Source organism: Triticum urartu, chromosome 2A, assembly GCF_056163025.1.
Source record: "Triticum urartu cultivar PI428250 chromosome 2A, HENAU_Tu73, whole genome shotgun sequence".
NCBI lineage: Eukaryota > Viridiplantae > Streptophyta > Magnoliopsida > Poales > Poaceae > Triticum > Triticum urartu.
Window position 1 is genome coordinate 408,824,604 of NC_141874.1, and position 72,089 is coordinate 408,896,692.

Genomic DNA, 72,089 nt, shown 5'->3' on the forward strand with positions numbered 1-72,089 from the left:
GATCTTGTTGGTAACCTTGGAAACAAAGATCCTGCTAGTAACCTTGGCGATGATCCTGCTGTTAACTCTAGCCCTTTCTGAGTAAGATTGATTGGTGGTCTACCATATTGTTGGATCCTTTTGGTTGCAAAACACTAGTTTCTAAGTAGTCAATGACTAGCTTTTGGCTATGCACAACTGATGTCTAAGTAATGGCTAATGGTGGTATTATTTTGCTACAGCCTTCTGCTTAGTTTCCAAGTAGTATCAGCATGCATGATATAATTATTAGATGCTAATGTGAAAGCTGTGTTGCTTTCTGACTTGGATAAGTTTCTAGGTAGTATTAGGATGAATACATAATTAGACTTCTGGTTATGTTAATCCCACAAGGATAATTTGTGTATCTCTTGCATTCCAGATGTGCTGGACAATGAGTATTAATCAAATGTAATGCACTGTGGTTATTCAACAGCAATGTTGTTGTGTATCGTCAGAGTTATAAAATCATTTGCCTTCAGTGTTATGCTTATGAAACTTCAGATTATTATTACTTTTTTGCTTATCAAATTATTTGGCTTTGTTATGCTTTTGAAAAGTCAGACCATATTTATTTATATTTATATTTAGCATATGCATATCGGTGATCTCCAATCCCAGGCAATATAGCAACCAAACACTGCCTGGGCCATTTATCCACACAGGCACGTTCCCAGGTCAGCAACCAAACGTAGCCTAGAAACATGGTCGTGCCTGGCCAGGCATTTTTTGCTGAGATGTCCAGGCAACTCCCAGGCAGCTATTTTGCCCAGGCAAACCAGTGAGGACACGATCCAAACACACCCTTAATTCAGGTGGGGGTGAGTGCGGGTGGAATCAGGCAAACGGCAGTGGGTTTTGTGCAAAACTGTGCGCGCTGACCGGCCCAGCCAATTGACGAGTTCTTATTGGCCTGTGACTAAAACATCACATTGGATGCAAGTTGAGGTATGGCTTGGTCTAGTTTTGCAAGTTTGGGACTAAATCATCACATTGAATGCAAGTTAGGATACCTGGGGTGCTATTACCTCCAACCGAAAACCGTCCACCCCACCCATCGACGTGTGGGGACAAACCAAGAGCAGGGCCAGCTGCAGTGTAAGAGACAGCGTGCAACGTTTGCCTGGGTGAATCATCCTTTTATCCAACGAATAAAGCGAGGAAACGTCCACACCCAGACCTAAACAAGCACCCAAGAAACTGTCAGATGGGACCAGGTGTAGGTAGGGCCCAGCCGCAGTAGCCAAACACATGCATGTAAGATCAAGGCGAGTACACAAACAAGGGAGGTAAAAGCACCCCAGGTACCTTAACTTGCATGGAACGTGATGATTTAGTCCCAAACTTGCAAAATGCAACTCCATCATACCCCAACTTGCATTGGATGTGACGATTTGGTCCCGGATCCATCACAGCGCGACAATTGGCAGCCACGTGGCCGGCCCGATCATGGCATGCACTTTTGCAAAAACACCCTGCCATCTTTTCTAATTAATCCGCAATACAAATCTGTCTGAAGTTTCACACTGGATCTGAAACGGAGGAAGTGGTTGGTAAATATTGACTCCTCTTGATCTAAAGTAAACGGTGGTAACATCACTTTTTCTTTGTAGAAGGAAAATGTTCAGAGTTACAGTAAGCTTTTTTTTATTTCACTTCACTTTTTTGTGGGAAGAATTTTATTTCACTTCTCAGGGCAGGGGGTAGTCAGAGCTGGGCAGGGGGTAGTCAGAGTTGAGTTGAGACGTGCTTGGAAGCCCATGTGACATAAAATAATTCTATTATAACAGGAGACTTGCCTTCTGCTTTTTGACTCTCTCACACACCTATGAACCCCCAGTCGATGGCATGGCCATGTGCAGTTTGGTGTTTGTGTCATGATTCTAACTACTCCCTCCGTCTCCAAATGTAAGACTTTTTTGACACTATAATAGTGGCAAAAAAACGTTTTACATTTTGAGACAGAGAGAGTAGTTGTTTAGTTGATTTCCACTGAACCAGATCTTAACTTCCAGTTTGGCGTGTGTGTCATTATTTCCAGCTTGGTTAGCTCCACCATCATCCTTATGTTTGGTTTGTTGTTTCCTGTTCTCCCAGTTTCGTACCTTCTCCAGCCAGTTGATCTTGCTTCTTTCTTTATCGCAGAGATGAGACCTTGTTATGCCATCCCTATCGTTTGGCAGGGCCGTCTCCAAGAATTTGGGGGCCCGGGATGAAATGCAAATATGACCTTCTTTTTAAAAAGTTTCATGGTCAAGTAACTCTCCCTTGATTGTAGAATTTGAGATGTGTCCACATTTAGAAATACACCTAATATCAATGCCAAAAAGTGAACGTACCAAACTGATCTCATGTTGATCTTATACCTATATATATAATAAAAGCATCATCCGGCTAGTATCAATTCTGCTACAGTTTGCGCATTGTAGACAACTAGTACTACTAGAAAATCTACCGTGGTAATTAGGAATAGGAGCGCTGGCTACAACTAACGGGAAAAAAAATCTAGTAGCGCATGATGAAAAAATCTTGTCACATGATTGATCCGTTCATAGGCTTACCAAATCTAACAGAACGGCAAAACTGACAAACGGAGCAGGCGGTAGCCGGTGGATGAACAAGTAATTGGCTTGTGTACTGTGTTTGTACTCAGATCGGTGCACCGGCCGGTGAGATCGTCCGTACCCTCGTATAGGAAGCGAGCCGAACATGTACTGCGGGCAGACATAGCGATTGGTGTCGGCGGTAGGCAGGCGATCAAAGCCGCAAATAAAACCTACTGGAGAAATAGCGATTGGACGTCTGGCAAGCAATCAATCGTAGGCCTGCTTGAACTCCGTATGATGATAATGGGCTGGATTATTGGCCGCTTTTTCCAAATTAAACTTTACCTAATGTTGTTACCACATGAATGGAAGGCGTTTCATGGAGGGAAAGAAAAGCTGCAGAAGCCGGAGATCAAGGAAAGATGGGTGCCACCGGAGGAGGGTTGGGTTAAGGCAAATTTTGATGGAGCTGTTTACAAACAAGGAGCAATGTGTGATGTAGGTGCTGTCCTACGGGATCATTCAGGAGCTTTTAGATCTGTTACTTGTCATCTCTTTGATGGAATCGCCGATCCGGAGGTTGCTGAAATTTATGCTTGCAAACGAGCTCCACAGGTGGCGGCCGAACTCAACACATCCAAGCTGCTGTTGGAGACGGACTGTGCTAATCTAGCATAAGGTGTTGTGTGCGCAAGAGGAAACTCTCTCTACAGTTGGACCCCTGGTGGAGGAGATCAAGGAGAGGATGAAAATGTTCCAAGAAGTGAAAAGTGTCTTGGGTTAGGCGTAGTGTTAATGCTGCCGCGGATAAGTTAGCTAAAGTAGGGTTAAGCGATAGACTGTGTAAGGTTTGGTTTGTTGTTCCCCCAGATTGTATTCTGGGCATTGTGTCGGACGAGATTCCTAATCTCCTTTAATTAGTCAATAAAGTGGCAGTAGTTGATCCTAAAAAAAGATGATATATTGTCTCACTTGAGCGAAATGTACGAATGGTCACGGTTTGTCTCTGGCCACGGCCAAAGAGGAACTACAGAGTAAAAGAGAAAATCCTAACACTAGAGACCGGTACGCTGGAGATTTGAGATGCAAGTTGATCAGACAATCCGCACCGGCCCTTGATGTGCACAATGGGAATGATTCAGTTGATGTTAAGAACTGTGATTTTGCAGCCAACACAGTACAATTAATCTATCAGCGCAGAAAAGTCAGACCCTAAATAGACTCGAAGCTACACATAAGTCATAGTCGGTCATGCTTCCTGTTGGCATAGTTACAGTGGGGAATTTTATGAATACAGAGTTTCAGATCCGCAAGTTAATTAGACAAGACGGCAGGGTGTTTTTTGTAAAAGTCCAGGCGAGGACCGGTCTGGCCACATGTCTGCCAATTGTCGCGTTGTGATAGGTCCGGGACCGAATCGTCACATCCAGTGCAAGTTAGGGTATGGTGGAGTTGTATTTTGCAAGTTTAGGACTAAATCATCACATTCCATACAAATTAAGGTACCTGGGATGCTTTTACCTCCAAACAAGAATACACCCCTCACCTCGGACTCTCGCCTGATATGACAGTACCCACCCACGTCGCCCTGCCCGGTCAGCCAATCGCATCGCATGCAACGCTCAACCACTCAGGAACTGAGGTAGCGCACGCCAACGAGCGACCCAACACGAGATGGACCTGAGCACAAGGGTGGCCCAGTCGTTATCTACTCTAATCCAAACACACAATGTACAGAAAAATGAACGTCCAGATGTTTACCAGGGAGACAAAAAAGTACAGGTAAGTGGACAGCAGTGCAAATTATGCCGGCCGGATGAATTGGAAAACGCAGATGCCCCAGTTAGGCGGGTTGCATAGCGGGATTTATATATTTAATAGATGGCTTAGATTATAATTTAGACTCGGGGTTTCTTGTATTGTGTAGCCATCGCTACAATTCGCATCTACGAGACATGTAGGACTACCTCCTTGTCAGATCCACAGTGGAACCCCAACTTTTCATCTAGTTCATGTGCTCAATTTATTATCCGCAATTTCGGATTGCACTTCACCTTTGTTTTTGTCGGTTCTTCGGTTGCTTGCAGGAACTCGAGCCTCGTTGTTCAGGTTGATCGTGCCTACGGTAAGGTCAATAACCATCGGAGATTGGTTTAGTGATTGTCGAGGCGTACCGTCGGGTATGGTATAGCCAGATCGTCAAGGTCAAAATCCACCAAATCGATAATTATCCCCACTTTCGTCAAAAGATCGGGCCGCTGTCACATCAGTTTATATTCTATACTATAACTGCTATGATCCTGGAATATGCAATTCGGTGGAAAATTCATATGCACGTGTGGAATGGTAAACAGTTAAGTAAAAAGTTCATAGTCTTTGCCTATAGGACTAGCTCAAGTGTTTTTGGTGATCATGTTTTCCAGATCTTAGGATATCATTAAGTGTAATGATAGTCCTAAAACAACATTGAGATTGTGACATTGGAAGACCAATCATATTGAATCGACCCAGACTTGTTTGTTGTGACTTGGATTAATATTGTCTTTATTCAATTGCAATAACACGGAGTGTTAACATGTGATCTTGTTCCTCAGACCATGAGAGTATCATGGTCATTTCTCAACATACGACGGGCTTTGGGGTTGCTCAAACGTCACCTGAAACACGGTGATCATAACGACAACTTACAGGTTCATCGGAAAGTTTGACAAGTGGCCAGATAGCTCAAGAGTGGGATTTGCTCCTCCGATGATGGAGAGATATTCTTAGGTCCCTCTCGGTGTGACGGCGTCAATCATCGTATGGCCAGACACAAGTGACTTCGTCACAGGGATGCCGGAACATAATAACGAGAAAGAAGAACAAAAGTTCGGTAACGAGAATTCAGTATAGTGAGCATAGTAATGACTCGGAGGATACCGATGCATCCCAGGTTTTGTGAAGTATCTTGAAGCAAAGGGAACATCACATAATAATCAAAGGCTCACTCGAATATCATTCGTGTACTCACAGGGACCGATATGGACATCCGCGGTCCCGCTGTTAGTCATTGAACGAACGGTTTCGTTCATGTCTGCGTGTTCCCAAACCTATGGGGTCACAAACTTAAGGCAATCACAATCTACTGAGTGTTAGTAGGATGGGAGTCGTGAGAATATATTTGTGAAATTATTTCATGAATATTTGGAATAGTTCCGAGAGAATCCGGAAGCATTTCGGGGTCATCGGAAGGGTTTTAGTGAGTATCAGGTAATAACAGGTATTACCGATAAATTATATATATATATATGTGGAAAAAGTTTCCGGAGATGTTAAATAAATATATATATATAGTGGTCTAGAAGTATTTAGAGCATTTTATATTTAATTTAAATATCAACGGGCCTAAAAACACCAAAGATGTCGAAGGCAACTTGGGCCATAAAGGCCCAAGTGGGGGAAAGGAGGCCGAACTAGAAGAGGAGGAGGACTCATACTCGTCCTCCCTGGCTAGCGCACCAAGGGGGAAACTTTCCCCCTTTGGTGGGAGCCCTCCGTCTCCCCTCTATCCTATATAAACATGAGGATTTGTGCTCTTTTGGATCTACAATTTTTGGAGCCTCCTTTGGTTCTTCTAGTTCTAGTCCTAGTTGGTCCTAGTTGACTAATTGAAGCTAGAGTAATCCTCTTGTACTCATAATTATAAGCCCTGTGTGGTTCTAATCTCCTCCTTCTAATTCTTCGGTGATGATTAGCTCTGGATGGCGAAATGCTGCTGGATCTTGAAGGTTGCATGCTTGCGGGACTGTTTGTGGGCGGTTCGTGGGATCGTTCATCGACGCAATAAGCTTGAGGGACACGTCTTTGTATTGTTGCCACTAAGGATAAACAATGGGGTTTAATCTTATTGCTATATTTCTTTCTGTCTACATTATGTCATCTTGCTTATTGCGTTCATTTGTTTCTTGCAAACTTAATACTTTGAGATGCATGATGGATAGCGGTCTCCGGGTGGAGTAATAGTAGTATATGCAACTGAATCAACGGTCTACTTATCATAGACGTAATGCCTACGTGAGATAATGCCATGAACTATCATAGTTATAAATTGCCCTATTATGTCAATTACCCAACAGTAATTTGTCTACCATGCCACTACCTATTTTTGAGATGCCACTAGTGAACTTATGGCCCCATGTGTTGGGGAACGTTGCAGAAAACAAAAAAAAATTCCTACGGTTTCACCAAGATCCATCTAGAAGTTCATCTAGCAATGAGTGATTAGATGCATCTACGTACCTTGTAGATCGCGAGCGGAAGCGTTCAAAGAACGGGGATGATGTAGTCGAACACGACGTGATTCAAATCACCGATGATCTTAGCACCGAACGGACGGTGCCTCCGCGTTCAACACACGTACAGAACGGATGACGTCTCCTCCTTTCTTGATCCAGCAAGGGGGGAAGAGAGGTTGATGAAGATCCAGCAACACGACGGCGTGGTGGTGGATGCAGGGCGTCACAGTAGCAGGGCTTCGCCTATACTGCGAGAGAGAGACGTAACGGGGAGAGAGGAAGCACCAAAGGCTGAGGTATGAAATCCCTCCTCTCCCCCACTATATATAGGAGGGCCAAGGGGGGGTGCGCAGCCTAGGAGATCCAATCTCCTAGGTGCGGCGGCCAGGGGAGGGTTTCCCTCCCCCCCAAGGCACCTCGGGGTGCCTTCCACCACTTGGACTCCTCCGTGGTGGAAACCCTAGGCGCATGGGCCTAGTAGGGCTGGTTCCCTTGGCCCATATAGGCCAAGGCGCACCCCCTACAGCCCATGTGCCCCCCCGGGACAGGTGGCCCCACCCGGTGGGCCCCCGGGACCCCTCCGGTGGTCCCGGTACAATACCGATAACCCCGAAACTTGTCCCGATGGCCGAAACAGCACTTCCTATATATAATTCTTTACCTCCGGACCATTCCGGAACTCCTCGTGACGTCCGGGATCTCATCCGGGACTCCGAACAACATTCGGATTACTGCATATACATATCTTCATAACCCTAGCGTCACCGAACCTTAAGTGTGTAGACCCTACGGGTTCGGGAGACAAGCAGACATGACCGAGACGACTCTCCGGTCAATAACCAACAGCGGGATCTGGATACCCATGATGGCTCCCACATGCTCCATGATGATCTCATCGGATGAACCACGATGTCGAGGATTAATCAACCCCGTATACAATTCCCTTTGTCAATCGGTATGTTACTTGCCCGAGACTCGATCGTCGGTATCCCAATACCTTGTTCAATCTCGTTACCGGCAAGTCACTTTACTCGTACCATAAAATCTAACAGAACGGCAAAACTGACAAATGGAGCAGGCGGTAGCCGGTGGATGAACAAGTAATTGGCTTGTGTACTGTGTTTGTACTCAGATCGGTGCACCGGCCGGTGAGATCGTCCGTACCCTCGTATAGGAAGCGAGCCGAACATGTACTGCGGGCAGACATAGCGATTGGTGTCGGCGGTAGGCAGGCGATCAAAGCCGCAAATAAAACCTACTGGAGAAATAGCGATTGGACGTCTGGCAAGCAATCAATCGTAGGCCTGCTTGAACTCCGTATGATGATAATGGGCTGGATTATTGGCCGCTTTTTCCAAATTAAACTTTACCTAATGTTGTTACCACATGAATGGAAGGCGTTTCATGGAGGGAAAGAAAAGCTGCAGAAGCCGGAGATCAAGGAAAGATGGGTGCCACCGGAGGAGGGTTGGGTTAAGGCAAATTTTGATGGAGCTGTTTACAAACAAGGAGCAATGCGTGATGTAGGTGCTGTCCTACGGGATCATTCAGGAGCTTTTAGATCTGTTACTTGTCATCTCTTTGATGGAATCGCCGATCCGGAGGTTGCTGAAATTTATGCTTGCAAACGAGCTCCACAGGTGGCGGCCGAACTCAACACATCCAAGCTGCTGTTGGAGACGGACTGTGCTAATCTAGCATAAGGTGTTGTGTGCGCAAGAGGAAACTCTCTCTACAGTTGGACCCCTGGTGGAGGAGATCAAGGAGAGGATGAAAATGTTCCAAGAAGTGAAAAGTGTCTTGGGTTAGGCGTAGTGTTAATGCTACCGCGGATAAGTTAGCTAAAGTAGGGTTAAGCGATAGACTGTGTAAGGTTTGGTTTGTTGTTCCCCCAGATTGTATTCTGGGCATTGTGTCGGACGAGATTCCTAATCTCCTTTAATTAGTCAATAAAGTGGCAGTAGTTGATCCTAAAAAAAGATGATATATTGTCTCACTTGAGCGAAATGTACGAATGGTCACGGTTTGTCTCTGGCCACGGCCAAAGAGGAACTACAGAGTAAAAGAGAAAATCCTAACACTAGAGACCGGTACGCTGGAGATTTGAGATGCAAGTTGATTAGACAATCCGCACCGGCCCTTGATGTGCACAATGGGAATGATTCAGTTGATGTTAAGAACTGTGATTTTGCAGCCAACACAGTACAATTAATCTATCAGCGCAGAAAAGTCAGACCCTAAATAGACTCGAAGCTACACATAAGTCATAGTCGGTCATGCTTCCTGTTGGCATAGTTACAGTGGGGAATTTTATGAATACAGAGTTTCAGATCCGCAAGTTAATTAGACAAGACGGCAGGGTGTTTTTTGTAAAAGTCCAGGCGAGGACCGGTCTGGCCACATGTCTGCCAATTGTCGCGTTGTGATAGGTCCGGGACCGAATCGTCACATCCAGTGCAAGTTAGGGTATGGTGGAGTTGTATTTTGCAAGTTTAGGACTAAATCATCACATTCCATACAAATTAAGGTACCTGGGATGCTTTTACCTCCAAACAAGAATACACCCCTCACCTCGGACTCTCGCCTGATATGACAGTACCCACCCACGTCGCCCTGCCCGGTCAGCCAATCGCATCGCATGCAACGCTCAACCACTCAGGAACTGAGGTAGCGCACGCCAACGAGCGACCCAACACGAGATGGACCTGAGCACAAGGGTGGCCCAGTCGTCATCTACTCTAATCCAAACACACAATGTACAGAAAAATGAACGTCCAGATGTTTACCAGGGAGACAAAAAAGTACAGGTAAGTGGACAGCAGTGCAAATTATGCCGGCCGGATGAATTGGAAAACGCAGATGCCCCAGTTAGGCGGGTTGCATAGCGGGATTTATATATTCAATAGATGGCTTAGATTATAATTTAGACTCGGGGTTTCTTGTATTGTGTAGCCATCGCTAAAATTCGCATCTACGAGACATGTAGGACTACCTCCTTGTCAGATCCACAGTGGAACCCCAACTTTTCATCTAGTTCATGTGCTCAATTTATTATCCGCAATTTCGGATTGCACTTCACCTTTGTTTTTGTCGGTTCTTCGGTTGTTTGCAGGAACTCGAGCCTCGTTGTTCAGGTTGATCGTGCCTACGGTAAGGTCAATAACCATCGGAGATTGGTTTAGTGATTGTCGAGGCGTACCGTCGGGTATGGTATAGCCAGATCGTCAAGGTCAAAATCCACCAAATCGATAATTATCCCCACTTTCGTCAAAAGATCGGGCCGCTGTCACATCAGTTTATATTCTATACTATAACTGCTATGATCCTGGAATATGCAATTCGGTGGAAAATTCATATGCACGTGTGGAATGGTAAACAGTTAAGTAAAAAGTTCATAGTCTTTGCCTATAGGACTAGCTCAAGTGTTTTTGGTGATCATGTTTTCCAGATCTTAGGATATCATTAAGTGTAATGATAGTCCTAAAACAACATTGAGATTGTGACATTGGAAGACCAATCATATTGAATCGACCCAGACTTGTTTGTTGTGACTTGGATTAATATTGTCTTTATTCAATTGCAATAACACGGAGTGTTAACATGTGATCTTGTTCCTCAGACCATGAGAGTATCATGGTCATTTCTCAACATACGACGGGCTTTGGGGTTGCTCAAACGTCACCTGAAACACGGTGATCATAACGACAACTTACAGGTTCATCGGAAAGTTTGACAAGTGGCCAGATAGCTCAAGAGTGGGATTTGCTCCTCCGATGATGGAGAGATATTCTTAGGTCCCTCTCGGTGTGACGGCGTCAATCATCGTATGGCCAGACACAAGTGACTTCGTCACAGGGATGCCGGAACATAATAACGAGAAAGAAGAACAAAAGTTCGGTAACGAGAATTCAGTATAGTGAGCATAGTAATGACTCGGAGGATACCGATGCATCCCAGGTTTTGTGAAGTATCTTGAAGCAAAGGGAACATCACATAATAATCAAAGGCTCACTCGAATATCATTCGTGTACTCACAGGGACCGATATGGACATCCGCGGTCCCGCTGTTAGTCATTGAACGAACGGTTTCGTTCATGTCTGCGTGTTCCCAAACCTATGGGGTCACAAACTTAAGGCAATCACAATCTACTGAGTGTTAGTAGGATGGGAGTCGTGAGAATATATTTGTGAAATTATTTCATGAATATTTGGAATAGTTCCGAGAGAATCCGGAAGCATTTCGGGGTCATCGGAAGGGTTTTAGTGAGTATCAGGTAATAACAGGTATTACCGATAAATTATATATATATATATGTGGAAAAAGTTTCCGGAGATGTTAAATAAATATATATATATAGTGGTCTAGAAGTATTTAGAGCATTTTATATTTAATTTAAATATCAACGGGCCTAAAAACACCAAAGATGTCGAAGGCAACTTGGGCCATAAAGGCCCAAGTGGGGGAAAGGAGGCCGAACTAGAAGAGGAGGAGGACTCATACTCGTCCTCCCTGGCTAGCGCACCAAGGGGGAAACTTTCCCCCTTTGGTGGGAGCCCTCCGTCTCCCCTCTATCCTATATAAACATGAGGATTTGTGCTCTTTTGGATCTACAATTTTTGGAGCCTCCTTTGGTTCTTCTAGTTCTAGTCCTAGTTGGTCCTAGTTGACTAATTGAAGCTAGAGTAATCCTCTTGTACTCATAATTATAAGCCCTGTGTGGTTCTAATCTACTCCTTCTAATTCTTCGGTGATGATTAGCTCTGGATGGCGAAATGCTGCTGGATCTTGAAGGTTGCATGCTTGCGGGACTGTTTGTGGGCGGTTCGTGGGATCGTTCATCGACGCAATAAGCTTGAGGGACACGTCTTTGTATTGTTGCCACTAAGGATAAACAATGGGGTTTAATCTTATTGCTATATTTCTTTCTGTCTACATTATGTCATCTTGCTTATTGCGTTCATTTGTTTCTTGCAAACTTAATACTTTGAGATGCATGATGGATAGCGGTCTCCGGGTGGAGTAATAGTAGTATATGCAACTGAATCAACGGTCTACTTATCATAGACGTAATGCCTACGTGAGATAATGCCATGAACTATCATAGTTATAAATTGCCCTATTATGTCAATTACCCAACAGTAATTTGTCTACCATGCCACTACCTATTTTTGAGATGCCACTAGTGAACTTATGGCCCCATGTGTTGGGGAACGTTGCAGAAAACAAAAAAAAATTCCTACGGTTTCACCAAGATCCATCTAGAAGTTCATCTAGCAATGAGTGATTAGATGCATCTACGTACCTTGTAGATCGCGAGCGGAAGCGTTCAAAGAACGGGGATGATGTAGTCGAACACGACGTGATTCAAATCACCGATGATCTTAGCACCGAACGGACGGTGCCTCCGCGTTCAACACACGTACAGAACAGATGACGTCTCCTCCTTTCTTGATCCAGCAAGGGGGGAAGAGAGGTTGATGAAGATCCAGCAACACGACGGCGTGGTGGTGGATGCAGGGCGTCACAGTAGCAGGGCTTCGCCTATACTGCGAGAGAGAGACGTAACGGGGAGAGAGGAAGCACCAAAGGCTGAGGTATGAAATCCCTCCTCTCCCCCACTATATATAGGAGGGCCAAGGGGGGGTGCGCAGCCTAGGAGATCCAATCTCCTAGGTGCGGCGGCCAGGGGAGGGTTTCCCTCCCCCCCAAGGCACCTCGGGGTGCCTTCCACCACTTGGACTCCTCCGTGGTGGAAACCCTAGGCGCATGGGCCTAGTAGGGCTGGTTCCCTTGGCCCATATAGGCCAAGGCGCACCCCCTACAGCCCATGTGGCCCCCCCGGGACAGGTGGCCCCACCCGGTGGGCCCCCGGGACCCCTCCGGTGGTCCCGGTACAATACCGATAACCCCAAAACTTGTCCCGATGGCCGAAACAGCACTTCCTATATATAATTCTTTACCTCCGGACCATTCCGGAACTCCTCGTGACGTCCGGGATCTCATCCGGGACTCCGAACAACATTCGGATTACTGCATATACATATCTTCATAACCCTAGCGTCACCGAACCTTAAGTGTGTAGACCCTACGGGTTCGGGAGACAAGCAGACATGACCGAGACGACTCTCCGGTCAATAACCAACAGCGGGATCTGGATACCCATGATGGCTCCCACATGCTCCATGATGATCTCATCGGATGAACCACGATGTCGAGGATTAATCAACCCCGTATACAATTCCCTTTGTCAATCGGTATGTTACTTGCCCGAGACTCGATCGTCGGTATCCCAATACCTTGTTCAATCTCGTTACCGGCAAGTCACTTTACTCGTACCGTAACGCATGATCCCGTGACCAACCACTTGGTCACCTTGAGCTCATAATGATGATGCATTACCGAGTGGGCCCAGTGATACCTCTCCGTTACATGGAGTGACAAATCCCAGTCTCGATCCGTGTCAACCCAACAGACACTTTCGGAGATACCTGTAATGCACCTTTATAGTCACCCAGTTACGTTGTGACGTTTGATACACCCAAAGCACTCCTACGGTATCCGGGAGTTACACGATCTCATGGTCAAAGGAAAAGATACTTGACATTGGAAAAGCTCTAGCAAACGAACTACATGATCTTTGTGACATGCTTAGGATTGGGTCTTGTCCATCACATCATTCTCCTAATGATGTGATCCCGTTATCAATGACATCCAATGTCCATAGCCAGGAAACCATGACTATCTGTTGATCAACGAGCTAGTCAACTAGAGGCTTACTAGGGACATATTATGGTCTATGTATTCACACGTGTATTACGATTTCCGGATAATACAGTTATAGCATGAATAAAGACAATTATCATGAACAAAGAAATATAATAATAATGCTTTTATTATTGCCTCTAGGGCATATTTCCAACAGTCTCCCACTTGCACTAGAGTCAATAATCTAGTTACATTGTGATGAATCGAACACCCATGGAATTCTGGTGTTGATCATGTTTTGCCCTAGGGAGAGGTTTAGTCAACGGATCTGCTATATTCAGGTCCGTATGTACTTTACAAATCTCTATGTCTCCATCTTGAACATTTTCACGAATGGAGTTGAAGCGACGCTTGATGTGCCTTGTCTTCTTGTGAAACCTGGGCTCCTTGGCAAGTGCAATAGCTCCAGTGTTGTCACAAAAGAGTTTGATTGGCCCCGACGCATTGGGTATGACTCCTAGGTCGGTGATGAACTCCTTCACCCATATAGCTTCATGCGCTGCCTCCGAGGCTGCCATGTACTCCGCTTCACAGGTAGATCCCGCCACGACGCTCTGTTTGCAGCTGCACCAGCTCACTGCTCCACCATTCAACATATACACATATCCGGTTTGTGACTTAGAGTCATCCAGATCTGTGTCGAAGCTAGCGTCGACGTAACCCTTTACGACGAGCTCTTCGTCACCTCCATAAACGAGAAACATGTCCTTTGTCCTTTTCAGGTACTTCAGGATATTCTTGACCGCTGTCCAGTGTTCCTTGCCGGGATTACTTTGGTACCTTCCTACCAAACTTACGGCAAGGTTTACATTAGGTCTGGTACACAGCATGGCATACATAATAGAACCTATGGCTGAGGCATAGGGGATGATACTCATCTCTTCTATCTCTTCTGCCGTGGTCGGGCATTGAGCTGAACTCAATCTCACACCTTGCAAAACAGGCAAGAACCCTTTCTTGGACTGATCCATTTTGAACTTCTTCAAAATCTTATCAAGGTATGTGCTTTGTGAAAGACCTATGAGGCGTCTTGATCTATCCCTATAGATTTTGATGCCTAATATATAAGCAGCTTCTCCAAGGTCCTTCATTGAAAAACTCTTATTCAAGTAGGCCTTGATGCTGTCCAAGAGTTCTATATCATTTCCCATCAAAAGTATGTCATCTACATATAGTATGAGAAATGCTACAGAGCTCCCACTCACTTTCTTGTAAACGCAGGCTTCTCCATAAGTCTGCGTAAACCCAAACGCTTTGATCATCTCATCAAAGCGAATGTTCCAACTCCGAGATGCTTGCACCAGCCCATAAATCGAGCGTTGGAGCTTGCACACCTTGTCAGCATTCTTAGGATCGACAAAACCTTCCGGCTGCATCATATACAACTCTTCCTTAAGGAAACCATTAAGGAATGCCGTTTTGACGTCCATTTGCCATATCTCATAATCGTAGAATGCAGCAATTGCTAACATGATTCGGACGGACTTTAGCTTCGCTACCGGTGAGAAAGTCTCATCGTAGTCAATTCCTTGAACTTGTCGATAACCCTTAGCGACAAGCCGAGCTTTATAGATGGTCACATTACCATCCGCGTCTGTCTTCTTCTTGAAGATCCATTTATTTTCTATGGCTCACCGTTCAACGGGCAAGTCAGTCAAAGTCCATACTTCGTTTTCATACATGGATCCTATCTCGGATTTCATGGCTTCTAGCCATTTGTCGGAATCCGGACCCGCCATTGCTTCTTCATAGTCCATAGGTTCATTGTTGTCTAACAACATGATTTCCAAGACAGGGTTGCCGTACCACTCTGGTGCGGAACGTGTCCTTGTGGACCTTCGAATTTCAGTAGGAGCTTGATCAGAAGTATCTTGATCATCATCAATAACTTCCTCTCTAGTCGGTGCAGGCACCTCAGGAACATTTTCTTGAGTTGCGCCATTTACCGGTTCAAGAGGCAATACTTCATCAAGTTCTACTTTCCTCCCACTTACTTCTTTCGAGAGAAACTCTTTCTCTAGAAAGGACCCATTCTTGGCAACAAAGATCTTGCCTTCGGATCTGAGGTAGAAGGTATACCCATAAGTTTCTTTAGGGTATCCTATGAAGACGCATTTTTCCGACTTGGGTTCGAGCTTTTCAGGCTGAAGTTTTTTGACATAAGCATCGCATCCCCAAACTTTTAGAAACGAAAGCTTAGGTTTCTTCCCAAACCATAATTCATACGGTGTCGTCTCAACGGATTTTGATGGAGCCCTATTTAAAGTGAATGCGGCAGTCTCTAAAGCATAGCCCCAAAAAGATAGCGGTAAATCGGCAAGAGACATCATAGATCGCACCATATCTAATAGAGTGCGATTACGACGTTCGGACACACCGTTACGCTGAGGTGTTCCAGGCGGCGTGAGTTGTGAAACTATTCCACATTTTCTTAAGTGTGTGCCAAATTCGTGACTCAAGTATTCTCCTCCACGATCTGATCGTAGAAACTTGATTTTCCTGTCACGTTGATTCTCAACCTCACTCTGAAATTCTTTGAACTTTTCAAAGGTTTCAGATTTGTGTTTCATTAAGTAGACATACCCATATCTACTCAAGTCATCAGTGAGGGTGAGAACATAACGATAGCCTCCGCGAGCCTCAACACTCATTGGACCGCACACATCAGTATGTATGATTTCCAATAAGTTGGTTGCTCGCTCCATTGTTCCTGAGAACGGAGTCTTGGTCATTTTTCCCATGAGGCATGGTTCGCACGTGTCAAATGATTCATAATCAAGAGACTCTAAAAGTCCATCTGCATGGAGCTTCTTCATGCGTTTGACACCTATGTGACCAAGGCGGCAGTGCCACAAGTATGTGGGACTATCATTATCAACCTTACATCTTTTGGTACTCACACTATGAACATGTGTAGTAATACGCTCGAGATTCATTAAGAATAAACCATTGACTATCGGAGCATGACCATAAAACATATCTCTCATATAAATAGAACAACCATTATTCTCGGATTTAAATGAGTAGCCATCTCGTATTAAACGAGATCCTGATACAATGTTCATGCTCAGAATGGCACTAAATAACAATTATTGAGGTTTATAACTAATCCCGTAGGTAAATGTAGAGGTAGCGTGCCGACGGCGATCACATCGACCTTGGAACCATTCCCGACGCGCATCGTCACCTCGTCCCTTTCCAGTTTCCGTTTATTCCGCAGCTCCTGTGGTGAGTTACAAATATGAGCAACGGCACCGGTATCAAATACCCAGGAGTTACTACGAGTACTGGTAAGGTACACATTAATTACATGTATATCAAATATACCTTTGGTGTTGCCGGCCTTCTTGTCCGCTAAGTATTTGGGGCAGTACCGCTTCCAGTGACCCTTCCCTTTGCAATAAAAGCACTCTGTCTCAGGCTTGGGCCCATTCTTTGACTTCTTCCCGACAGCTTGCTTGCCGGGCGCAGCAACTTCCTTGTCGTCCTTCTTGAAGTTCTTTTTACCCTTGCCCTTCTTGAACTTAGTGGTTTTATTCATCATCAACACTTGATGTTCCTTCCTGACTTCTACCTCTGCTGATTTCAGCATAGCAAATACTTCAGGAATGGTCTTTACCATCCCCTGCATATTGAAGTTCATCACAAAGCTCTTGTAGCTTGGTGGAAGCGACTGGAGGATTCTGTCAATGACCGCGTCATCCGGGAGATTAACTCCCAGCTGAGTCAAGCGGTTATGTAACCCAGACATAGTGAGTATGTGCTCACTGACAGAACTATTTTCCTCCATCTTACAGCTGAAGAACTTATCGAAGACTTCATATCTCTCGATCCGGGCATGAGCTTGAAAAACCATTTTTAGCTCTTCGAACATCTCATATGCTCCATGTCTCTCAAAACGCTTTTGGAGCCCCGGTTCTAAGCTGTAAAGCATGCCGCACTGAACGAGGGAGTAGTCATCAGTACGTGTCTGCCAAGCGTTCATAGCGTCTTGGTTCTGTGGGACGGGTGGATCACCTAGCGGTTCTTGTAGGACATAATCTTTCTTGGCAGCTATGAGGATAATCCTCAGGTTCCGGACCCAGTCCGTATAGTTGCTGCCATCGTCTTTCAGCTTGGTTTTCTCTAGGAACGCGTTGAAATTGAATACAACGTTGGCCATTTGATCTACAGGACATATTGTAAAGATTTTAGACTAAGTTCATGATAATTAAGTTCATCTAATCAAATTATTAATGAACTCCCACTCAGATTAGACATCCCTCTAGTCATCTAAGTGTTACACGATCCAAGTCAACTAAGCCGTGTCCGATTAACACGTGAGACGGACTAGTCATCGTCGGTGAACATCTCCATGTTGATCGTATCTTCCATACGACTCGTGTTCGACCTTTCGGTCTCTGTGTTCCGAGGCCATGTCTTCACATGCTAGGCTCGTCAAGTTAACCCTAAGTGTTTTTGCATGTGTAAAACTTCTTACACCCGTTGTATGTGAACGAAAGGATCTATCACACCCGATTAACACGTGGTGCTTCGAAGCAACGAACTGTAGCAACGGTGCACAGTTAGGGGAGAACACTTCTTGAAATTGTTGTAAGGGATCATCTTATTTACTACCGTCGTTTTAAGTAAACAAGATGCAAAACATGATAAACATCACATGTAATCAAATAATAATAGTGACATGATATGGCCAATATCACATAGCTCCTTTGATCTCCATCTTGGGGCTCCATGATCATCCTTGTCACCGTCATACTCATCGACATGTAAGTCGTGATTCCTTGTACAAGAACATGATCAATCTCATACATCACATATATCATTCATCACATCCTTTTGGCCATATCACATCACATAGCATACCCTGCAAAAACAAGTTAGACGTCCTCTAATTGTTGTTTGCATGTTTTACGTGGCTGCTATGGGTTTCTAGCAAGAACGTTTCTTACCTACGCAATGACCACAACGTGATATGCCAATTGCTATTTACCCTTCATAAGGACCCTTTTCATCGAATCCGATCCGACTAAAGTAGGAGAGACAGACACCCGCTAGCCACCTTATGCAACTAGTGCATGTCAGTCGGTGGAACCTGTCTCATGTAAGAGTACGTGTAAGGTCGGTCCGGGCCGCTTCATCCCACGATGCCGCCGAATCAAGATAAGACTAGTAACGGCAAGCATATTGAACAAAATCAACGCCCACAACTACTTTGTGTTCTACTCGTGCAAGAGAACTACGCATAGACCTAGCTCATGATGCCACTGTTGGGGAACGTTGCAGAAAACAAAAAAAATTTCCTACGGTTTCACCAAGATCCATCTAGAAGTTCATCTAGCAACGAGTGATTAGATGCATCTACGTACCTTGTAGATCGCGAGCGGAAGCGTTCAAAGAACGGGGATGATGTAGTCGAACACGACGTGATTCAAATCACCGATGATCTTAGCACCGAACGGACGGTGCCTCCGCGTTCAACACACGTACAGAACGGATGACGTCTCCTCCTTTCTTGATCCAGCAAGGGAGGAAGAGAGGTTGATGAAGATCCAGCAACACGACGGCGTAGTGGTGGATGCAGGGCGTCACAGTAGCAGGGCTTCGCCTATACTGCGAGAGAGAGACGTAACGGGGAGAGAGGAAGCACCAAAGGCTGAGGTATGAAATCCCTCCTCTCCCCCACTATATATAGGAGGGCCAAGGGGGGGTGGTGCGCAGCCTAGGAGATCCAATCTCCTAGGTGCGGCGGCCAGGGGAGGGTTTCCCTCCCCCCCAAGGCACCTCGGGGTGCCTTCCACCACTTGGACTCCTCCGTGGTGGAAACCCTAGGCGCATGGGCCTAGTAGGGCTGGTTCCCTTGGCCCATATAGGCCAAGGCGCACCCCCTACAGCCCATGTGCCCCCCCGGGACAGGTGGCCCCACCCGGTGGGCCCCCGGGACCCCTCCGGTGGTCCCGGTACAATACCGATAACCCCGAAACTTGTCCCGATGGCCGAAACAGCACTTCCTATATATAATTCTTTACCTCCGGACCATTCCGGAACTCCTCGTGACGTCCGGGATCTCATCCGGGACTCCGAACAACATTCAGATTACTGCATATACATATCTTCATAACCCTAGCGTCACCGAACCTTAAGTGTGTAGACCCTACGGGTTCGGGAGACAAGCAGACATGACCGAGACGACTCTCCGGTCAATAACCAACAGCGGGATCTGGATACCCATGATGGCTCCCACATGCTCCACGATGATCTCATCGGATGAACCACGATGTCGAGGATTAATCAACCCCATATACAATTCCCTTTGTCAATCGGTATGTTACTTGCCCGAGACTCGATCGTCGGTATCCCAATACCTTGTTCAATCTCGTTACCGGCAAGTCACTTTACTCGTACCGTAACGCATGATCCCGTGACCAACCACTTGGTCACCTTGAGCTCATAATGATGATGCATTACCGAGTGGGCCCAGTGATACCTCTCCGTTACATGGAGTGACAAATCCCAGTCTCGATCCGTGTCAACCCAACAGACACTTTCGGAGATACCTGTAATGCACCTTTATAGTCACCCAGTTACGTTGTGACGTTTGATACACCCAAAGCACTCCTACGGTATCCGGGAGTTACACGATCTCATGGTCAAAGGAAAAGATACTTGACATTGGAAAAGCTCTAGCAAACGAACTACACGATCTTTGTGCCATGTTTAGGATTGGGTCTTGTCCATCACATCATTCTCCTAATGATGTGATCCCGTTATCAATGACATCCAATGTCCATAGCCAGGAAACCATGACTATCTGTTGATCAACGAGCTAGTCAACTAGAGGCTTACTAGGGACATATTATGGTCTATGTATTCACACGTGTATTACGATTTTCGGATAATACAGTTATAGCATGAATAAAGACAATTATCATGAACAAAGAAATATAATAATAATGCTTTTATTATTGCCTCTAGGGCATATTTCCAACACCATGTCCATTATCCATTAATACAAAGTTATTATAAATTTGCTCTTTTACATTCCTTTTACTTTTTAGCTCTTTGATATTATCACTATCTATTGCTTTTAATCTTGTAACTAGCAAGACAATGTGATTACTAACCTCCTAGTCAGGCTGGGTGCAAGCATTTGTATTGTGTTTGTGTGCAAGTGTTGTTTACATTGTCAGCTTGGTGAGTCCTACTGGTTCGATAAACCTTGATTCTTAACAGGGGGAAATACTTTATGTTGTGCTACATCACCTTTCCCCTTGAGGGAATCCAACAACTCCTACGGGAGTAGCATCGTAGTACAATTTTTGGGACTATGCGTGGCACATAGGGATGATTCAATAGATTAATATTAGAAAGACAAGTTTGAGGTGGTTTGCTGTTAGGCACACCTACGGAATTTCTTCTTACTTTCTTCGATAAAAAAATAGAAACTTTGGATCAACTCTTTATTGCACGTGTTGAGGGATTATCATGATGTTGAACTATGTTACTCCCTCCGTTCACTTTTGTAAGACGTTTTAGGCATTTAAAACAACACCCAAAACAGTTCGATTTCAGATGTCTTAAACGTCTTACAAAAATAAACAGAGGGAGTAATGATGTTGAGAGGTGGCAATAGCGAAAATATGAACCATGTGCCTTGTTTCCACGCATTCAAACACTATTTAACTCATTTTTGTTACTTGTTACGTTGATGTTTTTATTTATTCAGATTAGAAAAACATATTTCTACCATCAATATCGCACATCTATCATTATCTCTTTACCGAATTAGTGCACCTATACACCTAACAACTTTGAGTGTTTGGGGGGGGGGGTTAAAAGACCACTTGTATTTGACTGAATGGTTGTTTGAGACAAACCATCTTCACCATGCATCTCTTGCGGATTGATAAACCTTAAACCATGGAAATTTGCCGCTGTACTACAAAACTTTGTGCTTGGTGGCCCAACAGAGTCTACAAGATAAGGTTATGTAATAGACATCACCCTGTCCGCCCTTCTGGGCCGGCCCATATGCGCAACGGGATGCCTCCTGTTTTTTTTGCTTTTCTATTTTATTTCTTTGCTTCTTGTTTTTTTCTTTTATGTTTTTGTTTACTTCTTTAAGAATTCAAGGTTTCCAAAAACTTCCAAATTTAATTTTTTTTGTGAATTTTGAATTTTTTCCGAGAAATCATAAAATATTCATGAATACAAAAATTATTTATGATTTTGAAAGATGTTCGGAAATCATAAAATGTTCATGATTTTCAAAAAATGCTCGCAAATTTGGAAAAAGTTTGGGATTTCATATAATGTTCATTAACTAAAAATGTTCAAAAAAAATAAAAAATGTTTGCGAATTTCAAAAACTGTTTGCAAATTTTTAAAAATAATCATGGATTCAAAAAAAATTCATGCATTCAATACATTTTTTCATCAAAACAATAAAATTATTCCTGAATTTAAAGAAAATGTTACTCAATTCCAAAAATGTTTGCGGATTCAAAAAAATGTTCAAAGTTTCAAAAATTTGTTCACAACATGCGCACGGGACTGACCCGCTTTCTGACATAGTGTAAGCCTATTAGGACTTTTTGTGGAGTACAGCCCATTAAAAGTTTATTAGGTAACGAGGCCTATTGTTCTTTTGAGAGCACTAGCAACCGCCTGGCCCAATCTGCTACCTCCTGGTCGCCTATAAAATCATAAACCCTAACGTCTTGCTGCTCCCTCCTTCGCCGCCGCCACCCACGACCACCACCGGAGCCGGAGGAAGAGAGGAAGGGAGAAGCCAACAACAGGTAACGATGGTGTCTGGCTCCGGTGTGTCCGCGCGTCGCGTGGTGGTGGATGCGCGCCACCACATGCTGGGTCGCCTTGCGTCGATCGTGGCCAAGGAGCTGCTCAACGGGCAGCGCGTGGTGGTGGTCCGGTGCGAGGAGATGTGCATCTCCGGCGGGCTGGTCCGTCAGAAGATGAAGTACCTCCGCTTCCTCCGCAAGCGGATGAACACCAAGCCCTCGCACGGCCCCATCCACTTCCGCGCTCCCTCGCGCATTTTCTGGCGCACCGTGCGCGGCATGATCCCGCACAAGACGCCCCGCGGCGAGGCCGCACTCGCCAGGCTCAAGGCTTTCGAGGGCGTCCCGCCGCCTTACGATCGCACCAAGCGTATGGTCATTCCCGACGCGCTAAAGTACGCGCCTTATCTTTCTTGCTTGCACTCTAATGGCGGATTTAGTTAGTTATGTGGTGATGATCTTTGTGTGACTTGTTGTTGGATAGGGTTCTGAGGCTGCAGCCGGGGCACAGGTTCTGTCTGCTCGGCGAGCTTTCCAAGGAGGTCGGATGGAACTACCATGAAACTATCAAGGTACGTTTTGTTACATCGATCACTCTGGTTGTCACCTCTGAACAAAAATGATGATGATGTGATGCATACATATGATTCTTTGGCTCACAATGTTAGATGTAGTTGTCCTGTGGGTTTAGTTTGTAGATATCAACCAGATTTTTATTGAGAATTTTAGATGATAGCTTCTCACTGTGTGGCTAAGTCAAAATTAATTGCTGTCGAGCTGAAACACAGGTTAGGTTATGGGTCGACATGAAATAAGGTTTTGGATAGTGATAGAGTGAAATGCTGAATTGTGTAAGCCTATTTTACTGATTTTAACAAAAGGCACTGTCAAGTTTCCTTTTGTGCTTAGCTTAGTAGCTTCCATCAGTTCCTTCCTTGTTAAGTGCATTGAGAACTTTTTTGTGCCATTTGAATTTGTTGATTTTTTACATTGTAAGTGCAAATTTAGCATGACTGGGATGATGCAGAAACTCAGGACTGATGTCCATTGATTTTTCACAAAGATGATGCTTACAACCAGCTACTTCTGACTATTCATGCTAATTTTTTGACAGCAAAAGCTATTTTAATTCGCCTGTTCCCTCGTGTCTGATGATATTTTTATCTTTTAGCCCGATTTTGATTAATTTTGTCAATGATGATTTCTGATTGATCATGGCATTTGTTGCCACACTCCATTGTAAGATTCTCATGTAGTAACATTTGGCTGTGGTTATCATCATGTTCTTTTGTTGGTTTCTCTTGTGTTTAGTTGACGACCATAACCACCAAGATCTCTGAGGCGTATCTAACAACCAGCAATTCTTATTGTTATTTAAAATTTGTTGTCTAGTTCGTCTCAATTATTTGAACTCAGATATCAAATCATAAAACTGCGATTGGGACTTCGGCACCTGTTTCTCATTCAACATTTGGCTGTGGCTTTTAGCCTGTTCTTTTATTTGATTCTCCTGTGCTTCAGTTATAAGCCTGTGATGTGAGATTAATGTTTGCTACTCTTGATGGGTGTTCCCCAGTTGATGACCATAATCACCAAGATCTCTGAGGCCTCTTTTAACTTCCAGGGATTCTTATTGTTATTTAAAATTTGTTTGCTAATTTGTTTCAATTATTTGATTCTCATTTAACATTTGGATGTGGTGTTTAGCTTGTTCTTTCGTTTGATTCTCCTGTGCTTGAGTTATAAGCCTATGATGTGAGATTAATATTTGCTACTCTTGATGGATGCTCCCAGTTGATGACCATAATCACCAAGATCTCTGAGGCCTCTTTTAACAACCAGGCATTGTTTTCTTATTATTGTTTAAATCTGTTATAGTTTGCTTCAATTATTTAATAAGACAGCAAATCATAAAACTGGGATTGGGTCTCATAATACCTGTTCCTCATGTACATTTGACTTGGCTTTTACCCTGTTCTTTTGTTTGATTCTCCTGTGCTTTAGTTGTAAGCATATGATGTGAGATCTATATTTGCTACTCTTGATGGGTGCTCCCCAGTTGATGATCATAACCACCAAGATCTCTGAGGCCTCCTATGACAGCCATGGCTTGTTTTCTTATTGTTTTTTATTTTGTTAGCTAGATCGTTTTAGAAAAAAAAATCAAAATCAGATTGCACATATCGTAATGATGTTAGATAAATGTGCGCTGCTCTTGTTGAGCATTTCAATAGTTAATGGCCATTGACCAGCAAGATCTCCAGCGCCATGTTAGGTTCTTGATTGGGGACTGTTTTTAATTCTTTATTTGAGCGCATGCCTTGAAAACATACGCATACCTGCTGCCACTAGATGTTATTTGGAAAATGGCTCATCACCTCTTTTGTTTAAACTGGCAGGAACTGGAGGAGAAGAGGAAGGAGAAGGCAAAGGTGTCGTATGACAGGAGGAAGCAACTGGCCAAGCTGCGCTTCAAGGCTGAGAAGGCTGCCGAGGAGAAGCTGGGTTCTCAGTTGGACATCCTGGCACCAATCAAATACTAGTGTGCCGCCCAGTCATGCATGGTCTGTTTTGCTGGATAATGGTGGTTATTGCTTACGTTAGTAGCCTGAGAGTGTCGTTGAGATTTGAAACCTCTGAGTATCTATACTATTCCAATCTTTGTAGCAAATGGATTGTTTGGTATTGTTGTTTTCGCCCCATGAGATTTCAAAGATGTGTTTTCTCCCATCATGTTTTTGTTGTCGCCAGAAACTTATGACGCTTCTAGATCCAGCTCTCACACAAATCAAGCGTGCAAGCGAGTTAAAGCACATTGATCCGCGGCAACATTATTGTTTGTCTTCACCCATACCGGTTCAGGTGTTTGCCAACATTGCCCAGCACTGCAGTTTAAGCAAAGACGAGGTTTTCTCTGCCCATTTCACTGGTTACAGAGGATCGAACACCTCACCATCATGCGATCCAACGGTTTCTGGACATCCAAATCGAGTACATTATGGAGATAATCGTACACAGATCGGCCATCAGAATATCTTTTATTTCCACGTTAGGATTTTTAGTTTAAACCGATGGCGAGCTGTCCAGAAACTCTTCGCATGCGAGCGATGCATCAAGGGCATGCTTGGTAGGTTGCATCCTTTTTTTGGTCTTTTTATCTGTGACTCAGTTGGACCTAACTGAGTAAATGTATGCCAAAAACGCATGCTTGTTTGGTGACATGCGTTGGGCATGGCGTAGCTTGTGATCACCTCTTCTCACCAGTGATGACCTTATTGCACACAATTAAAACATCATTTCAGTCCTAACTAGTACATAAATGGTAGTTCATCCTAACTACTAATAAATAGCAGTAGAAATTAACAGTCATATGTCTCAAAAGAGAAAAGTTCACCGATGCCGAACTAGGTGAAAGTCCATCCCTCTTCTTAGTCACCTACTACTAAAATTGCCTTTCAGCATCTCAAAGAAGCACTTGTTGCAGCTCCAATACTAGCTCTACCAGACTTCAAGAAACATTTTGTTGTAGAAACAAATACTAGCAACAAAGAGATTGGAGTTACGCTTATGCACGAGGGTCACCCTCTCTCTTACCTCGGCAAAGCTCTGGCCCTAAGTCTCAGGCCCTATCCACACATGAAAAGGTAGATACATGGAAGTCATACTTACAGCATGCACCTTTCACCATTTCTACTAATCACAAAAGCTCGATACATTTGCAAGATCAGCAGTTAAGTAGCTTTTCTTCTATGCAACATAAGGCATTTCTCAAACTCTTGGGGCTCCAATATAACATTGTCTATAGAAAAGGTTTGGATAGTGCTGCATTTGATGCTCTGTTAAGGCCCCCTACACCTATGGAGTTGGCTGCCATTTCCTTTTGAACACCCAAGTGGCTATTTGTGGTAACTGAAGGCTATCAACAGTACCCTGTAGACAAAGAATTGTTGCAGAAATTGGCACTTGCAGGAATAAATGTCAAAGGCTACTCTCTCTTGTCAATGGGGTCATCAGGTACAAACATAGAATTTGGCTGAATCATAACAATGAAGCACATCAGGCAATTATGCTCTCTTTACATACTAGTGGTATTGGTGCATATTCAGGTTTCCAAGCCACTTATCAGCACATTAAAGGGTTGTTTGCTTGGCTTGCAATGAAACAGGACATACAAGCCTATGTTCAGAACTGTACCGTATGCAAACAAGCCAAGTCTGAGCACACCAAGAAACCAGGGTTATTGAGTCCACTTCCCATACCCAAAGAGGACTAGAATCTGGTTAGTAAGGATTTCATTGGAGGGTTGCCAAGGAGTAAAAACATTGAAGAAATAGCCCCCCCTGCTTTATATTATAAAGCAACCAACACCGATCACATAGCAACTGCTGGGGCCAGCAGCACATCAAGCCAAAAAAAAAGGAAAAGAAAGAAGAAACAAATGCCAACAACGACAGCTCGATAAAGCGCGGATGACCCGCCACCGCTGCGCCCTTCGGATTCGTCCCACCACGGTCCAAGGGTCCTAACCGCCGCGTACCAAGCAACACCTCCAAGAAGGAATGTGACGCCGACGCTGCTGCCCGGACGTGCCCTAGGGTTTCCTCCGACACACAGAGGGAAGTGGGGGATGGACACCACCGACACCCTTCAAGAAGGAATGGTGGCACCCGCAGCGTCACCGCATCGGTGCCGGATGAACCGGCAGGGAATTCTTCCGCACCCTAAACTCCATTGCCCAACCGATCCGGAGCCAACCAACCAACTTGCTGCCCACCAGCATGCGCCAACGTGGTCTTGATGCCACCCTCGCTGCCTCACTTAGATCACCATCACGAGCCCTAGGACGGAGAGAGGAGCGCCAGGAATTGGGAGCGGCAGCACCGGAGCCGTGCGGGAGGGAACCACCTCCACCGCCATCGTGCGGGAGACCTGTGCCTCCAGCACCGTCACGGTCACCGTCCGGATGTGGCAGCAGGGGCATACCAGGCCACCCGGGCCAACCCAGGCCCAAATCGGGCCCGCAAAGCCCGGCCGCCATGCTGCAGCAGGCCAACGCCAGCGCCGTCACCACCCACCAGCCCAACACTGCTCCTCCGCCTCCTGAAAGCCACGCCATCGACACGCCCCACCACCGTCCTGCCCAGACCCAGTTGGGCCCCCAAGGGCCTGGATTTGGGCCGAGCGGGCACCGCCAGATCGCGCCACCCCGCCACCAACACCGGTGCCGCCGCCCAGCAGATCACCCGCGACCACGACAGGCCATCCCGCCGTCGTATCGGACCGTCGCTGTCTAGGTGCACCCCACGGCTCCGCTCTGCCCCACGGCGGCACATCGCCGAGAGGTGAAGGCCAGGGGCCGCCGGCGCCGGACGCCATCGACGATGGCGGGAAGGGAGTAACGGGAGAGGGCTCGAGGGGGAAGGCGCCAGGAACACGGCTGGTCGCCTGCGGGGGCAACGCAGTCACGAGGGAGGGGGGGGGGGGACTTGACAGCTAGACTCCAAACTAGACTCCAAATGTTGACAAGTAGAGTAAAAACTTTGGCACAATCTTAGTTGCCATTGATAAGTTCAGTAAATATTGTCACCTTATACCACCGTCCCATCCTTTTACGGCTCTCCAAGTAGCTCAGTTGTATGTGGATAACATGTATAGGTTGCATGGACTTCCGCAAGTCCTAATTGATAGAGATCCCATTTTCACCAGCACTCTGTGGCAAGAGTTATGCAAGCTTGGACAGACTGAAAGATTGAGTTAATGCCTCGAGACATTCCTTGGGTGTTTTGTTCATTCCACTCCAAAGAAAAGTACTGGTACAACACACACTATGATTCAACTTTGGGAACAACATCCTTCTAGGTTCTCTATGGATATCAGCCTCGGCACTTGGGCCTTTCTAACTTACAGAGTTCCTTGTCCACTGACTTGTCTGGATGGTTAGCTGAACGCAATTTGATTCAAGGGCTGATTCGGGAACGCCTGTTGCGCGCTTAGCAACATATGAAATTCCATGAGGATAATACGCGCCCAAACATGCAATTTCAGGTGGGTGATCAGGGTATTTCTGAAGCCCAACCATTTGTTCAAAAGTCAGTGGTTCGTCGTTCCAATCACGAGTTGGGATTCAAATATTTTGGATTCTACCAGATCACTGCTCGTGTGGGTGAGGTGGCTTATCGCTTGGCATTACCAACTTCAAGCAAGATTCATCCTATGGTACATCCTTACATGTTTCCTTACTCAAACTTGCAGACCCACCGGTCCCTGGCTCAGACATTTCGGATTCTTTGTTCCTCCTTGGCGACAAGATAGATATCCAAGCCGGCTCAAGTGTTGATGTCCCTACTGATGCGGGTGGGAGGTAATACTCGCACACAGTGGAAGATAGCTTGGAGCGGATTGCCACTATACATGACTACGTGGGAATGGTCCAGTGCTACGGCTGCAGCAACAATGGCGCGGTGATGAACAGTGAGGGCAAGGTTTTTATTTTTATTTTTTTGAGAAACAACGGTGAGGGCGAGCTGTTCTTTAAGAGGGGTATGCTACGACCTGGGCCTGGCCCATGCGTGAACCCTGGCTGAAGCAGCCCAACCCATGTGGGCTTGTAACGGTCACCTAAGCGAGTGTTGCGTTTCGCTAAAAAAAAAGCGAGTGTTGCGTGTATAGGCACTTTCCTCTCCCTGCCTACTTCTTCTTCTTCCCCACGCCACTTCCGTGAAGTTCTAGCCTCCCACATCCCGGCGTGACGCAGGGAAATGCTACTGTCCTGTAGCACAAAGGGCTTTCCACAACTGTTCGCTTGTCGACCAAGCTTCCAATACCGTCCCTTCCTCCAAAGGGCTCTGGAAGTCGACGTCGATGGAGTTGCAAGTGCTGCCGCCCTTAAACTGGCCCAGTCCAGTCCAGTCCAGCTCCTCTCTATCTACATGACCATGGCTGCGTCTCTGCTTTCATCGTCTCCGGCTGGGTCTCCAGTTCTCCGCACAATGAACACAAGCAGCTGGACTACTCCTACGCGGTGAACGGTGAGCTGTTCGATGATATGCCTCCTCAGCATCGGGTATTTTCCTCAATCCAAGTCCACCTGCTGGTGCACCACTAACCCAAGTCTACGTGCTACTTTCACCTTTTGCAACTTCTTTTTTGGAGTAAATCGTTCGTTTCCACCTGGACCCGACCAATTCATTTACCTTGTTCTTCATGTCCACAAGCGTGACAGCCTGAGACTGAGAGAAGACCACCAGAACCTAGACCTTTCAGCAAGGCTGCCACTCATATTTGCATCCCTGCAACAGACACAGAACCTTGGCTGCGGCGCACATTTAACGACCAACAAATTCGATCACAACAGTACCACCGATAACAAGACGGTGTTTGGCGGTGAGGGAGTAAACATGTTTAGACCTCTTCACACCACAAAGGAACACAAAAGAGGCCTTATTATTATCCTGCTAACCATACTAAGGGTGTTCCTATAACACAGGGCATATGTCCATCTTGTCCTCGAATCGCTCCTGTGCGGAACAGACGACCTACCACTGTGCCACAAGCCCTGGTGAACTGCATACAAGAAATGGCACATGTCAGTAAGGACAACATCAGTCTCTAATAAAGGTAACCATGACTATCCCTATCTGGATGCAACATTAATGAAACTAGAGACACAACTATTTCAGATTTCCCCCCATAAATAGAGTGCACATCTTATGCTGAACCAGCCAATGATTTTGACAGCCAGGCATGTTCAGCATCAAAGTGAGATTTCCCTTGAATAACGGGGAAAATATGTATACCACATCGATGGCCAATTATGTGCAGCTTCAAAAATACAACCAAAAAGAGGCTTTTTCTTTTCTAGGTGTGACTACCAAAGATGTTCCTTTTTCACCAGTGCCACCACTGATACTTTATTTTGGAAAAATAATTCCTGCATACTAAATTACGCACTAGTCAATCCATCAGTTTTTCTACCAGCCTTTTCTCTCTACCGCATTACCAAGAAGCGACAGGGTACTATGTCAGTTTCTTGCACAGCCATCTGCTTTGAGAAACAAATTGTTGTCATCCAAACTTGCTTCTTTCTCTAGTTAACACATAGGGGAGCCTGAATTTTATTTGCAGAATTCGACGAGGGAACGTCCTTATAAATATATTGCACAATGCTATAGAAGCCGAAAAGAAAAGAAGGCCATAGAGATTATTCACATCTGTATGGGCGATTTTACTAATATAGCACATTTATGAAAAATGAGAAGGAAAGATGATCTCCTTGTTTATAAACTGACGCACTAACCGTAGGACACTTGCACAGGAATCTACATTGTATGATGGTATAATAAGAAGAAAAAGTAGAAGTAGCAAACATTCACACTGTTGAGGAAAAAAGAGGAAATTACTACTGGAACTTTCCTTTGAGTATTATCACATCAACATAGGTATAAGCATCCAGTCTATCCAAAGTAAACTAACTTAATATCCATGGATAAGAAGTGGATAAAAATAGTCCATGTAATAAGTGCTTCTTACCTCCATTCTTGTTCTTCCCTAGTAAGAAGGCGGACGGAGTTCTCTTAGACGGCGAACAACATGCTTCATTTTGGGCCTAGAAGAAAGAGACTCCACAGTGCACAGGACCCCCAGGTTCATAATCTCAACCAGGTCATCATGTGGGGCCTTATTCCACAAGCCCTCAACGAAGAACTCGCAAACTCTACCGCTTTGGATTAGCTTATTAGCCCAGCTAATAATGTTGAAACCATTTCCATATGGAGAGAACGATGGATCCAGTACTTTCTTATCCGAGATCAGTTCAAGAAGCAGAACCCCATAGCTATAAACATCTGCTTTATCAGACACACGGCATGTCGTTGCATACTCCGGCGCGACATAACCGAAAGTACCAGCAACACTTGTGGTTGTATGAGTTTGTGAGTTGCGAAGAAGTTTCGCTAATCCAAAATCGGAGAGATATGCATTGAAGTCATTGTCGAGCAATATGTTGCTTGGCTTAACATCTCGGTGCAGAATGCGGGGGGAGCACTCATCATGCATGAAAGCAAGAGCATGAGCAATATCCAGAGCAATTTTGTGGAGCACTCTCCAACCAATTTGCCTCTTAGTTCTCTCCTGTATGAACCTCTCCAAGTTTCCACCTGGCAAATAGTTGTATATCAGGAATGTCTCTTGGTCACTGATATGGTACCCCATGAGAGTGACAAGATTAGGATGGTGACGCCGCCCAAGGGTTTCAACTTCTGCTTGGAACTGCTTGTTACCGTGTTGCCTCCCAATAGAAAGCCTCTTTACTGCCACCAAAACCCCAGGTGCAACCTCAGCTCTATATGTCGCGCCAAAGCCGCCAAAGCCGATGCAGTTGCTTGCATTAAAATTTCCAGTGGCCCGGACAATTGCCTCGTAAGTTAGGGAAGCTCCAATGTCAACGCCATCAAAAACCTTCACCTCCCTCTCCCTTCTAGTGCCAGTGCCAGTGCCAGAGCGTCTTGGTTGCCTTGGGGTCCGTCTTCTCCTTTTGAAAACGTATATGGTGGCCACAACTAGAAGAGCAACAATGACGACTAACACCAAAGCTATTGCAACAATCTCTATGGTCTTCAGATGACCAACATTGCCGCTGCCATCAGGCGGTGTGCCTCGGTTTGCCTCGGTAAGTACCCAGGTGCTTTTGTACTGGGGGATGACTGTAAATACTTCAGCAGAGTGGGGTGGTGGACCTACCCCTGAACTATCAGCTGTCACTTGAGAAATCTCTTCCATTTCAGGTGATGGCATAGGAGAGGAAACCTTCGCAGGGAGCAGATCACTGTCAAGGAGTAGAACTGTGTGATCTCTCAGTGCCACGAGATCAATGGGAACCACTCCTGACAGAGAATTTGAGGACAAATTTAGCAGCCTCAGCGATCTCAGCTGACCCAGACCGGATGGTATCTCACCACTGAAATTGTTCCCAGCTAATGACAGAAACCTCAACTTCTTGAGCTCCTTGAGAATGGAGGAAGGCACTTGCCCATGGAGTAAATTTCTGCTGAGGTCCATCTTGACAAGGTAACTGCAATGCCGGAGCTCCGGCGGAACGCCACCGGCTAGTCTGTTCCCGGACAATTCCAAGACCCGCAACTCGGCAAGCCTCCCAATCTGCGGAGGGATGAAACCATCCAGAGAATTGGAAGACATCCGGAGCCGCCGGAGGTGCGAGCAGTCCCCGAGACCAGGAGGGATTCTCCCGGAGAGCTGGTTGCCGGAAAGGTCCAAACTCTGCAGCCCCTTGGGGAAGATGGCCGGAAGGGAGCCGCGGAGGGAGTTGCCCGCAAGGTTGAGGACCTCCAGGTTCTGCAGCCTCCATAACTCACCAGGTATCTCTCCGCGGAGCCCTCGGGAGGGTAGAGAAAGTACTTTGAGGTCGGTGAGGCCGGCCACCGCCGGTGACAACACCCCGGCGAGGCGCCGGCTGGGTTGGGAAGGGAGGGAGATGGCGACGACCCGGGACCGCATGTCGCATCTCACCTCCTTCCAGGAGCAGTGTTGAACGCCTGAGTCCGGTGACCAGTACCCAGGGACGTCGCCGCAGCCGGAGGAGAGTCCGTTCATGAGTTGGAGGAGAGCCCACCTATCATGTTCTTGGACTAGCGAGGAGGAAGCGGCGGCGATATGGTGGAGGAGGAATAAGGTGGCAATGGTTGTGAAGCAGAGTGTTCTCTGGCGATGGAAGGCCATCTCCGACTAGTCGCCGACGAGGCCCTGGCTCTGTGGGAGCAGAGGGTGTGGAGTCGGGTGTGAAAATGGAATGGGCCGAATAGTGAAGGCTTATAGCATCATTAAAAAGACGAAGCGACAACGACTCGGGAGTGATAAGAGAAAACTGAAGGGGCTAGACTGCGAGAATCGGATGGCTTTACTTGATTAATTTTTTTTTTTCTATTCATAGCCTAGTACCTTTCTTGGCTATATTTTGGGAAGAATACATTTGTTTTGCAATTTTAACTGGTCGTGACAGTGGCAATAGCCGATCCGGTTGTTAGTTTAGTGACTGTTTGTTTCACATTTGATTTTGAAATACCTAACCACATTCACCATGTGGTTTGTTTGGTAAATATACCGTGCTAAGTTTCTACACTGCATTTTCTTAGCGATGGTGAACCTTTTGGCGGCAACTTAAAGATCATTCATGTTTAAAAAAAACTTAGGCCCAGCCATAAAGGCGAACCGCTTCGGGTGCTGATATCGACACATACTCCTAACGGTCCATCGTATTTGGCGCCTATATTGTTGGGCCGAAAGTTTTGCTTTCAATAGTTGAAAATAGCGACGACCCATCACATTCACTACTTTCGTGTCTGAAGGCGTCTTTGCAACCTCATTCTTCGCCCCCCCCCCCCCCCCCCCCCCTTGCTCGACTCTTCTCATGTGGGCTCAAGTAACTAAACCATTTTTAAAATACATGGTAATCAACTACTCAATAATCAAATCTACTCCACAGAAGTAAAAGAACATGAAAACTACTCCGTCAACGCTAGATTATGTTTTGTTTAATAAGATTATGTAAGTTTTATTATGTCAAATGTGTTCACTAGAAAGAATGTGTATCCTTAATTAGTTGCCAATGTGTGGCCACCCCATTGGTTCCAACATGGGGGACAATGCATGTCCCTATAACAATAGACAATCAAGTAAGAAAAAAGTGGAGTGAAAAACGGCGTCACAAGGTGCACATTAGGTTCTAACATGGAAGGATGAGGCATACGTATATGATGGAATGACAGTCGCTTCGCTTGAAGATCCAAAAGCAATAGAGATTTGCAATAGCAAACTCTTGCCTTAGTTAGCGAGTGTGCATTAACATGGTAGTGTGGATGTATTAGTGTATAGATGTTCTTTCTTCGATGCATTTTTCCTTTGTTTTTCAGTCCCAAATTCACATGTTATGTACTCCCTCCGCCCCATGATATAAGATCGTTTTCCAAGCTAACATAGGTTGAAAAATGCTCTTATATTGTGAGAAGGAGGGAGTAAAAAGAAGGTAATAAGAAATAGGCGTCTGGTATTTTAAACTTTTAAACTTTTGAATGCACTTTTTGGGAAGTAAATATAAGCAGCAGGAGTGCAAATTAACATCCACTTAATAGTCAAATTAAAATCCACTCCCTGAAGTTTTCAAATATTAATTTTTAGGCATCCAAATATTGTTAATCAACTCAGACCACCCATTACTTGTTACTAATAATTAGGCCTCTACAATAGACAAAAAAGAAACAAACAGAAGAGTTCACTCATTTATGAAAAAGATATGCAGCAAGAGTGCAAGACTTCCAGTTAGTTAGGCTGTTGGAACCATGTGAATCAGGACATTAAGCTCTGCTCATGGTCATGAATCGGTGGAACCAGAAGGAAGCAACGAAACTCGGATTGGCATGACAACGCATGCCACGCATAGGTCGTGTGGCCCCACATGACAGGCAAATATGTCACACGATTGTACTTCCCATTTATGTACTTTGCTCAACCAGTAATTATCCCTTTTTGTTATTTCTTTTTTGATACTACATTTCCAAATATAATTATATGGATGCCTGTTTTATCAACTACAAACAACTAAGAAGAAAAATACTACTACTATGATAATATGTATGGTCCGACGATATAAGTTATGATATGTCTGATCACTTCTTTCTCTCTCTATCTCTCTCTACTTGGTTTTTTTTGAAAAATTCGCTCCATGTTGTTACCTTGACCAGTATCTTGAATCAACAACTTTTCTTGGTGTCTGCTTGTCCACCCATTCATAACTCTCATCGTTCCCTTAAAAAAAACTCCCCTAGTATAGTTCCAAACAAAAGGTGAAAAGGAAGTTTCTAGAAAAGGGTCAGTAGCTTTCCAGTGTGGACCACAATATCTTCTCTTCCGTGTGTTGGACGTTGCCATGTTGGGGCCCACGTGACATGTGAGCGCAGCCCCAAGTGTATATCTTCTATGCATGCCACCACAAAAGAACAAGAGGCCAGCCAAGCACCCATAAAAAGACAAAATAGGCAAGTGGGTCTTTTCCTTTCTTTTGAGAGTGAGGAATCCAGGCGAGAGTCCATGCAGCATTTGACAAGTGGGTCCTTAGGTGTCGGCATACCTTCCATTTGGCGTGTGTCGGGTGACACGTGTCGTGAGGCAGGGCCAACCTTCCAACCGAGAGAGGTAGCCACTGCTCTGGTCCAAGTCCATGACGCCGGACCCTTGTATATCTTCACACGCATGTCACGTGAAGATGCTGACAATGGTAATTGGTTCTAGTCGTGATGATGCAGTCATTGGTCTTTCTAGTTGAATGGAGAAATAAAAGTTATAAGATAAGGGTAACTCCAACGTGGATATGTTCATGCATAGCCGGTGGAGTGTCGGACATTCAATCATGGGTATCAAATGTTTGGTTCAGTTTAGGAATTTATTAAATTTTGATATATTTACCATCAAACGGTCAAAATTTTAAAGTATAAACTAATTTTAACCTAAACTAAGCGAGGTACCGGACGGTGACCACGTAGGCATGATCGTCTTGGCCACCGGGACCTCTCTCATCGTTCGCGTCGTCGCTTGAGCATTATCCGTGCCACCATTGTTGTTGTCACCGGAGTTGTTATCTCCGTCCTTCCAATGGCACAAGACCTGCCAGGCATCACAACTTCACTGTCCAGCTGCCACAACGTGCTCATCGTTCGACTGCCTCCTCTTGGCGCAGACGCTCGGTTGCCTTTGACTGGCATCGACGACTGATCGCGAACTCCTCCTTGTGCCGCCCACCCTTCCCTTGGAGCGAGGAGAAGCAGTCAGACTCGGCCAACCCCACTTGGTGGAGCTGGTCGCCGAGCCAACGTCGATGGCGTGCGATGGTCTGCTTGGTGGTTCTGGACTGATCCAAGGCCTAGGCCTCCGCAAGGGCGGGGTCCATGAGTACCCCGGTCAGTGCGATGTCTGACTTCGCGAATGTCACCCAGCACGCCGCATTGCATCACTCACGCCGCTCTGTCTCGACGAGTGATACGTCTCCAACGTATCTATAATTTTTGGTTGCTCCATGCTATATTATCTACTGTTTTGGGCAATATTGGACTTTATTATCCACTTTTATATTACTTTTGGGACTAACCTATTAACCGGAGGCCCAGCCCAGATTTGTTGTTTTATGCCTATTTCAGTGTTTCGAAGAAAAGGAATATCAGACGGAGTCGAAACGGAATGAAATCAACTGGAGAAGTTATTTTTGGAAGGAAACACACCTGATGAACTTGGACCCCACGTCAGGGGAGACACGAGGTGCTCACGAGGGTGGGGGGCGTGCCCCCCCTGTCTCGTGGGACCCTCGTGGCTCCTCCGACGTCCTCCCTGCACCCATATATACCCACGTGACCTAAAACTTCCGGAACGCAAGTAGATCGGGAGTTCCGCCGACAGAAGCCTCCGTAGCCACCAAAAGTCAATCGGGACCCTGTTCCGGCACCCTGCCGGAGGGGGGAACCCTCACCGGTGGCCATCTTCATCATCCCGGCGCTCCCCATGACGAGGAGGGAGTAGTTCTCCCTCGGGGCTGAGGGTATGTACCAGTAGCTATGTGTTTGATCTCTCTCTCTCTCTCTCGTGTTCTTGATTTGGCACGATCTTGATGTATCGCGAGCTTTGCTATTATAGTTGGATCTTATGTTTCTCCTCCCCCTCTTCTCTCTTGTAATGAATTGAGTTTCCCCTTTGAAGTTATCTTATCGGATTGAGTCTTTAAAGACTTGAGAACACTTGATGTATGTCTTGCCGTGGATATCTGTGGTGACAATGGGATACCACGTGCCGCTTGATGTATGTTTTGGTGACCAACTTGCGGGTTTCATGACATTGGGAACCTATGCATAGGGGTTGGCACACGTTTTCATCGTGATTCTCCGGTAGAAACTTTGGGGCACTCTTTGAGGTCCTTTGTGTTGGTTGAATAGATGAATCTGAGATTGTGTGATACATATCGTATAATCATACCGTCGGCGTTCTGGGAACGGGGGTCCCCAGACTTGCCTGCCTGCGGCCTGCGACGTGGCTCAAGTGGGGGCCCAGCACGACCCATCTTCATCAGCCCAAGCTCAAGACCCTCGCGGGGCGGATGACAGGAAGCTTCCTCAAGAGCGGCCTCATCAGGCAGGCTCGCGAGGAGGCGGAGAGATCAATGCAAGGGTACCTCGCGAGGATCCCATGACGCAAGCCATGACGATTAAGGCCAGGCGGGCGCCGGCCCGCGCAGGGTCCTTGTTTCCCCTTTGGTGCAAAGGGGGCAAGCACAGCCAAGGTATCAGGCAAAGGTTACCATTCCGGTGCAACGAGACCAAGACCAGCCGGACGGCCGGACGGAGGTCACCATGGAGCCCAAGACGGCGTCATCACCAGTGCTTTTGGTAGCCGAAGACCACCTTTGGTCAGGATAACTTGTACTAGATGTTCCCCTTCAAAATGGCCAATTGTTGGCGCCCTTCCCGCTCAATTATTCGGGGAGAGGCCCAGGGCCTCTATAAATAGAGCTAGCCTCCACGAAGGAGAAAAGAAGAAAAGAGAGAAAAGGAAAAAAAGGGAAGAGAAGGGAAAAACCCGGTAGAGACTAAGTAGAACACACCGCATCAGCTCAAGAACACCCCTCGCGAGGCTGTTCTTCCCTTGTACTGTCAATCATTAGCCCCAGAGGCAATCCACCACACCACACACTGGAGTAGGGTATTACACCACAACGGTGGCCCGAACTAGTATAAACCTCGTGTCTTTTGTGTTGTTCACCATTTTCATCTTAGTTCGCACGAGAGGATCGGACGTAGATCGGTAGGGGAGAGATCTCCGCGCGCACCCCAGTGTTCGAACCTCAAGGGTCTGCCGGAACCCGAAATCCGAAATTTGGCGCGCCAGGTAGGGGTGCGCCGGAATCTTTCTTCCGCTGTTCGCGTGTGATCTTCCGTCGTGTCCATGGCTGACGCTCGTCGGGCTCGCGCCGAGCGCCGAGCTGCCCGCGCCACTCGCGTCGCCCAGACGGCGCCCGTCGGCGGCCCCCCTCGTTGTTCCCCGTCGCCCGCCGCCAATGCCGCCACCGGCCTGGCGGGGAACGAGCAGCAGGCCTCGTCCCAGCATCCTTCGGTGTGGCGGGATGGCCGCACCGCCACCCCGTCGCTGACTCCAGCTGGCTCGTCGTCCCACGCCCGTCGCGCACCCATGGATGCGCACGCCTCACTACTCTTGGCGCGGGATCTCCTGCACTATCGCCCCGTCGACGACCTCTACAAGGACTGGCTCGCCCGCACCACCGAGCTCGTCAGTGCCGCAGGGGGCTCCCCCTTGCGGTCCCTCTCGCTGCCTCGCTCTCCGTCCCGTGCAGGGGGCGAGGACCAGGAGGCGCCTCCGCCGCCTCCTTCCCAAGAAGGTGCCTTGGCTCCAAGGCGCGCAGCCCCAGGGCGGGACCCTCCACGTCTGGCGCCTGCGCAGCAAGAAGGGAGCTGCCAAGAGATCCCACATCCCCGGGAAGGTGCTCGGGCGCTCCCAGCGCCGGCGCGCCAAGATCGCGCCCCAGCGCCTCCACGACAGGACCCCGCGCTGCTCCCAGTGGCGGCGCGTGGTGACCCGCAAGAACAAGTCCAGCACCAGCAAAGGGTGCCGGTGGCCACGGCGGGCTGCCTCGCCTTCACCCCCGAGCTGCGTGGCGTCACATGGCCAGGCAAGTTCAAGCCTGACCTCCCTCCCCGCTACGATGGCACAGCGGACCCCGCGGAGTTCCTACAGCTCTACGAGCTGGGCATCGTAGCCGCCAACGGAGACGAAAAGGTCATGGCGAATTGGTTCCCCATGGCGCTCAAGGACGGTGCCCGCACCTGGCTCCTGAACCTGGCTCCCGACACGATCTCCTCCTGGAGCGAGATGCGCACCCGCTTCATCGCCAACTTCCAGGGCACTCGCGACCGGCCCTCGGCCGTGAGCGACCTGCGCCGCATCAAGCAACAGCCATGAGAAACCCTGGAGGAGCACATCTAGCGCTTCAACTACGCTCGCCTCAAGATCCCCAAGGTAACTGAAGAAGCTATCATCTCAGCCTTCTCCGATGGCGTGCGCGACGTCAAGTTGAAGGAAGAGCTAGCAATCCATGAAGACCTGTGCACATCCCTGGAGCTGTTCAACTTGGCGACCAAGTGCGCCAGGGCTGAGGAAGGGCGTCTCTCCCTCCTCGAGCTCCCGGCAGCCGACCCGGAAGAAAAGAAGCTCAAGGCCAAAGACGTGAAGCGCAAGGGGGCTGCCGTGCTAGCAGCGGAACCGGACACCAAGCGAGGCAGGGATCAGCCTGAGTCATCCAAGGGCGGACGGTACTGCGTGTACCACGACCTCCACACCCACAACACCAACGAATGTCAAGAGCTCAGAGCCGTGCGAGATGAGCGAATCGGCCGGCGCCCAGAGCGCAACGACAGGGGCTATGGCCGAGGAGGAGGAAGAGGTGGCGGACGATGGGAAGACTGTGGCCTTCGCCAGGGATGGCGTGACCGCCCTCGCGAGGACCGCTGGCAGGACCAGCCTCGCGAGGGAGGCTGGAGGGACCAGCCTCGTGAGGGCCACCCGCACGGCAACGCAGGCCTCCCTCCTCTGCCGCCTCCACCAAGGAGGAACGAAGACCAACACCAAGATGATGGGACTGGGGGCTTCCAAGAGCCGCGTGCAATTGCTTGCATCTTGGGTGGCGCCCAGGCCCCAGCCTCACAACGCATCTTCAAGCAGTTTGCTCGCGAGGTGGATGCAGTCCTTCCTAAGCTTGAGGCCACGCGCCCTCTCAGGTGGTCTACGTGCGCGATCACATTCAGTTCCGCAGACCAGCTCAAGTGTGCGGCAACGGCCGGAATCCTCCCGATGCTTTGCTCCCCAGTCATCAGCAACATGTAGGTCACCACGACCCTCATCGATGGCGGGGTAGGACTCAACGTCCTATTCGTCGAGACGTTCGACAATCTCCAAGTGTCGTACCACCAGCTTCAGCCGACCAAGCCTTTCTCAGGAGTCACCGATGGTTCCACTGTTCCAATTGGGCAGGTTCGCCTTCCGGTCACCTTCGGGCAATGCAACAACTACCGCACCGAGCTCATCGACTTCGACGTCGCTCACATCTGCCTGCCGTACAACGCCATCCTCGGGTACCCAACCCTAGCCAAGTTTATGGCAGTGACTCACCATGGTTACAATGTCCTCAAGATGCCAGGAAGCGGTGGAGTCATCACCGTACCCTGTGAAGAAAGGGACGCAGTGTGCTCGCTTGAGCGTGCGTTCCAAGCCGCAGCAATCAAAGACCCAGATCACAGGAGCGGGAGGCCTCCCAAGGCGACCCTCAAGAAGAAGAAGACCTCACCTGGCCCGAGCCACAAGGAGGCAGGCACCTCCGGAGGTATTGCGTCAGGATTCGCGCCCGATCAGGGTGCGCCACCCTCTCACGCATAGGAAGGCGCACCCGATGCCCTCCTCAGGCAGGGCTCAGGGGCTCTCTCTTGGAGAGCCGCCGACCTTGCCAAGGTCGCGGGGGAGGCACTCGGGCACCACTTGGAGGGGTGCTTTCAAGCACGCTTCCCTCAGGAAGGTAAAGTCAAAGGAGACCAAACCCTCAGGAGTTCATCGCAAGGAACACCCATGAGCTACAAGAGTCCAGAGTCATGCGCGGCAGCCGCCGCTTACCTGCCATGGCCCCACATCCAGGCGAGGATGGAGGACTGCGCGTCTGCGTCGACGTACCAGGGCTCAACCGAGTTGCGTCCCAGGAGCGCCTATGGCCTTCGGCCGTAGGGCGCTGCGGGGGACCACCTCACAGCTATGTTCGCATGCCCTTCGGCCTGCCGAGCGCGGTCGCTGCACATCAGCGCCTGTTGAGGAGCATTCTGGAGGCTCAGGAGGTAGGGCCTCGCGCGGTCCTGGCGGAGGTGGCGATGGTCCCCGAAGACCTGCACGTGCCACCGGAGCCTCTCGAGGCCCCTGGGCCTGGGGGCTCATGAGGACCGACGTCTTCACCGCACATCGCTCACTTCCTCAGCATCACTTCATCTTCAACAGCACCAGGTGACATCTTTCAGAGTTCTACTTTCAGCTGGGAGCGCCCATAGGGCTGCACCATTCCCAGGCCGCGTGGGTCCGTCCCCGCGGCATGTATACATTTTGTTTATGCTCTTTACTTACCTTGTTGGGGGCGCCCCTCGGGCTACACCATCCCCACGCCGCTCGGGCCCGACCCAGCGGCGGTTGCTTTTACCTGCGCTCGCTTGAAATTGGATTTCCTCCTATGTGCTTAACATACCTGACCTAATCACCCGCTCGATCGACGCCTATCTGAAGAGCCGCTCGCTCTGGCACGGCGCGTGCGCACGGGTCAGTCCCTGCAGCGTTGATAAACCTGAGTGGTCGAGCTCTGGCCGCGGCAGCCTCGCACGACACCACCTCACCAGGCCCTCAGTGCCCTGACTGCTCCCTTGGAGTGACCATAGGTTGGTCGGCAACCGTAACGACAGGCCTTGTTTCTCCTCATGATTGGTGTGCAGGACCTACTCCAGGAGCAACGTTGGGGGCATCGTGAGCTCTCTCCCCCCCTCTTCGGCACGGACCGCTTGCATGTTAAAGGGGGGTACCTGAGCATCGCAACTCATGGGCTCCTACTGGCTCTCCAGCCCTCACCCCCTGGCCTTGACCCACGACATCACGACCTGTCATACCAGCGGCGGCTGAGCTCGCTTGAGGGCCGGGACCTGAGGACGTAGAGCGTTAAGGAAAGTGCGGGGGAGTGGGAAGAAACTCGCGAGGGCCTAACCCAGCAGTACCTCGGCCACCGCCTCTCGGGCCGGGTGCCTCTCCGAGGAACTACGTCTGATGCACAAGATAAGTCACACCCTCGCAAGAGCTAGACCAACGCAGTGCTAAATCCCCGCCCAGTGCAACTCTGCAGCGGCGACGCTACCTTCCTTTCTCGCCCAGCAAGGATTGCTTGAGCGCTAAAGGGGACCTCCTGAGCATCGCGACTCGGGGGCTCTTACCGGACCTCGGGCCACTCACCTCCTGGCCTTGACCACGGCATCGTGACCTGGCATACCAGCGATGGCTGAAGCCTGCCTGGGGACTGGGACCTGTTAGCGTAGAGCGCCAAGTCCTCGTGAGGATAGAAAGGGGGAGCTTAGCCGGGACAGAACGGACACCTCACGCCAATTCATATTAAGGATATAATATTTACAAAAGGCACGATAGACGCCTTACATACCCCCGCGGGGTGTTGCTCTAATTCCTCGTAGGGAACAAAAGGTGCTAACCCTAAGGAACGCTACTTGCTAGCACCTCCCCAAGCGACGCCATCATCAACAATGGGCTGCCCAACGCCTGCGCCAATCCCATCCAGATCAGTGGCGTCGGCAGCCCGATGCAGCTGCCCCACTCCGAGCGCGGCGCGAGCTCGGAGGCTCATAGCTGTCGTCGCTCGTCTCCGGGGTCGCGAGGAGTTTGAGGGAGCCGCTGAAGCCCTCAGCCCCTCCGCTGCTGCCTGAGGAGCTGCAGGAGGACCAACGGGCGGGGCTGATCCTCGCCAGTTCGTCACCCCTGCCGCTTCCCTTAGGGCAGCATTCCAGCCGGCGTCCTTCTGCATCAAAGACCTTGAAGAACATCAAGGAGGCGCCGTCGTATTCAAGATGGATCACCAAGGCGCCATCCGCACGACAGACCCGGGCAATCTCACCCCAGCCCCGGGTCATGAACACCTTGCCCGGAGCGACGACCGCGACCTCCGCTCCGGTTGTAGGGGTGACACAGTCGGCATGCTGCAGCCAGAGCTCTAGGGCCCCGCTCGGCGGCATCTCGAAGGCGAAGGAGGGAGGAAGGCGGATCCACGAAGTTGGAGGCATGGCGGCATGGAGCACAAGCTCGTGAGAGGAGCGCTCCGCGTGGACTCCATGGGGGACGCGCACCACTGTGACTCGCCGGCGTCGGCGGCGACGCTGTCGGTGTTGCTCGGCGCCCTCCCACCTGGGGCCTCTGACGCGGGCGTACAAGAGCAGCGTAAACCCAGGCAGCGGCCTCTCGTACCACGGCCTCGACACCTCCTGCCAGGAGCCTTCATCCCGGTGACAGAGGATTGGCCGCTTCTTCGGCGGGAGGGGGTCAGGACCCTCTCTGGGGGCCTTTCCCTTCTCCTCAGCTGAAAACCGGCGGATCGGTGCCATTGGTGCAAGAGGAAGCAAGGATGAGGAAGAAGAAGAGGAGGAGTAACGGAAAGGGGTGAACTGGCGGAGCTCACGCAGCCCCGTACTTATAGCCGGGGAAGGCCAACCGCCGAGCACCATGACCTCAGGTAATCATGACCCATATCTCTGCATGCAGGGACTTGTCAAGCCGTGCAGTTGCCGAGGCGTCGTGGGAAGTGCAGACGCCCACGTCCAATCAACCGCCACGCGGTGCCCAATGCCGCAGGCTGTTAGGGCCCGCGGCGCTTCGTGCTTGCCCCTTCGCTTCTCTGCTAAGCCAAGCCCGTGTGCGCCTTGGGCCCGGGGGCTATTGTCGGTGTTCTGGGAACGGGGGTCCCCAGACTTGCCTGCCTGCGGCCTGCGGCGTGGCTCAAGTGGGGGCCCAGCACGGCCCATCTTCATCAGCCCAAGCTCAAGACCCTCACGAGGGGCCAAGCCTCGCGGGGCGGACGACAGGAAGCTTCCTCAAGAGCGGCCTCATCAGGCAGGCTCGCGAGGAGGCGGAGAGATCAATGCAAGGGTACCTCACGAGGATCCCATGACGCAAGCCATGACGATTAAGGCCAGGCGGGCGGCAGGCGGGCGCCGGCCCGCGCAGGGTCCTTGTTTCCCCTTTGGTGCAAAGGGGGCAAGCACAGGCCAAGGTATGAGGCAAAGGTTACCATTCCGGTGCAACGAGACCAAGACCAGCCGGACGGAGGTCACCATGGAGCCCAAGACGGCGTCATCACCAGTGCTTTTGGCAGCCGAAGACCACCTTTGGTCAGGATAACTTGTACTAGATGTTCCCCTTCAAAATGGCCAATTGTTGGCGCCCTTCCCGCTCAATTATTCGGGGAGAGGCCTAGGGCCTCTATAAATAGAGCTAGCCTCCACGAAGGAGAAAAGAAGAAAAGAGAGAAAAGGAAAAAAAGGGAAGAGAAGGGAAAAACCTGGTAGAGACTAAGTAGAACACACCGCATCAGCTCAAGAACACCCCTCGCGAGGCTGTTCTTCCCTTGTACTGTCAATCATCAGCCCCAGAAGCAATCCACCACACCACACACTGGAGTAGGGTATTACACCACAACGGTGGCCCGAACTAGTATAAACCTCGTGTCTCTTGTGTTGTTCACCATTTTCATCTTAGTTCGCATGAGAGGATCGGACGTAGATCGGTAGGGGAGAGATCTCCGCACGCACCCCAGTGTTCGAACCTCAAGGGTCTGCCGGAACCCGAAATTCGACACATACCCACGGATACTTGAGGTGACATTGGAGTATCTAGGTGACATTAGGGTTTTGGTTGATTTGCATCTTAAGGTGTTATTCTAGTACGAACTCTAGGGCTGTTTGTGACACTTATAGGAATAGCCCAACGGATTGATTGGAAAGAATAACTTTAAGGTGGTTTCGTACCCTACCATAATCTCTTCGTTCGTTCTCCGCTATTAGTGAATTTGGAGTGACTCTTTGTTGCATGTTGAGGGATAGTTATGTGATCCAATTATGTTAGTATTGTTGAGGGAACTTACACTAGCGAAAGTATGAACCCTAGGCCTTGTTTCAACGCATTGCAATACCGTTTACGCTCACTTTTATCACTTGCTACCTTGCTGTTTTTATTATTTCAGATTACAAAAACTATTATCTACTATCCATATACCACTTGTATCACCATCTCTTCGCCAAACTAGTGCACCTATACAATTTACCATTGTATTGGGTGTGTTAGGGACACAAGAGACTCTTTGTTATTTGGTTGCAGGGTTGCTTGAGAGAGACCATCTTCATCCTACGCCTCCTACGTATTGATAAACCTTAGGTCATCCACTTGAGGGAAATTTGCTACTGTCCTACAAACCTCTGCACTTGGAGGCCCAACAACGTCTACAAGAAGAAGGTTGTGTAGTAGACATCAAGCTCTTTTCTGGCGCCGTTGCCGGGGAGGTGAGTGCTTGAAGGTATATCTTTAGATCTTGCAACCGAGTCTTTTAGTTTCTTGTTTTATCACTAGTTTAGTTTATAAAAGAAAACTATAAAAAAATGGAATTGAGTTTGTCTCATACGCTTCACCTTTTTAATATCTTTCGTGAGTATGATGGAAAGGAAAATTGTGCTCAAGTGCTAGAAGAAGAAATCTATAAAATGTTTGGCACTAAATATTTGAATGATGAGCATGATTGCAATGTTGTTAGTACGAATTCTTCGAATATCCATAATACTAATGATGATTGCACTAGTTATGATGAAAATGCCTCCTATAAACATGTCAATTTTTGTGGAGTAGACTGGGTTTGCAAGTACACACCAAATAGGGAAGATAGATATTGCAAGAGGCATAAGTACTTAGAAACCAAATTGTTGCAAGAAGAGCTAGATGAATGTGCTGAAAGTTTCAATATTTTTCATGCTCCTTGTGAACTTTGCAATGAACATGGTCATTTAAAGCTCCAATGCTATTTGTTTCATGATCAAGTCGTGTCCAAATATTGTGATAATTTGATTACCCTTGAGCATCATAAAGAGCTTAGCCTTCTTTTGGGTTATGAAGAAATGAAACGTATAACTAAGGATATTCCAAAATTTGCCCTTGATAAAGTTCTTGATTTTGATCTAGAAAATATTTATATGTATCGTGCGGTGAATTGCATTGAAAATCCTTATATTGCCAATTACATAAAGAAAAGAAAACAAATAGAGGATGAAGAGAATACTAATGAAAGGGAAGAGACTTCCCAATATCCTCCTATTATTTCTTATGATGAATCATGTAACGAGAAGGAGCCTCCTATTCAACCAATCTCATTAATAAGGAGCTCCAAAAAGAGAATTGAACCCACTCATGATGTGGTGAAGAAGAAGAAAAGAAAAAGGAAGAGAGGTAAAAAGACATCTCTCCCAAATAATGTCGCTCCTATTACTATTGTGCCTCATGAAAATATAATTGTGGAAGATAATGATACTTCTTATGATCTTGAAAATCTTTTTGGCACTTGCTTGGAAGAATATAATAATTGCTATACTATTGGTGCTATCCATGCTATTAATGATGAGAGTGATTATGCTTATGATACGAAAAGGCCCAAGCTTGGGGAAGCTATGTTTGATGAGGATGACATATTTGAGAATATATTTGCTGCAATTAATGTTTGTCCCAAGCTTGGGGATGCTACGCTTAATGAAGATTATATTTTTAGTCTACCAAATTTTGATATGCAAACTCATAATGATAATAACATGCCTCCTACTTATGATAATTATTGTGATGATACATATGCTATAAAAAGTAGTGAGGATTATATTTATAAAACTTGTCATGATTATGGTTACCCCTTTTATGAACATTACTCTTTTAATGTGGAAACAATTTATAATATTCAAGTCTCTTATGATACTCCCACTATTATTCATGAGAAGAATTTTGCTTATGTGGAAAGTAGTAAAAATTCTATGCTTGTAGATCATGAAAAGAATGCTTTAGGTGCTGGTTATATTGTTGAATTCATTCATGATGCTACTGAAAATTATTATGAGGGAGGAACATATGCTTGTAGGAATTGCAATAATATCAAGTTTCCTCTCTATGTGCTTAAAATTTTGAAGTTATGCTTGTTTTGCCTTCCTATGCTAGTTGATTGTTGTTCCCATAAGTTGTTTGCTCACAAAATCCCTATGCATAGGAAGTATGTTAGACTTAAATGTGCTAGTCATATTCTTCATGATGCTCTCTTTATGTTACAATTCTTATCCTCTATATGAGCATCATTGAATTCATCATGCCTAGCTAGGGGCATTAAACGATAGCGCTTGTTGGGAGGCAACCCAATTTTATTTTTGTTCCTTGCTTTTTGTTCCTGTTTAGCAATAAATAATTCATCTATCTTCTGTTTAGATGTGGTTTTATGTGTTTAATTAGTGTTTGTGCCAAGTAGAACCTTTGGGAATACTTGGGGGAAGTCTTGTTGATCATGCTGTCAAAAACAGAAACTTTAGCGCTCACGAGAATTGCTGCCATTTTTTATTGGAGAGTGCTATTTAGTTAATTCTTTTTGCAGATGATTAATAGATAAATTGCTCAGGTCATCAATGTATTTGAGAATTGTATGAGTTCCATAAGTATACGTTTGATCGAGATTACTACAGACTGTTCTGTTTTTGACAGATTCTATTTTTCTTGTGTTGTTTACTTATTTTGATGAATCTATGGCGTAAAATAGTTTATAAACCATAGAGAAGTTGGAATACAGTAGTTTTAACACCAATATAAATAAAGAATGAGTTTATTACAGTACCTTGAAGTGGTGATTTATTTTCTTATACTAACGGAGCTTACGAGTTTTCTGTTAAGTTTTGTGTTGTGAAGTTTTCAAGTTTTGGGTAAGGATTCGATGGAGTATGGAATAAGGAGTGGTAAGAGCCTAAGCTTGGGGATTCCCAAGGCACCCCAAGGTAATATTCAAGGATAGCCAAGAGCCTAAGCTTGGGGATGCCCCGGAAGGCATCCCCTCTTTCGTCTTCGTTCATCGGTAACTTTACTTGGAGCTATATTTTTATTCGCCACATGATATGTGTTTTGCTTGGAGCGTCATGTAATTTTGTTTTGCTTTGCTTGCTGTTTGAATAAAATACCAAGATCTGAAATTATTAAATGTTAGAGAGCCTTCACATAGTTGCGTAATTATTCAACTACTCATTGATCTTCACTTATATCTTTCGGAGTAGTTAGTCGTTTGCTCTAGTGCTTCACTTATATCTTTTAGAGCATGGTGGTAGTTTTATTTTGAAGAAATAGATGAACTCTCATGCCTCACTTATATTATTTTGAGAGTCTTAAATAGCATGGTAATTTGCTTAAAATCCTAATATGCTAGGTATTCAAGAATAATAAAACTTTCTTATGAGTGTGTTGAATACTATGAGAAGTTTGATACTTGATAATTGTTTTGAGATATGGAGATGGTGATATTAGAGTCATGCTAGTTGAGTGGTTATGAATTTGAGAAATACTTGTGTTGAAGTTTGTGATTCCCGTAGCATGCACGTATGGTGAACCGTTATGTGATGAAGTCGGAGCATGATTTATTTATTGACTGCCTTCCTTATGAGTGGTGGTCGGGGACGAGCGATGGTCTTTTCCTACCAATCTAAACCCCTAGGAGCATGCACGTAGTACTTTGTTTCGATGACTAATAGATTTTTGCAATAAGTATGTGAGTTCTTTATGACTAATGTTGAGTCCATGGATTATACGCACTCTCACCCTTCCACCATTGCTAGCCTCTCTAGTACCGCACAACTTTCGCCGGTACCATAAACCCACCATATACCTTCCTCAAAATAGCCACCATACCTACCTATTATGGCATTTCCATAGCCATTCCAAGATATATTGCCATGCAACTTTCCACCGTTCCGTTTATGACACACTCCATCATTGTCATATTGCTTAGCATGATCATGTAGTTGACATCGTATTTGTGGAAGGCCACTGTTCATAATTCTTTCATACATGTCACTCATGCATCATTGCACATCCCGGTACACCGCCGGAGGCATTCATATAGAGTCATATCTTGTTCTAAGTATCGAGTTGTAATTCTTGAGTTGTAAGAAAAATAAAAGTGTGATGATCATCATTATTAGAGCATTGTCCCAGTGAGGAAAGGATGATGGAGACTATGATTCCCCCACAAGTCGGGATGAGACTCCGGACGAAAAATAAAAAAAGAGGCCAAAGAATCCCCAAAAAAAGAGGCCAAAGAAGCCCAAATAAAAAAAGAGGCCATAAAAAAAGAGAAGGCTCAAATAAAAAAAATAAGAGAAAAAGAGAGAAGGGACAATGCTACTATCCTTTTACCACACTTGTGCTTCAAAGTATCACCATGATCTTCATTATAGAGAGTCTCCTATGTTGTCACTTTCATATACTAGTGGGAATCTTTCATTATAGAACTTGGCTTGTATATTCCAATGATGGGCTTCCTCAAAATGCCCTAGGTATTCGTGAGCAAGCAAGTTGGATGCACACCCACTAGTTTCTTTTGTTGAGCTTTCATATACTTATAGCTCTAGTGCATCTGTTGCATGGCAATCCCTACTCACTCACATTGATATCTATTGATGGGCATCTCCATAGCCCGTTGATACGCCTAGTTGATGAGAGACTATCTTCTCCTTTTTTTGTCTTCTCCACAACCACCACTCTATTCCACCTATAGTGTTATGTCCATGTCTCACGCTCATGTATTGCGTGAAGATTGAAAAAGTTTGAGAACATCAAAAGTATGAAACAATTGCTTGGCTTGTCATCGGGGTTGTGCATGATTTAAATACTTTGTGTGGTGAAGATGGAGCATAGAGAGACTATATGATTTTGTAGGGATAACTTTCTTTGGCCATGTTATTTTGAGAAGACATAATTGCTTAAGTTAGTATGCTTGAAGTATTATTATTTTTATGTCAATATGAACTTTTGTCTTGAATCTTTCGGATCTGAATATTCATATCACAAGTAAGAAGAATTACATTGAAATTATGCCAACTAGCATTCCACATAAAAAAATGTCTTTTTTATCATTTACCTACTCGAGGACGAGCAAGAATTAAGCTTGGGGATGCTTGATACGTCTCCAACGTATCTATAATTTTTGATTGCTCCATGCTATATTATCTACTGTTTTGGGCAATATTGGGATTTATTATCCACTTTTATATTAGTTTTGGGACTAACCTATTAACCGGAGGCCCAGCCCAGATTTGCTGTTTTATGCCTATTTCAGTGTTTCAAAGAAAAGGAATATCAGACGGAGTCGAAACGGAACGAAATCAACTGGAGAAGTTATTTTTGGAAGGAAACACACCTGATGAACTTGGACCCCACGTCAGGGGAGACACGAGGTGCTCACGAGGGTGGGGGGCGCGCCCCCCCTAGGGCGCGCCCCCTGTCTCGTGGGACCCCCGTGGCTCCTCCGACGTCCTCCCTGCACCCATATATACCCACGTGACCTAAAACTTCTAGAATGCAAGATAGATCGGGAGTTCCGCCGCCAGAAGCCTCCGTAGCCACCAAAAGTCAATCGGGACCCTGTTCCGGCACCCTGCCGGAGGGGGGAACCCTCACCGGTGGCCATCTTCATCATCCCGGCGCTCCCCATGACGAGGAGGGAGTAGTTCTCCCCCGGGGCTGAGGGTATGTACCAGTAGCTATGTGTTTGATCTCTCTCTCTCTTGTGTTCTTGATTTGGCACGATCTTGATGTATCGCGAGCTTTGCTATTATAGTTGGATCTTATGTTTCTCCTCCCCCTCTTCTCTCTTGTAATTAATTGAGTTTCCCCTTTGAAGTTATCTTATCGGATTGAGTCTTTAAAGATTTGAGAACACTTGATGTATGTCTTGCCGTGGATATCTGTGGTGACAATGGGATACCACGTGCCACTTGATGTATGTTTTGGTGTCCAACTTGCGGGTTTCGTGACATTGGGAACCTATGCATAGGGGTTGGCACACGTTTTCATCATGATTCTCCGGTAGAAACTTTGGGGCACTCTTTGAGGTCCTTTGTGTTGGTTGAATAGATGAATCTGAGATTGTGTGATGCATATCGTATAATCATACCCACGGATACTTGAGGTGACATTGGAGTATCTAGGTGACATTAGGGTTTTGGTTGATTTGCATCTTAAGGTGTTATTCTAGTATGAACTCTAGGGCTGTTTGTGACACTTATAGGAATAGCCCAACGGATTGATTGGAAAGAATAACTTTAAGGTGGTCTTGTACCCTACCATAATCTCTTCGTTCGTTCTCCGCTATTAGTGACTTTGAAGTGACTCTTTGTTGCATGTTGAGGGATAGTTATGTGATCCAATTATGTTAGTATTGTTGAGGGAACTTACACTAGCGAAAGTATGAACCCTAGGCCTTGTTTCAACGCATTGCAATACCGTTTATGCTCACTTTTATCACTTGCTACCTTGCTGTTTTTATTATTTCAGATTACAAAAACTATTATCTACTATCCATATACCACTTGTATCACCATCTCTTCGCCGAACTAGTGCACCTATACAATTTACCATTGTATTGGGTGTGTTGGGGACACAAGAGACTATTTGTTATTTGGTTGCAGGGGTGCTTGAGAGAGACCATCTTCATCCTACGCCTCCTACGGATTGATAAACCTTAGGTCATCCACTTGAGGGAAATTTGCTACTGTCCTACAAACCTCTGCACTTGGAGGCCCAACAACGTCTACAAGAAGAAGGTTGTGTAGTAGACATCAACGAGGAATTTGTTGTCCTTGAGGATGCCAGGTAGGAGGGATCCTCCTTCACGGTGACCGAGAGCCACTAGCTGCCCAAATGCCGACGCGACAAGGATAGTGGTGCCTGCTCCTTGTTGGGGCGTTCAATCTAAACGTCACTGCTGTGTGGCGCAGATGTCGACTCATCCTTCATGTTGTGTCCGATTTGGACGCTGCGGTGGGGCACAGGAGAGAGCGATACCGGGCCACAATCGATGATTTGCCGCACTAGCACCATCTCCATATGCCCCGTGAGTTCCTCTTCCATCTGTTGGGGAACGCAATATTTCAAAATTTTCCTACGATCAAGCAAGATCTATCTATGAGATGCATAGAAATGAGAGGGGAAGAGTATGTCTACGTACCCTCATAGACCGAAAGCGGAAGCGTTATGAAATGCGGTTGATGTAGTCGAACATCTTCGCGATCCAACCGGTCAAGTACCTAGTGCACGACACCTCCGCGATCGGCACGCATTTAGCTCGGTGACGTCCCTCCTACTCTTGATCCAGCTGAGGCCGAGGGAGAGTTTTGTCAGCACGACGACATGATGACGGTGACGATGAAGTTACCGACGCAGGGCTTCGCCTAAGCACTACAACGATATGACTGAGGTGGAATTCTATGGGGGGGGGGAGCACCACACACGGATAAACAATCAACTTGTGTGTCTATGGGGTGCCCCCTTCCCACATATATAAAGGAGGGGGGAAGAGGAGGCCGGGCTAGGAGGGGCGCGCCTATAGGGGGAGTCCAACTAGGATTCCCAATCCTAGTTGGAGTCCCCTTCCTTTTCCAAGAGGGGAGAGAGGGAAGGAGTAGGAGAGGGAGAAGGAAAGAGAGGGGGGCGCCACCCCCTCCCTAGTCCAATTCGGACTTTCCATGGGGGGGGGCACCCCTTGAGGCCCTCCTCTTCTTTCCCGTATGGCCCATTAAGGCCCACTACTTCCGCCGGCGAATTCCCGCAACTCTCCGGTACTCCGAAAAATACCCAAATCACTCGGAACCTTTCCAATGTCCGAATATAGCCTTGCAATATATCGATCTTTACGTCTCCACCCTTTCGAGACTCCTCGTCATGTCCGTGATCTCATCCAGGACTCCGAACAACCTTCGGTAAATCAAATCACATAACTCATAATACAAATCGTCATCAAACGTTAAGCATGCGGACCCTACGGGTTCGACAACTATGTAGACATGACCGAGACTCACTTCCGGTCAATAACCAATAGCGGAACCTGGATGCTCATATTGGTTCCTACATATTCTACGAAGATCTTTATCGGTTAAACCGCATAACAACATACGTTGTTCCCTTTGTCATCGGTATGTTACTTGCCCGAGATTCGATCGTCGGTATTTCAATACCTAGTTCAATCTCATTACTGGCAAGTCTCTTTACTCGTTCCGTAATGCATCATCCCGTAACTAACTCTTTAGTCACATTGCTTGCAAGGCTTATAGTGATGAGCATCACCGAGAAGGCCCAGAGATACCTCTCCGACAATCGGAGTGACAAATCCTAATCTCGATCTATGCCAACTCAACAAACACCATCGGAGACACCTATAGAGCATCTTTATAATCACCCAGTTACATTGTGATGTTTGATAGCACACTAAGTGTTCCTCCGGTATTCGGGAGTTGCATAATCTCGTAGTCATAGGAACATGTATAAGTCATGAAAAAAAGCAATAGCAACAAACTAAACGATCATAGTGCTAAGCTAACGGATGGGTCTTGTCCATCACATCATTCTCTAATGATGTGATCCCGTTCATCAAATGGCAACACATGTCTATGGCTAGGAAACTTAACCATCTTTGATTAACGAGCTAGTCAAGTAGAGGCATACTAGGGACACTCTGTTTGTTTATGTATTAACACATGTATTACGTTTCCGGTTAATACAATTCTAGCATGAATAATAAACATTTATCATGATATAAGGAAATATAAATAACAACTTTATTATTGCCTATAGGGCATATTTCCTTCAGTCTCCCACTTGCACTAGAGTCAATAATCTAGTTCACATCGTCATGTGATTTAACACCAATAATTCACATCTTTATGTGATTAGTTCACATTTCCATGTGACTAATACCCAAAGGGTTTACTAGAGTCAATAATCTAGTTCACATCGCTATGCGATTAACACCCAAAGAGTGATCATGTTTTGCTTGTGAGAGAAATTTAGTCAACGGGCCTGCCACATTCAGAGCCATATGTATTTTGCAATTTTTTCTATGTCTACAATGCTCTGCACGGAGCTACTCTAGCTAATTGCTCCCACTTTCAATATGTATCCAAATTGAGACTCAGAGTCATCCAGATCAGTGTCTAAACTTGCATCGATGTAACTCTTTACGATGAACTTTTTGTCACCTCCATAACCGAGAAACACATCCTTATTCCACTAAGTATAATTTTGACCGATGTCCAGTGATCCACTCCTGGATCACTATTGTACCCTCTTGCCAAACTCTTGGCGAGTTACACAATAGGTCTGGTACACAGCATAGCATACTTTATAGAACCTATGGCTGAGGCATAGGGAATGACTTTTCATTCTCTTTCTATTTTCTGCCGTGGTCGGGTTTTGAGTCTTTACTCAACTTCACACCTTGCAACACAGGCAAGAACTCCTTCTTTGACTGTTCCATTTTGAACTACTTCAAAATCTTGTCAAGGTATGTACTCATTGAAAAATATATCAAGCGTCTTGATCTATCTCTATAGATCTTGATGCACAATATGCAAGTAGCTTAACCGAGGTCTTTCTTTGAAAAACTCCTTTCAAACACTCCTTTATGCTTTCCAGAAAATTCTACATCATTTCCGATCAACAATATGTCATTCACATATACTTATCAGAAAGGTTGTAGTGCTCCCACTCACTTTCTTGTAAATACAGGCTTCACCACAAGTCTGTATAAAACCATATGCTTTGATCACTTTATCAAAGCGTATATTCCAACTCCGAGATGCTTGCACCAGTCCATAGATGGACCGCTGGATCTTGCACACTTTGTTAGCACCTTTAGGATTGACAAAAACCTTCTTGTTGCATCATATACAACTCTTCTTTAAGAAATCCATTAAGGAATGAAGTTTTGACATCCATTTGCTAGATTTCATAAAATGTGGCAATTGCTAACATGATTCAGACAGATTTAAGCATTGATACGAGTGAGAAAATCTCATCATAGTCAACATCTTGAACTTGTCGAAAACCTTTTGCGACAATTCGAGCTTTGTATATAGTAATACTACTATCAGCATCTGTCTTCCTCTTGAAGATCCATTTATTCTCAATGGCTTGACGATCATTGGGCAAGTCAACCAAAGTCCACACTTTGTTCTCATACATGGATCCCATCTCAAATTTCATGGCCTCAAGCTATTTTGCGGAATCTGGGCTCATCATCGCTTCCTCATAGTTCGTAGGTTCGTCATGGTCTAGTAACATGACTTCCAGAAAGGATTACCGTACCACTCTGGTGCGGACCATACTCTGGTTGACCTACGAGGTTCAGTAGTAACTTGATCTGAAGTTTCATGATCATCATCATTAGCTTCCTCACTACTTGGCGTAGGAATCACTAGAACTGATTTCTGTGATGAACTACTTTCCAATTCGGGAGAAGGTACAATTACCTCATCAAGTTCTACATTCCTCCCACTCACTTCTTTCGAGAGAAACTTCTTTTCTAGAAAGGATCCATTCTTAGCAACGAATATCTTGCCTTCGGATCTGTGATAGAAGGTGTACCCAACAGTTTCCTTTGGAGTATACTATGAAGACGCATTTCTTCGATTTGGGTTCGAGCTTATCAGGTTGAAATTATTTCACATAAGCATCATAGCCCCAAACTTTAAGAAACGACAACTTAGGTTTCTTGCTAAACCACAGTTCATATAGTGTTGTCTCAATGGAATTAGTTGGTGCCCTATTTAATGTGAATGCAACCGTCTCTAATGCATAACCCCAAAACGGTAGTGATAAATCAGTAAGAGACATCATAGATCGCACCATATCTAATAAAGTACGGTTACGACATTCGGACATACCATTACGCTGTGGTGTTCCAGGTGGCATGAGTTGCGAAACTATTCCACATCGTTCCAAATGAAGACCAAACTCGTAACTCAAAATATTTGTCTCCGCGATCAGATCATAGAAACTTTATTTTCTTGTTACGATGATTTTCCACTTCACTCTGAAATTCTTTGAACTTTTCAAATGTTTCAGACTTATGTTTCATCAAGTAGATATACCCATATCTGCTCAAATCAACCTTGAAGGTTAGAAAATAACGATACCCACCGCGAGCCTCAACACTCATCGGACTGCATACATCGGTATGTATTATTTCTAGTAAGTCAATGGCTCGCTCCATTGTTCTAGAGAACGGAGTCTTAGTCATCTTGCCCATGAGGCATGGTTCGCAAGCATCAAATGATTCATAATCAAGTGATTCCAAAAGCCCATCAGTATGGAGTTTTTTCGTGCGCTTTACACCAATATGACCTAAACGGCAGTGCCACATATAAGTTGCACTTTCATTATTAACTTTGCATCTTTTAGCTTCAATATTATGAATATGTGTATCACTACGATCGAGATTCAATAAACCATTTATATTGAGTGTATGACCATAGAAGGTTTTATTCATGTAAATAGAACAAAACTTATTCTTTGACTTAAATGAATAACCGTATTGCAATAAACATGATCCAATCATATTTATGCTTAACGCAAACACCAAATAACATTTATTTTAGGTTCAACACTAATCCCGAAGGTAAAGGGAGTGTGCGATGGTGATCTTATCAACCTTGGAATCACTTCCAACACATATCGTCACCTTTCCCTTAACTAGTCTCTGTTCATTTTGCAACTCCTGTTTTGAGTTACTAATCTTAGCAACTGAACCGGTATCAAATACCCTGGGGTTACTATGAACACTAGTAAAGTACACATCAATAACATGTATATCAAATATACTTTTGTTCACTTTTCCATCCTTCTTATCCACCAAGTATTTGGGGTAGTTCTGCTTCTAGTGACCATTCCCTTTGCAGTAGAAGCACTTGGCAACTTGCTTGCCATTCTTCTTGAAGTTCCCTTTCTTTCCCTTGCCATTTTACTTGAAACTAGTGGTCTTGTCAACCATCAACACTTGATACTTTTTCTTGATTTCTACCTTCGCCAATTTCAGCATCGTGAAGAGCTTGGGAATCGTTTCCGTTTTCCCTTGCATATTATAGTTCATCACGAAGTTCTAGTAACTTGGTGATAGTGACTAGAGAACTCTGTCAATCACTATCTTATCTGGAAGATTAACTCCCACTTGATTCAAGTGATTGTAGTACTTAGACATTCTGAGCACGTGCTCACTAGCTAAGCTATTCTACTCCATCTTGTAGGCAAAGTACTTGTCAGAGGTCTCATACCTCTTAACACGGGCATGAGTCTGAAATACCAATTTCAGCTCTTGGAACATCTCATATGTTGCGTGGCATTCAAAACGATTTTGAAGTCCCGGTTCTAAGCCGTAAAGAATGGCGCACTAAACTATCAAGTAGTCATCATACCGAGCTTGTCAAACGTTCATAACGTCTGCATCTGCTCCTGCAAAAGGTCCGTCACCTAGCGGTGCATCAAGGACATAATTCTTCTGTGCAGCAATGAGGATAATCCTCAGATCACGGAGCTAGTCCGCATCATTGCTACTAACGTCTTTCAACATAGTTTTCTCTTGGAACATATCATAAATAAAACGGGGAGGCTATACGCGAGCAATTGATCTACAACATAGATATGGAAATACTATCAGGACTAAGTTCATGATAAATTTAAGTTCAATTAATCATATAACTTCAGAACTCCCACTTAGATAGACATCCCTCTAATCATCTAAGTGATCACGTGATCCATATCAACTAAAGCATGTCCGATCATCACATGGGATGGAGTAGTTTTCAATGGTGAACATCAGTATGTTGATCATATCTACTATATGACTCATGCTCGACCTTTCGGTCTCAGTGTTTCGAGGCCATATCTGCATATGCTAGGCTCGTCAAGTTTAACCCGAGTATTCTGTGTGTGCAAAACTGGCTTGCACCCGTTGTATCTGAACGTAGGGCTTATCACACCCGATCATCACGTGGTGTGTCGGCACGACGAACTGTAGCAACGGTGCATACTCAGGGAGAATACTTGTACCTTGAAATTTAGTGAGAGATCATCTTATAATGCTACCGTCGTACTAAGCAAAATAAGATGCATAAAGGATAAACATCACATGCAATAAAATAAGTGATATGATATGGCCATCATCATCTTGTGCCTTTGATCTCCATCTCCAAAGCACCATCATGATCACCATCGCCACCGGCTTGACACCTTGATCTCCATCGTAGCATCGTTGTTGTCTCGCCAACTATTGCTTCCACGACTATCGGTACTGCTTAGTGATAAAGTAAAACAATTACATGGCGATTGCATTTCATACAATAAAGCGACAACCATATGGCTCATGCCAGTTGCCGATAACTATGTTACAAAACATGATCATCTCATACAACAATTTATATAATCACGTCTTAACCATATCACATCACAACATGCCCTGGAAAAACAAGTTAGGCGTCCTCTACTTTGTTCTTGCAAGTTTTACGTGGCTGCTACAGGCTTCTAGCAAGAACCATTCTTACCTACACATCAAAACCACAACGTGGTATAGTGATTGCTTTTTGATCTTCAGAAAGAACCCTGTTCATCGAATCCGATTCAACTAAAGTTGGAGAAACTGACACCCGCCAGCCACCTGTGTGCAAAGCACGTCAGTAGAACCAGTCTCATGAACGCGGTCATGTAATGTCGGTCTGGGCCGCTTCATCCAACAATACCGCCGAATCAAGAAACAACTAGTGAAGGCAAGCAATATGTATATACCCATGCCCGCAAATCCTTTGTGTTCTACTTGTGCATATAACATCTACGCATAGACCTGGCTCGGATGCCAATGTTGGGGAACGCAGTATTTCAAAATTTTCCTATGATCACACGAGATCTATCTAGGAGATGCATAGCAACGAGAGGGGAAGAGTATGTCTACGTACCCTCGTAGACCGAAAGCGGAAGCGTTATGAAATGCGGTTGATGTAGTCGAACGTCTTCGCGATCCAACCGATCAAGTACCGAACGCACGGCACCTCCGCGATCTGCACATGTTCAGCTCAGTGACGTCCCTCGTACTCTTGATCCAGCTGAGGCCAAGGGAGAGTTTCGTCAGCACGACAGCGTGATGACGATGACGATGAAGTTGCCGACGCAGGGCTTCGCCTAAGCACTACACCGATATGACCGAGGTGGAATTCTGTGGAGGGGGGCATCACACACGGCTAAACAATCAACTTGTGTGTCTATGGGGTGCCCCTACCTACGTATATAAAGGAGGGCGGAAGAGGAGGCCGGCCTAGGAGGGGCGCGCCTATAGGGGGAGTCAAACTAGGATTCCCAATCCTAGTTGGAGTCCCCTTCCTTTTCCAAGAGGGGAGAGAGGGAAGGAGTAGGAGAGGGAGAAGGAAAGAGAGGGGGGTGCCGCCCCCTCCCTAGTCCAATTCGGACTTGCCATGGGGGGCGCGCGGCCACCCCTTGAGGACCTTCTCTCCTTTCCCGTATGGCCCATTATGGCCCACTACTTCCCCCTAGCGAATTCCCGACTCTCCGGTACTCCAAAAAATACCCGAATCACTCGGAACCTTTCCGATATCCGAATATAGCCTTCCAATATATCGATCTTTACGTCTCGACCATTTCGAGACTCCTTGTCATGTCCGTGATCTCATCCGGGACTCGGAACAACCTTCGGTACATCAAATCACATAACTCATAATACAAATTGTCATCGAACGTTAAGCGTGTGGACCCTACGGGTTCGAGAACTATGTAGACATGACCGAGACTCACTTCCGGTCAATAACCAATAGCGGAACCTGGATGCTCATATTGGTTCCTACATATTCTACGAAGATCTTTATCGGTCAAACCGCATAACCAACATACGTTGTTCCCTTTGTCATCGGTATGTTACTTGCCCGAGATTCGATCGTCGGTATCTCAATACCTAGTTCAATCTTGTTACCAGCAAGTCTCTTTACTTGTTCCGTAATGCATCATTCTGTAACTAACTCTTTAGTGGCATTACTTGCAAGGCTTATAGTGATGAGCATCACCGAGAGTGCCTAGAGATACCTCTCCGACAATCGGAGTGACAAATCCTAATCTCGATCTATGCCAACTCAATAAACACCATCGGAGACACCTGTAGAGCATCTTTATAATCACCTAGTTACGTTGTGACGTTTGGTAGCACACTAAGTGTTCCTCCGGTATTTGGTAGTTGCATAATCTCATAGTCATAGGAACATGTATAAGTCATGAAGAAAGCAATACCAACAAACTAAACGATCATAGTGCTAAGCTAACGGATGGGTCTTGTCCATCACATCATTCTCTAATGGTTAATACAATTCTAGCATGAATAATAAACATTTATCATGATATAAGGAAATATAAATAACAACTTTATTATTGCCTCTAGGGCATATTTCCTTCACCATTGTGGCAGCCCAACGAGGAAGGGTAGTTGCTACTTCTCATTGTACGAGGAGACCGACTCCGGCTTGATGAGTGATGGAGCCATGGACGCGGAGGGGCCCAGAGATCATTAGCAACATCGGCACAATATGGAGCATCCCCGGAATTTGGAGGAGCACGCTGGGAACCACTTGGACATGTCAGACTTCCCATTATGCCGGCCGATAGTGGAGGTGGTGGATTTGGGACACGAGAGGTGGTAATGTGCTGTTTTAGGGCCTGGAATCTATGGTCGATCAGCTTAATAGACAGGGAGGCGGACCGACGTTGCTTCAATGCGGGTAGTGGCCAGAGTAGGCTTCTCGATCACCGTGCCATGTGAATGCCACATTGGTCAGCCAATATCGATACGGTACGCTACCGCCCATCCGGTCACGTCCCATCTAACTGGCATGAATGTAGGGCGAAGAGTTCCAGAGCGGAGGGAGAGAGAAGACTTTTGGATGGTGCCATGTTGTTGCAGTACGACCACGATGCACGTCCAGACTCCCCCAAATCTCCACCTAGTTTGGTTCCGATGGAGGGATTTTGGATGTCGGATCGGTCCGGACAAATTTGGTTACTGACATTGGATGGCTAAGAATGTCCACACCTTTCAATTAAGACATTTGCACGTGATTTGAGACCCCCCTAAGCTTCTATACCATGTACAATTTGCTTTGCCTCCTTTTTTGAGATTTTTTCACTTCCCGCATGAATTTTGTAATGGCGACGCAATGTAATTCAGGGGACATTTGCGGATACAATTTGGGTGTGGCTATTTTTTTGTAGTTTTCCATACCAATCACGAGAGATGTGGAGTGGTGGTGAGCACGCGTTGCTACTTCTTGAGCTTGCGTTGGTTTTTCCCTTGAAGAGGAAATGGTGATGCAGCAAAGTAGAGATAAGTATTTCCCTTAGTTAGAGAACCAAGGTATCAATCCAGTAGGAGGTACAAGCAAGTCCCCAATCTATGCACCTGCACAAACAATCAAACACTTGCACCCAATGTGATAAAGCGGTTGTCAATCCCTTCACGGTCAATTGCAAAGGTGAGATCTGATAAAGATAGATAAAACTAAATAAAACATAACTAAATATTTTTGAGTTTTTTGGTTTATAGATCTGAAAAAAGATTGCAAAATACTAGATCCGAAAATATGATAGAAAATAGACCCAGGGGCCATAGGTTTCACTAGAGGCTTCTCTCATGAAGGCAACTAATATGGTGGGTGAACAAATCACTGTCGAGCAATTGATAGAAAAGCGCAAAATTATGACGATATCCAAGGCAATGATTATGCATATAGGCATCATGTTTGTGTCAAGTAGACCAACTCCTGCCTGCATCTACTACTATTACTCCACAGATCTACCGCTATCCAGCATGCATCTAGAGTATTAAGTTCATAAAGAACGGAATAACGCCTTAAGTAAGATGACATGATGTAGAGGGATAAACTCAAGCAATATGATGAAAACCCCATCTTTTTTCCTTGATGGCAACAATACAAATACGTGCCTCGCTACCCCTACTTTGTCACTGGGTGAGGACACCGCAAGATTGAACCCAAAACTAAACACCTCTCCCATTGCAAGAAATACCAATCTAGTTGGCCAAACTAAACCAATAATTCAAAGAGAAATACAAAGATATCATATCATGCATATAAGAATTCAGAGAAGATTCAAATAATATTCATAGATAATATGATCATAAATCCACAATTCATCGGTTCCCAACAAACACACCGCAAAAGAAGATTACATCGGATACATCTCCAAGAACATCGAGGAGAACATGGTATTGAGAATCAAAGAGAGAGAGAAGAAGCCATCTAGCTACTAGCTATGGACCCGTAGGTCTGAGGTAAAGTACTCACGCTTCATTGGAAGGGCAATATGGTTGATGTAGAAGCCCTCCGTGATCGAATCCCCCTCCGGAAGATTGCGGGAAAAGGCCCCAAGATGGGGTCTCACGGGTACAGAAGGTTGCGGTGGCGGAAAAGTGTTTTAGTGGCTCCCCCTGAGGGTTTTGGAATATATGTGAATTTATAGGACGAAGAGGTAGGTCAGAGAAGTCCTGAGGGGGCCACAAGGTAGGGGGCGCCCCCCTAGGGCGTGCCCTCCACCCTTGCTGCCGCCTCGTGGCTCTTCTAGCTTGGACTCCAACTCCTTCAGGTGTCTTCTGGTCCAAGAAAAATCATCGCAAAGTTTTATTCCGTTTGATATTCCTTTTCTACGAAGCTCAAAAACAAGGAAAAAACAGAAATTGGCACTGTGCTCTGGGTTAATAAGTTAGTCCCGGAAATAATATAAAATATCATATTAATGCATATGAAACATCCAAAATGGATAATATAATAGCATGGAACAATAAAAAAAATATAGATACGTTAGAGATGTATCACACGCTTATCATAACTCCCAACACGTCATCAGCTACTCCCACCCTAATACCCCATTGCTTTCCATTTCGTATAAAAAGCATACGCCCCTAGAAGCTCTCCTCGACCCATTGTTCCTTTGTTCCGGTGCCGATGCCTGAAGTGTTCTCGCCGCATCCCCCTCTTGCAGCCTACCTATCCTCCACCTCCAATTGACCTAGGAGCCCACAGCCATAAATCCTAGGCCCATTTCGTGTGCACTACATAGACCTCGCTGGTGGCATGGACATTGCAACGGTGGCGAGACCTCACATCTATGACACCATCTTCTTCCTCCAACATGTTTGCCAATGAAAGAACTACATAGTGGACATAGAACGAGATTTTGCCCCTCCTCTCTCTATCTTGGATCAAATGAGAGCATCTGCAGTCGCGCCCCCAATAGGCCCCCCCAAGGCCGTTTTTTAGCGCCGGCGCCGAAAAATCGGCCCAGTCGCGCCCCCACGAGCCTGTTTTCGCCGGATTGGGCCGAAATTGGCGCTGGCGCACCCAACCCGAACCCAGCGTGCTGGGGGCGCCCGGGGGCGCCGGCGTGAACGTTTTGGCGCGAAAGAGTGGCGGGACCGGCGCGTCAGCGAGACGAAGGGTGGTCGTCCTCATCGTCTCGGTTTTCCCGCAGTGGAGGCTCAGCGTCGGCGGGGTCCCTGTCCCCCCTCTGCCCGCCCTCGAGATGCCTGCCTACTTCCATGCCGAGATCGAGCGTGCGCGGGCGTCCCTGACGGTCGCGGAGCGGGCGCTCCCGGAGTACGCCACCGGCAACCATGCGGCGTGAGCGGCGTACTTCAGACGCCGGCAGGAGGAGCGGCTCGCCTCCACCAACAACGCGCCGATGCCGCGCGGCCGCAACAACAGCGAGGGCCACCGCCTGTGGTGGGGCGTCCCGGGACGCACGCTCAACGGTGTCCTCGTGCACCTTGAGGGCGGCAACGATCCGCCGTTCGAGTACCCGACCGCTCGGAGCGGCGGCGCGTGGCTACCGAGGAGGATGATGGGATGGTCATCCTCCTCTTCTTCCTCCTCCTCCCGATCGTCCTCTCACTCCTTCGGCGCACCGGCGTTGGTCAGCGTCAAGCCAGAGCCGTCCGAGACGCCGCTCGGTAGGCGCACCTGCGGCGCCGGCCTCGTCATCAACGACGGCGGCCGTGGCTCCTCCTCCTCGGCCCCTCCTTGCCTGGTCAAGCCGAAGAGGGAGCCAGGGCTGGCGGTGGTGAAGCCGGAGCCGGGGCTCGCCGCCGTGAAGCCGGAGCCTGCTCTCGCCGAGGAGGCCGAAGAAGAAGAGGCCGCCTTGAAGTGGGCGCGCGAGGACTACGCGCGCATGGAGCCGGACCGCCAGCGCCGCGCCCTGGAGGAGATCGCCGAACGCCGCTGCCGTGAAGCAGCGCGCCGGGGCGAGGGGTCGAGCAGCGGCGCCGGCCGTGTCAAGGAGGAGAAGCAGGAGGACGACGCCGGCGACGACTACGCCCTGCTCAGCGCCTACTTCGGCCCGTAGTTTAGGGTTCTTTTCTGTCCATTTTATTCGTGTAAAAAACATCTAAATTTCGCCAAGATATGTCGTGTTTGTTGAAATTTGGCCGTGTTTGCTGAAATTTGGCCGAACTGTGGTGACGTATGGGGCCCGACCTGGGGGCGGCGGCTGGGGACGTGCTCGCCCCCACGCCAAAAAACGCCAGCTCGCCCCCAAGCGGCGATTTTCGGCGCGTCTTGGGGGCACAACGGCTGGAGATGCTCTGAGGTCGAGGCGTTACATTGGCGTTGTCAAGCCATCATCCGTCTGGTTCCTGCCGCGTTGCCACTAATTGGTACAGTTATGTCGGTTCTGTCAATCTTCTTCAACTTTTGATGCTCTATGGACATTGCTGCCTCCTAGTGGCCGATGGGCAGGACTACACTGGAGTGCATGACAACTGATCTGGTCATCCTCTGTTTACATGTTGTATTGTTGTACGTGCACTTGTCACAATTATACTATGTGTACCTCTCTATTGAACTACCTCCCTAGTCACTAGGATCATGATCCTGTCTCATCGTTGATTCCCCGCGTGCCTATACTTACGGGGGTAGTTGGGACTCCCTCTATTTGTATCCTCTACACTGTATTCAGTCAATATAGTGGCATAGTGAGTAATTATCCACCTTAGCTTGGTATCAGACGCCATGGCCTTCGAGGACATCTTCGGCATGCCTCCTTCTATGATTGCAAACATGTCCTTCTCTCAGGCTTCTTCTCAACGACCTTTCCTTCTCTAATGTTCTCCACCACTCTAGGTCCCTCCTTCGCCACCCTAGTCATGCTCCATACCTATGCTACCCCTCCTGCTGGCCCCTCTCCCCACAATAGCTACATGATCATATATCCAACTACATAAAATTCAAGCTGGATCATGCTGGAAATCTCTATGTAAAGTGGAGCATTTTCTTTCATATTTTTCTCCTCCACTACCACATTGAGGATCACAAAGTATTAAATCATGCACATCCCTGATGACAAGCCAAGAAATTGTTTCTTACTTTTGATGTTCTCAAACTTTTTCAACTTTCACGCAATACATGAGCGTGAGCCATGGATATAGCACTATATGTGGAATAGAATATGGTTGTTGTGGAGAAGACACAAAGAAGGAGATAGTCTCACATCAACTTGGCCTATCAACGGGCTATGGAAATGCCCATCAATAGATATCAATGTGAGTGAGTAGGGATTGCCATGCAATGGATGCACTAGAGCTATAAGTGTATGAAAGCTCAAAAAAGAAACTAAGTGGGTGTGCATCCAACTCGCTTGCTCATGACGACCTAGGGAAATTTGAGGAAGCCCGTCATTGGAATATATAATCCAAATTCTATAATGAAAAATTCCCACTAGTATATGAAAGTGACAACATAGGAGACTCTCTATCATGAAGATCATGGTGCTACTTTGAAGCACAAGTGTGGAAAAAGGATAGTAACATTGCCCTTCTCTGGGCTTCTTTGGCCTCTTTTATTTTTTGTAAAGTCCGGAGACTCGTACCAACTTGTGAGGGAATCATAGCTTCCTTCATCCTTTCCTCACATGGGACAATGCTCTAATAATGATGATCATTACACTTTTATTTACTTACAACTCAAGAATTACAACTCGATACTTAGAACAAAAATATGACTCTATATGAATGCCTCCGGCAGTGTACTGGGATGTGCAATGATTCAAGAGTGACATGTATAAAAAATATGAAAGGATGGCTTTGCCACAAATACGATGCCAACTACATGATTATGCAAAGCAATATGACAATGATGAAGCGTGTCATAATAAACGAAACAGTGGAAGTTGCATGGCAATATATTTCAGAATGGCTATGGAAATGCCATAATAGTTAGGTATGGTGGCTGTTTTGAGGAAGGTTGTCGGTGTCAAAACTGGCGAATCTCGGGTAGGGGGTCCCGAACTGTGCGTCTAAGGCGGGTAGTAACAGGAGGCGGGGGACACGATGTTTACCTAGGTTCGGGCCCTCTCGATGGTGGTAATACCCTACTTCCTGCTTGATTGATCTTGATGATATGAGTATTACAAGAGTTGATCTACCATGAGATCGTAGAGGCTAAACCCTAGAAGCTAGCTATGGTATGATTGTTGTTGTCCTACGGACTAAACCCTCCAGTTTATATAGACACCGGAGGGGGCTAGGGTTACACAGAGTCGGTTACAAGGAAGGAGATCTACATATCCGTATTGCCAAGCTTGCCTTCCACGCCAAGGAGAGTCCCATCCGGACACGGGACGAAGTCTTCAATATTGTATCTTCATAGTCCAACAGTCCGGCCAAAGGATATAGTTCGGCTGTCCAGAGACCCTCTAATCCAAGACTCCCTGAGTAGCCCCTAAACCAGGCTTCAATGACGATGAGTCCGGCGCGCAGATTTGTCTTCGGCATTTCAAGGCGGGTTCTTCCTCCGAATACTCCATAGAAGATTTTGAACACAAGGATAGTGTCCGGCTCCGCAAAACAAGTTCCACATACCACCGTAGAGAGAATAATATTTCCACAAATCTAATATGCTGACACATTTGACAGCATGACATCATACCATGGCCCGGTCATCATTCGAACCGTTTTTCTCAACCAGCTACTGCACATATCACGAGGTGGTTTCCTTAGCACGTCTTGTCGAAGCAGAGATCGTGTCCCCTTATCACGGGATTCTCATCAATATGGATGTGGGTAACCCAACCGCGCCATCAATTATGGCGCTTGGGGAATGAGAGGTTTTACCAGGTGAGTGGGAAGGTGCATCGCCTCTTCCGCCCTTATAAAGGGACAAGGATTCACTCTTTTCACCCACGCCTTCTTCCCGATTCATTCCCTTCTGCTCAGGCTCCAGCGCCCAAGCATTCACCTTCTCTGCCCACAAAAGGTCTTCCAAAGATGTCCAGATCCAGAGCAGGAGGCAAATGGACGGCCTCTACCGTCCAAGAGAAGGATATCAAAAAGCTTCGGGAGGCCGAGTATCTGGCCAAGAAAATCAGCCACCGTCTCCCAACGGCGGGATAGATCGTCGCCACTCCAGAACCCCATGAGAGGGTTGTATTCCTCCCTCACTTTGTCCGTAGGCTAGGGTTTCCCCTCCACCCGTTCGTTCGTGGCATCATGTATTATTATGGGATCGATCTTCACGATCTGTCCCCTAATTCCTTCCTCAACATCTCGACATTCATTGTCGTGTGCGAGGCTTTTCTCCGCATTTCGCCGCACTTCGGTTTATGGCTGAAGGTTTTTAATGTGAAGCCCAAGGTGGTGGGCGGCGAGCACGCCGAGTGCGGGGGCGCTATGGTGAGCAAGATGCCCAATGTCATATGGCCAACGGGAACCTTTAATGATTCTGTCAAGGAGTGGCAACAACAATGGTTTTACATCACTGAGTCGTGTGGCAAGGAATGGGCCGCCTCTCCCGAGTTACGATCCGGCGCCCCTCTGCAGCTTACATCCTGGGTTAAGAAAGGCCTGGACTGGTCCTCGTCCGACGAACTATCGGTGCTCCGGACGCGCGTTAAAGGTATGGGAGATAAGAACATTGAACTTGTCAACATAGTCCAGGTGATGTTAGTCCGCCGGGTACTGCCTTGTCAACACCGGACTTGCAATCTATGGGAATTCGATCCGGCCAGGCACCAAACCTTGCGAGGGTTCTTCGGCTCCTCGCACAAGGACATTTGGAAGGTGCTTTTCAAGTCCAGCAAATCATTGCCGGACTCTGCCGAGGACCATGGGTACCAACTGTCCCACCCTGCAAGTTTGGTGGGTTTATCCAACTTTTCTATCCGCATGACCCAAAGGAAGCGCTTAACGCGTGTTATTCAACTCTCCCAGGGCTGGACGAAGAAGGCGGAGCGGATCCATTGTCCGGCCCCGCTGCCCGAAGACCCGGCCATCCCACTTCTGACCAAGATCCTGGTCCTGGCGCCTTACAAGGTGCCGAAGAAGACGGCCGAGAAGGAGGCCAAAAAGACCCGGGGCGGCCTTCGTCGCCGCGGCACTTCGGACACAATATCCGAAGGTTCTGGTTCCCTTTCCGCCTCCAAAGAGGACGAAGAGGAGGAGGAAGATGAATCCCCTGCGGGGGGAAGAAGGAAGAGGACGGCCTCCGCAACCTTGGAGGCCGAACTGCCCAAAAGGGGAAAGGCTCCTCTTCTGGAGGAGTCCACTACCGCGGCTGACAGCGGCCCGACATGGGATCCCAGGGCCCAGCCCTGGTGAACTTGTAAGTATATAAAATCTGAGTACGTTTAAGCATCCGGACTCATCATGGCTTAGTATTTTAACATGAGCATATTTTTTTGTAGTCCGGCGAGGTCCCGTACCAAACAATCCTCATCAGAGGACCTGCTGAGCTCAAATGCTATGGAGAGCGGGATGCCCCCAAAGGCCCCTTCCTCCAAACAGGTGCATAACATCGAGGCTTCGTCCCAGAAGGACTCCGGCCAAGGAGGAAAGGAAGAAACCGTGAAGGCGGCACCTGGAGGTCAAACCGTAGGGGCCGGACACGTGGGGGAAAATATTCCCATGGGGTTTGACGGCGAGGGCGATCCTGAGTTTGGCTCCCCACCAGATGCGATTCCAGAGATCTATACGGCTCTAGAATCAAGAAGGCAGCCTCCTTCGGCTGGAGGGGGCGTGCCTGTTCCGCCGGCGACCTCTGTCCATCCAGAAGTGTCGGATGCTTTGTTGGTGGCATTGCAAGACGCATCCATCGTTGATGAACACCGTGCCCTTATAGGTGCGGTGATTGAGAAGATTCAGTCAACTGAGAGTGGACCGAACGAAGCCTGTATCAGCCTTATAAGAGGGTTTGAGGTATGTTTTATGAGTTGTCGAAGAGTGTCATAGTATAGATAGTGGCCCCTGATACACTGTTCGGTGAATGAAAGAACCGGACAGGGGATCGAATTGATGATCGCAGGAAGACTCATTGAATGACATTGATTTCTCTTCTGTTTCAAGCAGGTATTTATAGCGGCTGCTGCCTCTCGTACTGCGGAGATCTCCGGACTGAATCAAAGTCTGGAGCGGGCCATAGAAGAACTTGGCCAATTGAAAATGCAGTTGAGGGATAAACAAGGTATGCACAAGCGTTGCGCGCATTTATTGTGAAATAAATGTTCAATATGAAATAAGCCACATAATTTGTGCCAGGGGTTATGACCGAAGTCGAGGCCCTCAAAAGGGCCGTTGCTGAGGCCGAGAAAAAGGCGGCCACAGAGCGGACTCTTCGTGAGAAACACGAGGCCAGAGTTATTAAAGCTGAGCAGGAGCTGCAAGAGGCCGTAAGTAAATGTGAGACCTTGGAGCAGAGTTTAACGGAGAAAGAGTTTGAACTCACCAAGGCGCTTCAAGCCACGAGCGATGCCCTGGGGGAAACCCAAAGCGCCCTGCAGGGGATCCGAGAGGTGAAAAAGATCGTGGCTGGTAAGGCTTTCCACATGTAAAGCAAGTATTTGAAGGGAAAACTATGTTTCTGATTTTGAATCCGGATTTCTCAGGTGTATTTGCCGAGCTACCTTGCAGCGGAGCTATGTACCAAGGACATTATATTTCCATGAATGCCAATCATGTTGTCCTTTGTAATGTTTGAACAAGGTCGTTTATTTGTCGCCTTTTATATAAAAGTTTACCCTCCTGTGCGGCCGTTTTTATATTAAACCTGAGAGTTGGCCAGTCGTCGGCTTCTGCCCCCACGTAAGAAGTACGGGGGTGTTCGGGATAAACCTGAGCACTCTTTATCCCAGTTTTGGGTCCTTTGAAGGAGGTGCTCAGCACAACGAACTAGGCAATCAGACTATAGGGCTTTATCACTCTCACTTAGCCATAGGAGCTTTAGTATGGTCGGCGTAGCCCCTTGTGTTCGGAAGACCGTACTAGGGGCTCTATAAGCGCCTGATCGGAGAAAAAACCGATCCATCGCACGCTGCATTGGTTATGGCATTATGCGGGAGAAATCCTTAAAGATTTTGTAACCGCTCGAACAGCTGACCAGCTCTTGCCGTATCATGACAGTCAGTTTTCGTCTTTCTCTACTGAGGTGCTCATCCGGAAGAACCGGTACACAATCGCAGTAGTTCTCCCAGTGCTACCTTAGCCGATATAGCGGAACGTAAGGTACCAAAACATGGGAGCCGGGAAAACCCAACTATTGACCCAAGACATGATTCAGAGCTGATGCACATAATGCTATAGGTTTGGGGTGCCGAACTTCCATGAAGGTGTTCGGACTTTTATTGCCGTGTTACGGGAAAAACGAAGCCCCTGGCATATTTAAGGCATATCGCTGTGTACGGATGCCACTTGACAAAATGATTTCGATAAGAAATAATCAGCAGGTAAACGTCATATAAATCCACATGTTGTATTTGAATAATACGTCTATGCGTACGGGTACAAGTAATGTGATAAAAAGGGGTTGTGATAGCCGAACCTGCTGTGACCAGGGGAAAGAGGTTGAGTGCGGATCCGTAATATAGCCAGACGATCACTGCGGGGAATGTCTAAGGATTCCCTAACGCGTTCAAGCTGCCTCCGTGTAGTCCATCCTGGTCGGTGCAAAGGTGAACCTGCGAAGGAAATATAAGAAATGTTTACGTGCCGGAGGGTGGTTGAACCACTGAGTTCGGCCTGTCATGGCCTTCGCCGGAGTGTTTAGTTGAGCTCTGGATGAGCCGGGGTATCCTTCCACGAAGTAGTTCAGAGCCCCTTGACGGTGTCCGGGAGCCTGGACGTCGACTCAAGGTTCGGCTGCAAGGTGCTGCTCGTTGTTTCTGCTGCTAAGGCAGCGGTGTATTTGTTGGTGCCGAAGGAAGGTTCAGCCTTGCCATGAACCGTGATGACGCCGCGTGGACCGGGCATCTTGAGCTTATGGTAGGCATAATGTGGCACCGCGTTGAATCGAGCGAACGCGGTTTGTCCGAGCAGTGCTTGATAATCGCTGCGGAAAGGGGCGATTTCAAAGATTAACTCTTCGATACGGTAATTTTCTGGTGATCCAAATATTACCTCAAGGGCAATGGAGCCTGTACAGCTAACCTCCATACCTGGTATGATGCCTCTAAAAGTGGCTTTAGTGGGTTTGGTCACCGAATGATCGATGCCCATCTTGCGCACTGTGTCCTGGTAAAGCAGATTTAAACTACTACCTCTGTCCATAAGGACTTGAGTGAGGTGGAACCCGTCTACTATTGGGTCGAGGATTAGTGCGGCTGGATTGCCTTGATTGGCGTTAACCGGACGATCCGTGCGGTTGAAGGTGACTGGCCCTAGTTTATATTGTGGGACGGCTAGTTCTGTTGAGTCGCACCCCTAAGGGTGCATATCTGGTCCGAGTTGGCAATTTGGGTGGTATTTACCACATTCACCGATTGAATATGGGGGGGATTTCTTTTGCCCTCCTGTGTTCGGTGATCTGGGCTCTTTGTCGCTATCGTCGCTTTGAGACCCCTCTTCATCTTTGGCGCCTGCCTTGTCGGCTTGTTTGAAGACCCAGCATTCTCTGTTGGTATGGGT

At 46.9% G+C, this 72,089-nt stretch overlaps 3 protein-coding genes and 4 non-coding genes across 8 annotated transcripts in view; 6 read left to right on the top strand and 1 right to left on the bottom strand.

Annotated features, from left to right (window-relative positions):
• LOC125537535 (uncharacterized) overlaps positions 1–499 on the top strand; it is a 2,143-nt gene extending 1,644 nt beyond the window's left edge. For both annotated transcript variants that reach the window (XM_048700851.2, XM_048700852.2), the window contains exon 3: positions 1–499. This exon is cut by the window's left edge and continues 696 nt beyond it. In XM_048700851.2, the coding sequence (XP_048556808.2) occupies positions 1–81 (81 nt within the window). In that variant the 3' untranslated portion in view covers positions 82–499.
• A 21,815-nt stretch (positions 500–22,314) lies between these two features.
• On the top strand, positions 22,315–25,138 carry LOC125537534 (large ribosomal subunit protein uL13z). The gene is made up of 3 exons (XM_048700850.2): positions 22,315–22,800; positions 22,890–22,977; positions 24,805–25,138. Exons 1-3 carry the CDS (start codon positions 22,412–22,414, stop codon positions 24,946–24,948), a joined length of 621 nt encoding a protein of 206 aa, XP_048556807.1. The 5' UTR covers positions 22,315–22,411; the 3' UTR covers positions 24,949–25,138.
• LOC125541865 (small nucleolar RNA R12) lies at positions 23,418–23,500 on the top strand. The gene has a single exon (XR_007297705.1). It is a non-coding gene; the product is annotated as a small nucleolar RNA R12 (small nucleolar RNA).
• LOC125541842 (small nucleolar RNA SNORD24) lies at positions 23,932–24,014 on the top strand. The gene has a single exon (XR_007297687.1). It is a non-coding gene; the product is annotated as a small nucleolar RNA SNORD24 (small nucleolar RNA).
• LOC125541840 (small nucleolar RNA SNORD24) lies at positions 24,151–24,232 on the top strand. The gene has a single exon (XR_007297685.1). It is a non-coding gene; the product is annotated as a small nucleolar RNA SNORD24 (small nucleolar RNA).
• On the top strand, positions 24,415–24,497 carry LOC125541841 (small nucleolar RNA SNORD24). The gene has a single exon (XR_007297686.1). It is a non-coding gene; the product is annotated as a small nucleolar RNA SNORD24 (small nucleolar RNA).
• Positions 25,139–29,713: 4,575 nt separating the features above from the next.
• Positions 29,714–33,199, bottom strand: LOC125537532 (uncharacterized). Its single transcript, XM_048700849.2, has 2 exons — positions 30,935–33,199; positions 29,714–29,968 (listed from the first exon to the last, which is right to left on the bottom strand). Exon 1 carries the CDS (start codon positions 33,137–33,139, stop codon positions 30,953–30,955), a length of 2,187 nt encoding a protein of 728 aa, XP_048556806.2. The 5' UTR covers positions 33,140–33,199; the 3' UTR covers positions 29,714–29,968; positions 30,935–30,952.
• Positions 33,200–72,089: the final 38,890 nt, after the last annotated feature.

Excerpts from the sequence above, each read along its gene's own strand:
- LOC125537534 (XM_048700850.2), top strand. The coding sequence starts at position 22,412 with ATGGTGTCTGGCTCCGGTGTGTCCGCGCGTCGCGTGGTGGTGGATGCG. Across the intron at positions 22,801-22,889 it reads GTCATTCCCGACGCGCTAAA|GGTTCTGAGGCTGCAGCCGG; the intron begins GTACGCGCCTTA and ends GTTGTTGGATAG. Across the intron at positions 22,978-24,804 it reads ACTACCATGAAACTATCAAG|GAACTGGAGGAGAAGAGGAA; the intron begins GTACGTTTTGTT and ends TTAAACTGGCAG.
- LOC125537532 (XM_048700849.2), bottom strand. The coding sequence starts at position 33,139 with ATGGCCTTCCATCGCCAGAGAACACTCTGCTTCACAACCATTGCCACC.